At 44.3% G+C, this 72089-nt stretch overlaps 1 protein-coding gene across 1 annotated transcript; it reads right to left on the bottom strand.

Moving 5' to 3' along the window:
- Nucleotides 1-42429: 42429 nt before the first annotated feature.
- OLFM4 (olfactomedin 4) lies at nucleotides 42430-64275 on the bottom strand. The gene is made up of 5 exons (XM_043580037.1): nucleotides 64011-64275; nucleotides 59065-59217; nucleotides 52612-52824; nucleotides 51476-51635; nucleotides 42430-44490 (listed from the first exon to the last, which is right to left on the bottom strand). The coding sequence occupies exons 1-5, from the start codon at nucleotides 64194-64196 to the stop codon at nucleotides 43688-43690; spliced, it is 1515 nt and encodes a 504-aa protein (XP_043435972.1). The 5' UTR covers nucleotides 64197-64275; the 3' UTR covers nucleotides 42430-43687.
- Between the last annotated feature and the right edge of the window lie 7814 nt (nucleotides 64276-72089).

The raw sequence follows: 72089 nt of genomic DNA, 5'->3' as shown, positions 1-72089 counted from the left end.
TCTCCCAGGCTTTCACTTCCCCACCTTGCACAGGTATGTAATAAACCTGCTTTCCAGGGAGAACCCAATTTGCAGCTTTTGCTGATATCTGTGGTCCGAATACTCCCACTTTTCAAGCCATCGATATGAAGTCATTGAACATGGAGTTGGGAAGAAAGGCGCACAAGTGCTCTCAGGAGCTCTTGAGCCAGCCCCAGCTCGACCCCGAACAAGCCCCTCATCCCATGACACTCACATGGTTGCTCTCTTTCCTTGACTGAACTCGGACTCATACAGCCAGATTACAGGGTGATGGGCATTGCACTCAATACAGCACCTGGCACACAGGAAATGCTCAATAAGTTAAAGTTAGTGGGTTATAGGAACCAACCCTCATGTTGTCTTTGGCTCCAAACCAGCTAAAGGAAGGTATGTACCTGCAACCTACAAAAAAAAAAAAAAAAAAAAAAAAGTCCAGAGATAAAAGGATTTTCCAACTAACGCAAGAACAATTTTTACATAGATTAACAAAATGCTGTTTGCATCTATTTACAAATTAAGTAAGCAAATTCCATTTCCTACAAAACAAATATGAATTAAGGAAATAATAGAATATTTTGCACGTGCAGCAGTGGGGCAGGTTGCACTCCATGAATATTAAGCAGCAATTTTGTAGTTAACATTAAATGACCATCTCGGGGAGAAATTTATAGTTACTGAATCTGAGGCAGAAGCTTCCAGCTCCTTTGCAATAAACTTATTAGCAGACAAAGCCTGCATGCATAAACTTAAATTTCAATACTGCCCTTCCCCTCCTAGTCTGTTCTCTTACCTGCGTTCTTCGCTAGCTCTGTAATTGTGGTCACAGAATGTAAATATCCTTATCTCATCCGTGAAGCACTTTCAAAATTCAAAGCATTTGACATGTAGGATTCTTTTCTTCCTGGGCTTATCAAACAGCATGATGACTGATAGTTGCTCTTAATTTTAACCAAGGGTTTCAAGTTTATAATATTTGCTTCCCCAGCTGAGAATGACTAAATCAATGCTTACTTTGAAGTTGATTGTATATGGATTATTAAACCGTTATAAAGGCATGAAAACACACAGCAAACTACTCGTTCTCCCTCACCTCAGAATCGGCAAAACTTTTAGCCAAATATTGCTAAGAGAAACGTCCCTCTGGATTCAGGGCACATGCTCTTTTTCCTCTGCCCTGGAGCTACATTATTTGCACCAAATTCTTCATCTTCACAAAAATTCTACATCTGAAATCCCTGTGCTCTGCAAAGGACGCTTCACTGTATCATGGCTTTCTTTCAAATAACAGAGAACTTTCAGTTTCTCAGTCCACAATTGTTCAAAATTTATTGTTAAGTCATCAAGCTTATTTCTGAGGAGATTTGGGTTCCTCTAAAGTGCACTCTCTACAAACAGTGGCTGCCTCTAATAGTTACCCAGAGGTGACTTTTTGTTCTTTGTTCTGATCTCTCTTTCTGTCTCTTTGAACTGCACTATAGCCATGGGAAGGATTTTATAAATCCTGGCTTGGATGGGACCAGGTAGAGAAAGAAAACAACCTTTGGGTTAACTATCACCTGGACAAAACATCCCTTCTTGTACAGAATTCACTACTTCTGTATTCTTTCTTGAATAAATCTATCCAAATGAAGAAGGGAAAGTCGTTGCAGGCAAAAAAAAAAATGGCAGATGCAAAAGTGTGGGGATAAGAGAAAATATACTGCAGTTCAGTATCAGGAAATTTCCCAAAGATGGAAAGGTAGCGGTAGATTTCACAACTCCACAAAACATGGCGCCGTTTTCTGCTCTTGACCTTGGATGGGTGGACTGTCCATTGTCATCCCGGATTAAGGAAAGGTTGAGGGGGAGGAATGTGGCCAAGGGCTCCGGAGACTTCTTTGTACGTTGCACTGTGCATATGCAAAAGAATGACGGCAAGATGGCTGCTTACACTGCACTGTTTAAATAGCTTTTGTATATCAAGCTAAGGCTTTGGACTTGGTCAGGCAGGAAATGGGAGTCCATTGTATTATTTTAGCATGGAAGTGACGAACAAATTTGAGAGCTAGACTAGAGGGAGGCAAGATCCACTGGGAACCACTGCCACAACCCATGCCAAAAGTGTCAAAAGCTTGGGGGTGCTTGGGTGGCTCAGTTGAGTGTCCGACTTCGACCCAGGTCATGATCTCGTGGTTCCGGGGTTCGAGCCCCGCCTGGGGCTCTGTGCTGACAGCTCGGAGCCTGCAGCCTGCTTCTCTGATTCTGTGTCTCCCTCTCTCTCTGCCCCTCCCCTGCTCACACTGTCTCTCAAAAATAAATAAATCAAAAAAAATTGTCTTTTAAAGTGTCAGAAACTTGAACTAAGGCAGTGACTGGGGCGAGGGTGGGCCGGAGACAAAGGAAGGGCTTAATAAGAAACTGAATGTTCCCTGTAAGTCGTGGGGGGGGGGGGTGCTTAAGGCCTCAAGGGTGACACTGAGGATCTCGCTTCGGAAAAGGGTAGGTTTCTGCTTCAAGGGGAGAGTAGAGAAGGGGGTGATGTGGGGAGGAGGGTGGAAGAGCAGGAGCTGAGCTTTGGATTTCCTAGGGTGGGGGTGGATGAACCTCCCAGACTGACCACGGGAGGGCGGGGTGCCTAGGCCTACACCATTGCCCCCCCCCCCCTTTCTGTCTGCCCTCGCCTCCCAAGCCTCCAGGAAGGACACCAGTATTTCTGCCCGCCACCCCCCACCCACCGCCGCCTCGCCCTTTCTTATCCTCACACTTCCCACTCCTCGACGGATCTGCTGGATCGAGGACTCTGCCTGTCTCCAGGGCGGAAACAACTCCCAGAGCTCCATCAAAGGTTCAGAGGTGGGACTTCCCTCCTGTTGGGCAGAACCTTACCTCTGACTCGAAACTCAGGAGCAGCAGCCCTCATAGCCCTCCCAGGCCCCGCAGCTCCAGACAACCAGAGCGGACGGAATATCCCAGCCCAAGTGGTTGCAGCTGTTTCTCTTCCTTTCACCTTCATCCCTAGTCTCCGGAGCCAGAAACCTGGCTTGTGGTCCTCGCTGCTGCTTCTCCTCGTGCCCCAGCCTCAGCCCGGTCCCTCCCCTGTAGCTCCTGTGCTTTCCACCAGCCTCCCCCCCACCGGCCCGGGGTCTCTGCTTCTCATCTGGCCCCCTTCCCAAATCTTCTCCTGCTAGGTTGCCAGAAGGCGGTCTCAAATGCAAATCTGATCATGTGCCTTAAACTACTTCTACAAATCGGAGCACCTGGGTGCCTCAGTCGGTTGAGCCAGGGATTCTTGATCTTGGCTCAGATGATGATCTCCCGGTTGCTGGGCTCCAAGCCCCTCATCTGGCTCTGAGCAGATGCCAGGAGTCTGCTTGGGATTCTGTGTCTCCTTCTCTCTGCCCCTCACCTGCTTGTGCACTCCCCCAACCCCCTCTCCAAATAAATAAACTGAAAAAAAAAATACTTTTACAAATCTACATTCCCCCTGAGGACAAAGCACAGACTTCCAGGTGAGTCACAGGAGCCTTTGACATTTGGGTTTTACCCATCTCTCTGCCGTCATTTCTTAACCCTCCCCTCACACACTGCTGTGGCTGCTTCGCTGCTTTTCCCTTTTGAGCTTTGTGCCCTACCCTGACCATGTCTACCCAGCGATTTTTTTTTTCTCCATAATTCATCTGGGGGACCTTTCCTGTCTCCTCGCAGAACTAAGTGCTCCCTTATTTACCTCCTGCAGCCCATTGGCAGATTCATTCGTGTATATATCTTGTCCCCCTCCCAGACCATAATCCGTTTCAGGGTAAGGACCGTCGTCTTCTCCCCAACCTTTGGCATGGTGTCTGGAACACAGTGGCCCTTTAGTAAATGTCCACTGCATCAGCAAGTGAACAGATAACAGGAATACAAAGATTCACTCCTATGCTCCTCCTGGAAACTGCCTGGTATTTCTTACTCTCTCTTCTAATGACACAGCACTTACTTTACTTCTGAGCTTCCTGACAGCCAATGCATAAAGAGAAACAATAAAGGATATGGCGTTCGTTGTCTGAAAAAAAGCAAAACTTTCACTTCTGCAGTAGAGACAAACTTTTTCCTGGTAATAAATTTTCAAAGGAATTCATCACATGAGTTCTTGCACAAGGAACACTGAACAACATAATGGGCAGTATCTTTAAGCAGTTTTTACAGAAGCTTCAGAAATATTCTTCACTTCACTGTTTCCAGTATTAAATGCTTTAAAAAAAAAAAAAAGATAAAGACCTAGCACTAAAACATGATTCATGAAAGAACTTCCACTGGGGAAGGGTAAACTAATGAGCACCACATTTAGAGCTTTCTGGTGATCAAGGATATGGCTTTAGCCCACATAGGAGACTGTACATCTATAAACTCTATTTCTCAAATATCAGTTGTCTCAGCGAGGCTTTGACAGGAGCTAAATAACAGCCCCAAATTGGCTTCTCTGAGAGCCTAGAAAACTCCCACTCATTCAAGGGTAGCTATTTGTAGCATGTAAACTCTTGCCAGACTGAGAGAAGAATCTGGCCCAGTGAATAAAAATACAGAAAATAAATGCTTGGAAACTTGTAGGAGGAGAAGAGGCTCTGGGTTGATTGTCCAACCACAGCATTTAGTTTTCCTGCGCTTCATAGAGGCCCTCAAAACAGTTACCGGTGTGTCGGCTTATCACTGGTTCCTAAGCTCTGTAAGATGGTAAGTAAACTACCTTTCTGTGTCTCGGTGTCACAAAGCACGAGTCACCCTCCCCGCCCCCCCCCCCCCCCCCCCCCCCCCCCCCCCCCCCGCCTCCGCCAGCCCCGCCCACCTCTACCTACAAAGACAAATAGGAAGTCATCGGTAATTAAAGCTCTAGTAATGGGACTGGGCAGGAGGGCGAGGGGTGGAAATTGTCAAAGGTAGAGTAAGGCACAGAAACAGGTTAACAGTTCTTCAGGACGCGAAACACAGAGGCGCCTGGGTGGCTCAGTAGGTTGAGCTTCGGACTCTTGATTTTGGCTTAGGTCATGATCAGGTCATGATCGCAGCGTCGTGGGATCGAGCCCCTCGTTGGGCTTCGCACTGGGTGTAGAACCTGCTTGAGATTCTCTCTCCCCCCCTCTCCCCCACTCGCACTCTCTCTCTCTCAAATAAAAAGATAATAATAAAATTAGAAAAAACCCAGAATGTTAAACAAAAAAACAGCTCATTTCAGCCCAAAAAAGACTTTTGCAAAGACCAAAAAAAAAAAAAAAAAAAAGGCAAAAAAAAAATGTTATGACAATTATTTTCACATCTAAATTTGCTAAATATTGAGACCTCTGGTATAAAGAAAATGAAAGAACGCTAACTTCTAAAATAAGCTGCTAAAAAAATATCAGCAAAGCCGTTTTCTAGAGCAAAGTAAGTGGATGTTGCTTCAGCATATTGATTGATACATAATCCAAACATATTGACTTATGTGTAATTAACAAAAGAGTTTAATTAATCTGCTGATTGAAAATGTCATCAATCTTATTCAAGTGAGTTTTAATTCAAAGATAATATCATCATGAGTATTATGCTCAAGTAATTTTATTTAATTAATCATAAAAACTTGTCCTCACGTATGGCTTTAGCCTCAATAAATCATAAAATAGCTGACAAATTTTCTTTCTAGGAGAAAATTAAAGATATCAATTTGAGGCACTTTATTTTATATTATTGCTTGATGTGTTCTGAAATGAAAATGATATGTTTCAAAAGATATCTTCTTTCCTTTTCTCTCTACTTATGTAATCACATAGGATGACAATTCTTTTGTGAGCATTCCTGTATCCGTGAATAAAATAAATTTCTCTAAATTATTTTAAAGGAAAGGCTGTGTTTTCTCAGGCTTGAGAAATATCTGAGCTTGTTTTTCTAAAACCTTGGCAGAAAAAACAAGGACCAACTACTGAATAATCATTCAAATGACAAGTCTTCATTAGGTAGAATTACTGAAATGAAACTATTTCAGTAATTGTTATTCCTCCCTCATCCTATATAGCAAGCTAAAATGAACAAAATACACTTTGGGTCTAGAAAGCAGATCCCCCAAAGCCAATTAATGCTCCCAAGCTAGTAGGATACTAATTAGCAATTATTTCTGCCCAGTGATGCCCAGGCATCCTGGGTTGCTAAATTTTCCCCGTGTCCTAAACCACCAGAGAACACTCGTTGAATAGTGATAGTTCTTTCTAGGGTGGCTTACAGAATGCGTCTGTACCATACTAAATGCCCTCCTTCCTCATCCCTGAGAAAGATCACTTGGTGCGGACAAGGAGAAGCTACAACAGGTATGGGCTTTAGAGGCAGAGACTTAACAGAAGGAACTAAGTTGTAACTGAACAGCCTATGAAGGGTGACAAGCAATGAGAAGGAAAGATAGGTGGAAAGGAGATGTGGTTTAGAAAGACATGGAGGAGGAGGTGTGGGGAAGAAACAAGGAGAGAGAATGCCTTCTCCTCTCCACCAGTGTGAATCAAACTGCAGTTCATACAGTGGGACCTAATTAAACCAAAACTCGCTCTCCAGGAAACCCCAAATCTCTTGGAGATCCTATTGTCTTTGGTGATCAAAATGCCAAGAGAGCATCAGTGGTGTGAAGAAAGGTAAATCCAATTTGGGGGGAATTCCAATGCATTTTCAGGATGCTTGGATTGCTGCCATAACCCTCATTTCCTCCTCTAAGTACAATCTTCCGAGAATAAATGAATAAATCTAGCGATTTTTTTTTTCCTCTCAAAGGAAAAGCTTAAAATGTGAGGTGGGCTAAAAATGTTTTTAGCCCACCTCATGTAGTGTTCATAGGCTACAAAGCCCTTTAAAATTGATACATGAAAGTTCTAGGAGATTCACTGGTAAACAATGGTTCTCATGGCCAGCACATTTTTCTAGAGAAGATGACATGATTTTTACCTCTACTGAATTAAATCTAACAAATATTTATTGAGCACCCATTATATCCAAGGTAGTAGGCTGCGAGTAATAGAAAAGTCACATATAAAATAGTGCCAGCCTTCAAAATTTTTGCCACTGGAAGGATGAAAATGGAGAATAAAATAAGACAAGTACACACACTAACAAATGACTCTAACAGAAGCAAAATAACGTAAGCGCCATAAAAAGATACAAACAAAATGAAATAAGGTGTCAAGGAAGGTGTCTTAGTCTGTTCCGTCTCCTATAACAAAGTACCATAGACTGGGTGGTTTATAAACAACAGACCTTTCTTTTCTCTCTGTTCTGGAGGCAGGCAGTGTGAGATCATGGTGCCGACATGGTCTGTTCTGGTGAGAGCCTTCTCCTTAGTCATAGACTGTCAACTGCTTCCTGGATGCTCACAAAGTGGGAGAGTGGAGAGGAAAAGAAAGCTCACTGGTGTCTCCTCTTATAAGGGCACTAATCCCCTTCAGGAGGGCTCCCACCCTCATGACCTCATCAAATCCTAATTACCTTCCAAAGGCCCCACCTCCTAATAGCATTATATTGAGGGATAGAGTTTCAGCATCTGAATTGGGGCAGTGGGGGGAACACATACATTCAGTCCACAGAGAAAGAGAGGATACCTAGTTTATTTGGGGGATTCATTCGCTCATTCAAAAATCATGTCATGTGCTCTGCCTACAGCCTTTGTCCTGTGCCAGGATTGGGATGAAATGCAAAACAAACAAAAGGGGAAAATAGTAAAGTACCAGCCTGAACATTAGGTCTATTTTTCTTTTGGTGGTTGATTGGGTATCTTTGTCCACATGCTCACCAATACGTAAAAGTGTCAGACTTTACTTTTTGTACACAGAGGGTAAAAGATGTTGTTCCCTATTTTAATTTGCATTTTGCCAAATAACTAGTAAAATGGAAAGCTTTTCAAAATTCCTGTGTTTATTGTTCACTCACTTCTCTGCTGTGACCTGCTTTTCGTATCCTTTGACATTTTTTCCCTGTATTTTCTTTGTATTTTTCTTATTCATTCATAGGGATTTTTTATTTATTGTGGACACTGATCCTTTCCCATGGGCACAAAAAATACCCTCTCCTGTCCATAGGTTGTTTTTAAATTTCAATTTATTGAGCATTTTGCCTTGTGGAGTCAAAATTATCTAGCTGTTCCATAATAGAATGTGCTTTTTGATCTTTAAAAAAAAAATTCATTCTTTATCTCTAGTCCACATTTTTTTCAATTATTGAAAAATAATTATTCAATTATTTTCTATGTTTTTTTTTTAAACATGTTTTTCCTAGTAGTTTCTTTTCGCTTCCTAGAGTTTCATTTTCCACATTTTTGTCTGGAATTTGCTTGTGTATGGTGTGAAGTCATAATCTAATTCTCCTTTGCCTTCCTTGCCGAAAGTCAGCTGTCTCAACATTATGGAGTTTGTAGGGTATCTTTCCCCACTGGTGTTGATGTCCCTTCAATAAACCAAGCTCCACACCTAAGGTATTTTCTGGGGCCTCTCTGCCATTCCACTGATGTGTTTATAAACTCCTCTGATGTTTTCTTTTTTTTTTTTTTAATTTTTTTTTTAACGTTTATTTATTTTGAGACAGAGAAAGACAGAGCATGAGTAGAGGAGGTGCAGAGAGAGAGGGAGATGCAGAATCTGAAACAGGCTCCAGGTTCTGGGCTGTCAGCACAAGCCCGAGGCGGGGCTCGAACCCAGGGACCGCAAGATCATAATCTGAGCCGAAGTCGGCCGCTTAACCGACTGAACCACCCAGGGGCCCCGCCTCTGATGTTTTCTATTTGCTGTGCTTTTACTTTCCTTCATGCATTTTCTTGTCCTACTTTCTGTGGATTAATTACCTTTTCTTCATTTTCCCTATTTTCCTTTACCCACTTAGCATGATAGTCTATGTTTGTGCCTTTAGTAATTATGCCTAGATTTTTCATATGTATGTATAGTTAATATATATGATATATTTATAAGATATATAAAGGTATAGGGGTGCCTGGGTGGTCAGTTGGTTAAGCGTCCAATTCTTGGTTTCAGCTCAGGTCATGGTCTCACAGTTGGTGGGTTCAAGCCTCACATCAGGCTCCACACTGATGGTGCAGAGCCTGCTTGGGATTCTCTCTCTCTCCCTCTCTCTCTGCACCTACCCTGCTCGTGCTCTTGCTCTCTCTCTCTCAAAATAAAAAAAAAAAACTTAAAAAAAAGATATATAAAGTTATATAGTTAAATTTAAATTTTTCTATTAAAAGCTAAAGTTCATACACATATCTGTCTTCCTTCTAAACTAAACTAGAACCTTGTAGAATTGAACTCCCTTCAGAATCACTCCCCTGCTGTTGTGCTCTGTTTGTTTGTTTGATATTTCAGATCATTTTGTTTTCAGCGCATATGATGAACAATGCTGTCGTTATTCTCATTGATTTTAATGTCAATTCTCATTTAGATTTACCACCACAATTTATTTGCTCCCTTTGCTACTTGCATTCCACTTCTTCCTTCTGAATATATTTTTCTTCAAACTAAAGTATATCATTGAGTAATCTTTTTAGTGAGCGTAATCTATTCAAGTTACTGTTCGTGGAAACCTTTCTAAGTCCTAGTAGGCCTGAGATGTCTATTTCTTACTTGTACTCTTCTATTTAATTTTTTAAATAGGTAAAACAAGCACCTGACCCAAAACAAAACAAGAAGTATAAAATATCCTACTCATTATAAATGTTTAAATCCCCAATCATTTGCCATTAGGACTTTAAAAATTTATCCCGTTGCCTTATGATAACTATCACTGCTAAGAGCTAGGCTGCCCACCTTATTATTGTGAGATTATGGTCTACGTTTTTGTTTTTTTTTTCTCCAGTGGCTTATAGGATCTCTCATTATGCTTGATATTCGGCGCTTGGACTGCTAAGAGCCTAGATGTGAAACTCATCCGTCTACATCTGTCTATCACTATTTTTTCTATTTCTTAGCCTCCCAGTTGGCTAATTTTAGAGTCTTCTGCTCAGGCAGAGTGAGCTTGACCAGCTCCAAACCAGGGTTTAAGTGAGTTTATGGTCTCAGGGTTCTTGTTCCACCCTGGTTGCGTGTATGTGGGCCTGGGCTTGAATGTGACCCAATCCTGTTGTTGACCTGGTAAGATGGCTTCCACCCTCAGCCTGAGGCAGCAGCTGGTTTCAGGTGGCAGCCCTATGTAGTGGGCAGCCATTATTTCCCCCCTTAAAAGTAAATGAAGCACTTTTCTAGCCCAAAGTCTCACCCAGGGGGCCCCCGGGGCCCCCAGCCCAACCCAGTGTTTGTGGACTCAACGCCATCCCAAGATGCTTGTCAAAACATAGCCACTCCAGCCTCTGTTGCCTCCAGGCCTCCCTGAGCAAGATGGCTTTGCTTCTGACTCACTGCTCTCAGTTCCCTTTCCATTTTCAGCATTAGAGGACCTGCTTGCTTTTAGTGTGCATTTTTAATTTTTAAACACTTACCCGGGATTTTGATTAATTGAGATGGCGAAGCATATTTTATTGTGTTCAATCTATTCTCCTGTCCAGGACATTTCTTAGTACTTAACGTGACCAAGATTGGGAACCTGAGAATCACACAGGATTCCTCCCTCTTCCTCAGTCAGTCAGTTACAAATCCTTATTTATTCTCTTCCTAATGACCTCTCAATTTCATGTCTTCTTCTCTGGGTCACCTATTTACTGCCAAAGCCAGTTCCTTGGCTTAAGCTATTAGACTTCCTTACCTGGGAATTTTCTTCCTATAAAAAATTTCCTAATTGTTCTCAATCCCTTCCAATCCAACCTGTAAAATGGCACCAAATTAATATATACATTTAAAATATTTTATTTCTGATTATACTAGTATTATTATTCAATAAATGGCATTGGGACTTTTGTTAGCCTTTTTGAATCAAAAACTAACAAGAAACTTACATCTTATTAATATCATACCACGTGCAAAAATACTGTAGTATAGTCTGGAAACCTTAAAAGCACCAAAAGGAAAACATAATTCAGAAATTAGTCTAGTGTGGGAAAATCTCTATTTATCAAAATACATAAGCTTATTTAAAAAACTTATTAAAAACTTATTGCAATAACCCATGTGTGGAAAGAGTTGCAATGTGAAAATATTGCAAATGTGAAAGCCTAAGTCATTAAACAGAGGCATAGCATGGTTGTATCTGTTTTATAGCTAACAAATCTGAGTCACAGGCATGTGTATATGAACACGTATGTGGCATGCGTGCATACATTTATGTATGCATGTATGCATGTACATATACACCAAATACATAGAAAGGTAACTGAGGGACAGAAAGAATAAACCACACTTATTAGAAGAGAATATAAATTGGTGGGGAAAGTGGTGAGAAAATCCAGGATTCCCTCTGTGTATGTATGAATGTTTTAAATCCTTTTGGTAAAAACCCGTGCATGCAGCACAAAAACTAAAGCAGGCAGAGAATCTTGAAAATACTAACAAGGACAAAGAAGAAAATTCAAATCACATATAATGCTATCACTACATATGTACAGATCAATGGCTTCCCCTTCCCTACGAGATAAACTGCAAATGCCTCAGCAAGTAACATTCTTACCCCTGTCTCCTTCCTAGCTTCGCATGGTATTCTCCCCCAACTAGTAACCTAACATCTGACCAGGACTTAAAATTTTCTGAATACATCTGCTATTACTTCTGCCTGAAATATATTCTCCCACCCTCGGCTGGCAAACAGTTGTTGGTCGGTTCTGTATTCCCTCTTTCTGCCGCATATGACATTACTTCCGTGAATGCTTCTCCTCTGATAGTGTTAGTTTACCTCCTCTGCTAGACCAGCGGCATTTGAAGGAAGTGATTCATCAATGTCTTCCCCTACTCGCCTACCTGCCCAGTGACTGGTATAGGCACTGGCTCATGGTGGGGCACTCACTAGGTGATGAATGAGTGAGTGCTTAAAAGCAGGCATGCAAGCACAGGAGAAGCAATACAAGAATACAAGGATTACTGAGCGGCAGTGGAAACTCAGCTTGAAATGTATTACATTTTACTGCCCAGGATCCAAATCCATCATTTAACTCAGTTCCATCACTTCCTCAAGCCACACCCAACACCTGGAGAGCAGACGTGGAGCAAAGGGGAGAGAGCATCCGGCAGAGTTGCTCAGGGATGCAGCGATGAGGAAGGGGCTGGCATCATTCTGGAGTGGTGCGGAGCACGTGGTTAAGTGACTGGTGGTGGCTGGGAAGGGAGCAAGAGCTGGAGTGACAGCCCTAGGGCTGAGGTGAAGGAATGGGTTGATGTAAATCGCAGGGTGGGGTTCAGGGCAAAGCATTCCAAAGCCTTCTTGCCCAAAGTAGCTCCAAAAGTATGTAAATAGGTATTGATGCACGGGGGAAAGTCTTACATGGCCAAGTGTTTGGGAAACACTGGATTTAGCAAAGGTAGAGACAATTCTTAGTAGCAGGATTTCTCAGAGACCTGACTTTCTTTTGTAAGCTGCTTTATGAAATGTCAAAAGCAGGGTGCTGTACCAATGTTTACCAAATGTATTTGACACAGTGTATCGGTTTGCTAGGGCGGTGGTAGCAAGAACCACAAACTGGCGGCTTCAACAACAGAAATTTGTCATCTCACCGTTTTGGAAGCTGGGAGTCTGAGACCAAGATCTCAGCAAGTTTGCTTCCTTCTGGAGGCTGTGAGGGAGAATCTGTTCCAAGTGTCTCTCCTAGCTTCTGGTGGCCAGCTGGCAATGTCTTGACTTCCCTGGGCTTATAGATTCTTCTGCTTTCACGCTCACATGGCATCCTCCCAGTGTGGGTGGCTGTCTCTATATTTGCCTTTTCCATAAAGACACTAGTCACGTTGGATGAGGGCTCACCCTTCTACACAGTATGACCTCATCTTAACTTCACTGATTACATCTGCAACAACCCCATCTCCAAACAGTCACATTCTGGGGTACTGCAGGCTAAGATTTCAAGATATAAATTTTAGGGGGAAATGATTCAATCCATATTGCTGCTGGGTGAACTAGGGAGACCTTGGGTCCTGGGGCCTTGACTCAGCCAGATCTGAAGGAGTCACGGAAGATGATTGCTCTAGTCACAAGAATGAATTTAAGGACAGACACATAGCACAGAGGACAAGGAACACAAGCAGGAAAGTTTATTAAAAGCGAAAAGTACACTTTTGAGATATGAGAAGGGTTGAGCTCAAGACAGAGAGAGAGAGAGAGAGAGACAGAGACAGAGAGAGAGAGAGAGAGAGAGAAGCTTGGGCTTCTACCTTTTATCAGTTCTGAGGGGCAGAATATTTATTGTATTTATTGGGACAGAAAGCAGAATTCCCGAGCCTTTTCTTCTCAATTTGGTCAGGGGGTTCCTGTCATGGCATCTGCCATCTTGGGCCTGTCTGGTTAGATCTGGCTTCTTGTGGAGTGCTGTCAGGACCTGCCTCTGATCTTCCCGATAGCTGGCCAGGACTTCGTCCTTGCTGGCCTCCCGGTATCCTGTTAGAACCCAACTAACTGCCTACTCTAACATTAGCACACCTTTTGGCATATAACGTGTAGCAAAACCACTGTCGCTCTGAACTCAGTTTTGGTAAGATCTGCTACAATGGATTCTCTATCATTAGGTTCTTCCAAAAGACAGCTAAAGATAGGGGTCCTCATTCTCCGAGACCCTAGAATGCACCAGGCAATCCAAGAAAGGTGATGTTATGATGACATTTTACAAATGAAAAATGAGAAATTTACAAACGAAAAAACAGATTCTGATCACCAAAGACACTCATCCAACGTAACTGAGCCATGTTTCAAACCAAGGTCTGTCTCATTACCAAACCACTTCTCTCTCCACTCCAACTTGCTGTTTCCCAAATGATATGGATATCATTAAAGCGAGATCCTTGCTGTGGAAATAATGGGGTTATTTCCCCACCCCTCACTAATGCCTAATCCATACTGAAAAGTGGTTGAGATTTGAAACAAAGCAAAGGCAGGGAGGATTCTTTCCCATCATTGAAATAAATCTGTTTCATACATAGGAAGCACTCCTGGTTAAATGTTTACCTTTTGAACCCTACACTGAAGGAAATGGTTTCCTGAAGCTTTGGCTAATCTTTTAGCAAACTGTCAACCTAAAAACTTGGGTGCTTCTTGATGAGGATTTTAACTGCACTATTGATTATAGTGCAGCTAGAAACCATTTTCAGACTTATCTTCATATGATTTAATTGACATTGAGAGGTATTTTAATTGAAACGTTAGACTTCCTCAGTAGAACTACCCTTTGTTTCTAGCAAGGCAATCTAGCTTTTATGCTTTTAATCGCCATCTGTTGTTCAATAAATGTCAAATCGTTCCTAATGGTCTCTCTAAGCATAGGGTTGGTTTTTTTTTTTTTTTTAATTTGCTTTTGTACTCAGTGTTCGTTATGGGCAAATGAGTCCTTGCCGTAAAAGAGCGCCATTTCTCATGGTGCTTCAGTCCCGTTAGAAGGAAAAAGTGATTAGAAATAAAGAGACAAGAGAAATGCTTCTTTTCTTTTTTTTTTTTTTAATTCTTCTCAGCAGTGGGGAGATTTAGAAAGTCTATAAAAATGTTTCCTTCAGCACTGCTGGTGATTCTACTCCCATTCAAAGCATAAAAGGAACAGAGACTTCTGAAAATCTTTGAGTTGCTTAAATTGTCTGAAATGATTAATATATTTAAAAAGATAGGTGAGGGAGAACATCCACTGGACTCAGCCAAATTTGAGCTGTACCAAGGAGATCTTGACTTCACAAGCCAACAGGGACTCTTTTTTTTGTTTGTTTTGTTTTGTTTTGTTTTGTTTAAACCTTGTGGGAATTTTGTAGAGATAAAGCAGAAGCAATGCAAGGACTCTATTACCCAGGGCCCCACAATGGATTCTGAACTCTCCAGAGGTGGAGGAAGGGAATGGCCAGTGACTTCCAATGATGCTCAGCTATGACAGAGAAGGAAAGACCCTCCCTGGGAGACGCAGAAAATTTTTGCTCTTCCTCATTACCTTCCTAACACCCAACATCCTCCATGAAAGGTCACCTTCCAAAGTTAGGAAGCCAAATGACGCTGGCTCTTGGGAGCCCTGGAGAGTCCTGGAGATAAGGATTGTGTGGCTTCTGGGAAGGGGGAGGGGCCTTTCATTGAGACTTGCATGCATTGGGTCCCAATCGGTTTGCAAACCAAGAAGTATGCTTGATTGCTTGGATCAGGGTTTGAAATATTTTCCAAGGGTTGGAAGAAGTATATTCTAAGAAGTAATTAGAATTGGTTGAAATACAGGGCTATAAATGGGGGACTGGCACAATTTTACAAGAAACAGATCATAACTCAACATTCTAATGACTTTTTCTTTGGAGAAGGTCAGCAAAGCTATTAACAAGGGAAGTGAGCATGCAGAGTTCTCCATCCCAGACTATGACTGAACTTTGAACAAAGTATCTCCATCAGGATTCTGACTCTAATTACCTGAGCCATTGCCTTTGCTCAGGAACGAGGGCTGAGCGGGGGCTAAATGGGCAGTCAGGCTTCTGACTGCCCTTCTGTGCTTCTCTAGCTTTCTTCCCCAAAAGGGATAAGAATAAAGATGCTGACAAGTTCATTTTTTCAGGCACGATGGCCAAAAAGACCACAGATTATTACCAGTATTAAAGTTCTCCAAGTGGAATTCCAAGTGGAATTTCCCACACATTATAAAAAGGAGAGGAGGCTTAACAGCACTCTGTCTGTCACCCTGTCCTCTCCCCTGAGACACAGGCAAACATGCCGACATGGACCACGTGGCCATGGTGGCATTTAGAAGGGAAACCCATCCGTGGTGCTTCAGTTTGGAAACATAGCCTGGATAACTTCAAAATGAACTCACTTGCCCTGAAGCTGCCATGTGTTACTTGTGTACGCATCAACTATACCACTCATTAGGTTTAAACTAAGGTCAGGGAATGTGTCTATGTATTTTTGTTTCTCTGCTAGCCATCCTTCAGGACTCAAAACAGTGCCTGGGATCTCAACAAATATTTGTTAAGTTAAAAAATAAGAATGACAAACAGGGAGTTTTCAGAGGAACCTCAGACCAGCTTGGAGCTCCTTCCAAATGACTCTGGTCTTTCCCAGTGAGCCCAGAATTTGGAGAGTGTGAGATGGTACTCCATTTCTCCATCATTCCTTCCCTCTCTAAATACCCAACACCCATCCTATTCTTTTGTTCCTCTGGGGGTTTATCATCTACTTAGATGAACTTGACCCCAGGCCTTTCCTTCTGCAAGGTCAAGACCAAATTAATCACCAGAGTCAGTGTCAAAAAACTGTATGTCTAGCTGTAAGCTCTCCCCAGGTGGCCTCACCAAATTTAAATGTTTGGTCACCAGACTTCAGAATCAAAGTACTGTCTAGTCAAAATTGTGAGGAACAAGGGGCAAATAGGTCTTCAGACAATCAGACCTTCCTTGCAGATTATCACTCCTTCAATCATACTGATTTCTACGACGGCCTGTATTTGTATGTTTTACGATTACCCAATGGATGATTATATATTTCCAAAATTTCCTTTGATTCTAACACTAACTCGTGTTAATTTTATGTTGAACTTAACTCTCGTTGCTCTCAGCTTTAAAAAATTGGAGAATTAACAGATGGCATCCTTTAACCCAACTCCCTTATATCTGTGATACCCTCAGCCCTGGACTCCAGATCCCTGGGCCTACCCCTCTCTTTGCTTCAGCTACCCCAAAGTCTGTTTATTTTCTGACCCCTGTGTACTCCAGACTTGGTTCTGTGGGACCAAGGTAACAATATGTTGCCTTAATTACTCTTCAAAGATGTTTATTTTGAGAGGACACCAGAACTGTTTTTGCAGCCCTCCTGCTGTTAAGAATTCTAAAGGTTAAGGCCTCCAGTAAACTGTGATTAGAAAAAAATCAACGGAGTAACTGCATAATCACCGCTATATTTAGCAGGCTAGTGATTTCCAGAGAAACCTGGCATTTCTGCCCTGCAGCCTCCTCCAATCCCTCAGGAAGTCTTCTGGCCGGAATATGTGACACTCTCCCAGCCCAGCACCTGGAGCAGAGCTACAAGCCCGAAGTAGCTTAAAATATCTTAGCATCTCATATAGTAACAGAGAATCCACCTCCAAAAGAAAAAGAAAGAAATGAAAATGGCTTACCATAAAATGGTTGGGTGAGGCAGTGCTGGTTCATAAAACAGAACTGTTATATAAAATTCAAAGCTTTTTTGTTCCTGTAGGTTCTTCTAAGGTATAGCCCCATTCTTTGTTTTTGTTTTTGTTTTTAGTAATCTCTACTCCCAATGTGGGGCCAGAATTCATGACCCCAAGATCAGAGTCTCATGGTCTACTGACTGAGCCAGCCAGGAGCCCCAATAATCCCCTTTCTTAAATTGCTCAAGACCCCTTAGTGACTGGTCTGGTATAGTGGTAGTCAGGTGCTCATGTATCCCACAGACTGTGGGCTTCCCTTTCTACGGTTTTACTGCTCTCCGTGAAACTCTTTTCTCTTTCTTCTGATACTGCTCTCTGCTCTTCCTCCCCTCAAAAAAAAAAATCTTACTTGTCAGAAAGTCTGTCATGTATACCTTAGGATATACTGGATTCACTTTGGGGAAGAGAGGAATGATTATCTAAATAATAATGGGTAACACTTACTGAGCACTTACCGCGTGCTAGGAACTGTTCTAGGTACATCATCATATATATTAATTCAGTTAAGTCTCACAACCACCCAATGAGATAGTTTGTTACTATTTAATCTTCATTTTACAGATGAGAAAATTAAGGCACAGAGAGGCTAAGAAACTTGTGTAGGCTCACACAGCTAGTAAGTAGAAGAGCTGGGCTTTGAACCCAGGCAGTCTGACTCCACAAGCCATGTTCCCAACCTCTAAACTGTTCCACTTTCCAAACACTTTTCGCCACCATCACCTCTCATTTTTTAAGTAAGAGTGGAGCAGAATGAGTGTTAAATCTGGCCCCTTAGCACTGCCTTCTGATCCTCCGGCATGCTAGCTACGCCTGTTTGTCACAGTGGATCACAGGCACCCAGAAGATGAGAAGAATGGAGGGCAGAAGAGAAACAAGCTGGTCTTCAGAGTTATAGAAGGGAACTGAGAGCTGCTCACTGGGCTTTCAAACCGCTTTTCTCTACCCCAGGGTGTCATCGCCGGAGACGAGGCGGGCTCCCGGGACCCCCAGCATCTGCCAGGGCAGCTCCACTTTCAGCCGCCTCACACACACAGGGGGTCTGGGATTTACACTGAACATAGAGATTCATGGTTCAAAAAGGTTTGGAAACCCCAGGGGATGGAGCAATCACCTAGGTGTCAGGTTCCTTAATTGCTAAGCCCTCCTCATGGCTGATTTACACAGCCCTGTACTCCCTGGAGAGGGAAGGCAGGAGGGTGGAGACCAGGGCACATGCTGCAGTCTGTCTGCCAGGAAAATCTCGGTGACTGTCAGATGTCCTCGCCTCAAGCAGGAAGAGCGTTCCTAGGGGAGGCGGACAATTAGAGAAGACGGCGACTTTATCTCCAGCCCAGAAAGGCAAGCTTAAAAAAATGTTTAAGGGCAAATGGAAATAAGATGAATCTCTAAGAGCCCTGCAGCAAGCACAAAGTATTTGGAAATCCATTTCTTCCCTCGCCTTCAAAATCACTTAATTCAGTTACACAGTGTCCTCCTATGGTCCTCACAAGTGTATTTCTCACTCGCCTGTCTATGCCCCATGTGATGCTTAAGAAGACGCACAAACAGATGTGTATGCACACATACGCACACATGTGCACACACACACACACACACGCACACACACACGTAGGAGATTTAAGCCAGGCCAGCTTCAGGCACCAGTTGGGTGATCTACCCTGGGTATATCTCTCACCGGGCCATCTGTAGATCAGAGAACCAACGTCCTGTTGCCAACCCACAACATAAATTTTATTCAGGGCACCCTCAGATTTACAGTCGCCAGGGAGGCCCCAGAGCACAGCGGCGGGGGGAATGCTGGAGTGGGAATGTCCATGTTGGGTCCCAGTTCTGTCACTTACAAACTGTGGGATTTCAAGAGACTTCCTAACGGTCTCTTGAAATAGTCTCTTGTCCCCCAGGTTTATCCTCTGCAAAATGGGACTAACAATAGCGCCTGTTGGTAGGATTGTTTGCTCTAAGCATAAAGTGCTTATAACAGCGCCTGGCACATGGCAAGAGTTGAATAAGCATTAGCTATATAGAGCTACCGAAGCGCCTGGCAGCACCCTTGGCCCGTGCTAGGTCAGCCCAGTCCTAATTCCACTCCCACTCCAGCCCCAGTAAGAGTCCGGGGCTGCTGTTCTGCAGAGTGCAGATGGCCACAGTTCCACAGGAAGATTAGCAGCTGTCTTTGTTGGAGACAAACAAGTTACAAGGTTTCTGGGGGAGGCTGGCACTTCGTTAGGCTTTCTTCATAGCGCAACTTAAAATTGAAAACGCTGCCTGAAGCATCCTGCGATCAGAACATTCTTCATTCATTCACCACACATTTACTGAGCGCATCTTTAAAATAATAGCCAGCTACATATGGACACTCCCTGTATAAATGCTGTGTTAAGTGCTTTCTATACACTCATAGCGATGCTATAAGGGAGGTACTATTATTCTTTCCATTTTGTATATGAGGCTCAGAGAGGTAAGGTAACTTGCCACCGGTCACACGGCATATGGCAGAACTAAGATTCCATCAGAGAAATGCAAATCAAAGCTACAATGACCTATCACCTCACACCTCTCAGAATGGCTAAAATCAAAAACGCTGGACATAACAGGTGTTGGTGAGGAAGTGGAGAAAAAGAAACACTCATGCGCTGTGTGGGAATGCAAACTGGTGCAGTCACTCTGGAAAACAGCATGGAGCTTCCTCAAAAAGTTAAAAATAGAACCCTACAATCTAGGAATCGCACTCCTGGCTGTTTACTCCAAAGATACAAAAACACTAATTCAAAGGAATGCGTGCACCCCTATGTTTACTGCAGAATATTATTTTCAATAGCCAAATAATGGGAAGAGCCCAAGTGTCCATTGACTAATGAATGGATAAAGAAGTGATATAGTTACTAATATAAATATATATAGTTATCTATAAAAATATCATATACATAATGGGATATTACTCAGCCATAAAAAAGAATAAAGTCTTGCCATTTGCAACAATATGGATAGAGCTACAGAGCATGATGCTAACTAAGCCAAATAAGTCTGTCAGAGAAAGACAAATACCATGTAATTTCATTCCTATGTGGAATTTAAGAAACAAAGCAAACAAGCAACGGGGGGGGGGGGGGGGGGGGGGGGGGGGGGGGGGGGGGGGGGGGGGGGGGGGGGGGGGGGAGAGACGAACCCAGGAAACAGACTCTTAACTACAGAGAACACACTGATGGTTACCAGAGCAGAGGTGGGTGGTGGGACAGGTGATTTCACAGGTGAAGGGGGTTAAGAGCACACTTACCATGAGCCCTGACTAATGTATAGAATTGCTGAATCACTATATTGTATACCTGAAACTAATATAACATTGTATATTAACTACACTGGAATTAAAATTTTTAAACTTAATAAAAATAAGATAAAATCCCAGCAGAGCCAGAGTTTTGTTCTTGACCACTCTGCCTCTTCCCTTATGTCTAAAGAATGCAGCCCTCGAACCCACGCACCCTGGCAAGGCGGCCTGTCCTTTCTTCCTCCTCTTCCTCTGTCATCTGTGAAAAGGGAGGCTGCAAATCTCAATTCCTTTCTCGTGAATGCATAGCAAAATCCCAAGACTTCTGTCCACACAGCACACCAATACCAGAGGGGAACAGTTCTGGAGTAAGCATCTCTATTAAGCCATACAAAATCCAGGCTTCAGCTTAAACTTTTTACACAAAACCCCTCTAATATCTCTGCCACCACATCAGACAGAAGGTGTGAAGACACGCTGCCTTGTTTGCAAACCATACTAATGTAATCATGATAAAAATTGTCTTGGTGTGCCAGTCTTAGCCATTAAAAAAATAAAGAAGAAGAAAATCCCAGTAGGTATTTTGGGCTGCTTTAAGCAAAGAGAAGCTATGGACTCCTTTTTCTAGAGAAATGAAATCCTTTGTTTATTGTAATTAGCAGCCAGTATTTTGTCACCTGAACAATAACACTAGGCCCGAGTATAGATAGTGTAATTACAGAGAATTCTAAAGGTCTCTAAAAATATTTCATAGTGACATCAAGTCAAATCATGTCTACCTCTATCCCTGACACACACACACACACACACACACACGCACATGCACACAGAACTCAAGGACATCTCGCTCCCTGATTTAGCTACACAATTTCCATTCAGACTGGGGAAAGTCACATAGGTAACACCCCATTCAGTTCTTTGAATTTTTATGAATAAAAAAAGAAATCTGTAAAGCAAATCCTGTGATTACAAGCATTTTTAGCACAGAGCACCAGACAGCAGTTCCTGGAAGGGCCCCTTGAATACAACATCGTTCAGGCTCTAGGTATTCTGGGCTCAGCAGTGGGGCGAAGGTTGCGGTCACCTGGGTTCATAGTGGCCCCTCTGGGCGGGGAAGATGCTCCCTTCCCCATTTCAAAGGGCACAAGAGCTTCCCAGCCCTCAGCCCTCTCCCCGTCCTCCCAGACGCCAGGTTGCCACGGGAGATGAAGCTTTCTGGCTATTTCCTGGGCAGCAATCCCTGCCGGCGTTCAGCCTGGGGGAGCCCACACTCCTTCCGTGGCTCCCTGTCAGGACTGCAAAACCCCACCACACTCCCGAGGCATGACAGAGCCAAGGAGCATGCACACTGGGGACTGTCATGCCTGGGGCCGGGGGTGTGGCTCTGCTTTCGACCGGGTTTGAGACTTGGGGACTGGGCCCGGCCCTCTCTGAACCTCAGTTGCATCATTAATTAGATAGTGACAATAGTGCTTACTTCATAGGGTAATTGTGAGATAAAAGTGTTCTCACCACAAATAACATCTCTGTTTCCAGTGATGATGATGATGATGGGGCAGAAAGAAACTTTGGGAGATTTTTATGGCCTGAAAGTGGTGATAGTTTCACAGATGTATATTTATTCCCAAAATTATGGAGCTGTGTACATTAAATACGTACAGCCTCTTAAGCATCAGTCATAGTTCAATAAGGTAGTTTTTAAAAAAATAAAGAAAAACATACATAAAAATATTTGGTAAATGTTCAATTTCAGTCTTCTTGGTTTCTTTCCCCTCTTATGTAGTTTTCCCTTCTTTTCCTAATGGAATTAAGAAGTGAAATGGTTGAATAACTATCTTGACAATAGTCTTTGGCAAAATTCTGGAAAAGGTGAAGTGAAAAAAAGATGGAATGCTGCCTATAGAACATTAGAATTCCACTGGCCTGCAGCTAGCAATGGAGAGGAAATCCACATGTGAGGAGGGAGGCTTGGGCCCTGAGGTTGGCCATCTCCTTGGGGTCTTCGGGTGCCATCCACGGCCAGCCTCACTGTTTTCAGGGGCTTGTCCCTCTCCTTTGTCCTCCAGCCCAGGCACGTGCCCTCCACCAGTCCCTTGTGACAAGGCAGAGGCCCAGCCAACAAAAGTTTTAGAAGATTACACTAAGAGCAAGGGGCTCAAAAAGATAAATCAACAAAAATAATAAGCACTCAGATCATCTGGCTTACACAATGTAGTTTATCCATCTTTAGTATTTGGCGTCAATGGGGAGGTCTCCCTGCCTGGCTGCCCTTCTGACTCCATGTGGTGAAGGTCACGTTTAGTCCCTGCCATCCTGGAGGGATCCCGCGAATCTCCATACCAAGAATGGCCAATTCACAACCTACCTGCTACATGTCCCCGTAGGCTGCTCAGGGCAGACATCCCCAATCAACCACAGCACTCTTCCTCATTGAGCACAGACTTGGACACAGTCTCTAGGTATCAACTCCCAATGAGCCAAAGTTACACCAACTTGTCATCCCTGCTTTAGATCCCCAAAGTCCCTATCAAAGAAAGCAGAGTCCCAAGAAAGCCAGAAAACTCCCTATCACGCCTGACTAAGACCCCCTTCTAAGTTCTGGCTCCTGTCCAAAGACTACCTCGTCTCCAGGTGAGTGCTCTTCCGGGAACGACATACATCAGAGGAGCTCACGCCAGCCCACAGAGGTGCCCCTCTTTGCTCACCAACTCAAAACCACACATTCATATGAAGGTCAATAAGAGAAAGGTCCTCACAGGAGTCTCCTCTTATACTTTCCACCTACCCCGCAAGCCCAGAAGCAAAACACCAGATGCCATGGTATTGGCTGGAGATGGACATCTTTATCATGTTGTCATTACTCAAGCTACGGTTACCCTCAATGGGGACAGAGAAAAGAGCAAGCTACTAGCTGGTAAGAAGGATACCTTACAGTGCCCCATACTGTTTTCTTCCCTAAACCCAGATGAATACCTACTAGGAATATGAAGGTTCTTGTTCTGGGGGTGTAGTTACATCGGGGCCCAAGCTATTGGAAGAGAATGTGAAGAATGCTCCCTCCTTTTCCCAAACTTTCCTCTTTCCCCACATATTGGTTCTGGGGAGAATCAAAGGCAAGAATGCCCTCTAAGTACTTTACTTCGGTCATTAAATTTTCACACAAACTCTGTGAGTCATGTATTCTTGAAGTTCATTTTATAGATGAGACAACTGAGGCTTCGAGAGATTGGAAACCCTTCCCAAGGTCACACAGCTTGAAACAGGCACTGTACAGCTTCAAATCTTAATCTCTTCCTATACCATGCTGGCCCTCACGTCAAACCGTGCAAGACACAGCCAGGGGCCACACACAAACCCAGAATGGTCCCAACCAGGGTCCTATTGCCATTTTCCATGGCCTTAAGAGGTAGAAGACAAACTTTGACTCCCAAAGGAGGCTCTGATGACATCATTCACATAATAAAATATTGTGGGGTTGTTCACAGAAATAACGGGTGTCTACCAAATGCTGGAATCTTTTGATGACCCAAGAATTCTAACACTGCCTCTGTGGTCATCAATTTGTTGGGGATAAATGAAAACAATGCCTAATAACCCTTCTTCCAGACCAAAGACTTTAGCCACAACCAACCCATTGCAAGTGTGGGCAGGTTTCATCTGAAATAAATGCCAAATCAGTCCACCTTGTTCCACCTGCATTTCCACCACCCTGGTCCAAGTCACTGTCGCATCCTTCAGAGGCAGTGCAGTAACTCCTCTCCCTGTGTCACTCTGTTCCCAACTCCTGTCCCACAGCTGTCAAACTCCTGGCTTTTAGAAGCCAATGACTGCTGCTAGAATAGAATCCGGGCCCCCTATGATGGCCTCCAAGCTTCCACCTGTTCTGACTCCTGTCCACTCACCTTATATCTGATTTATGTACTTTGTTATCTATTTTTCTCTCTGTTTCCAGTAGCAAGTTTCTCATGGGAAAGGGGACCTTCCTGACTTGTTAAACACACAAGTACACGTTGAATATATGAATGAAGGTTATCTGTGACACATAGAGAAATACAAACTCTCCCCTACAGGCTTGCTCGATGCATTGGTTCTAGGGACTACAGAGGTGTGATAATCTGGAAACCAGAAGCCTTGGGTTTAGTCATTGCACTGCTACTCAAATTCACAGCACGAGACTGGGAAAACCTCTCAACAGTCTTTGGCCTCTGTTTCCCTGTCTGTTAGTTCTGCCTTTTCCGTGAGCAGACGTGATCACCCTCCTGATTCAGCAAACTCTATCGACTATTTGAAAGGCACTCCACTGGGTCCTGGCAATGCCAAGATGAAGGACACCACACTAGCCGAGAAAGAACACACAGGTGATTTGGGGCCAGAGATGAGGCAGTACGTAAACAATGTCTGATATCCTACCATGAGCCCTAACGGAAACCCAGTAAAGATACAACATGACGCGAAGGAGCGAACTGCCAGTTTCATCTGGTACTCAGGGTGGAGGCCACTCCTGAAGCTGGGCTTTGATAACAGACAGGAACTCCCGCACCAGAGGATCAGAGTCGTGCATGGGAACACCAGCAAAGGCATGATGCATCACGCACAGGGAACAGGAAGTGGTTCTAAGTGGCCAGTTATGGAGAGTGTGGAGGGGCACAGGTGGAAAAGGAGGTTGGGCAGGTACGCTGGGGCATGGAACATGGAGCCTCTAGGCCAGTGTAAGGGGTTGAAATCTTAGGACAAGTGTTTTGAGCAGAGGCATGACCTATCTAAGTGTATTTCAGAAAGATTATTCTGACAGCAGCCTGGAGGGTGGATTTGGAGGGAAACGCAGCAGAAACAGGACTGTGGAGAGCAAGCTGTGGTAGTAATGCAGGCAAGCAGGGCGCCGAAAGGAGTCGCAGAGAACTGGAGAGAAGCAGCCCCGGCATGAGCGTTAGGACCCCCGGTACGTCTCTAAAGCCTGGGAGAGTTGAAAGTTCCCAGCTGGGGTGATTGGTTGTTGCTTTTCCCCCGACAATGCATGCAGGAGGAGGATCCAGTTTAGGAAGAAATGTACCAAGTTCCTTCTTGAACATGTGAGTCCCCTCCTACGAAAGCACACGAGTGCAGGGTGTTGTGGCCAAATCCTTGCGTTAGGGTGGCAGGAGGAGCTGGAACTGTGACCAAATCACTGCACCGTCCTTGTTTTGTCCCCTCCCTGGCAGGAGGAAGGCAAGTTATGATTGCCTCTTTCCTCATGGGGGTGTAGCGAGGCTTTGTTTCTCTGTTTCACGGGCTGCGTCACACCCAGATGAAAGGAGCTCTGTGAGGCAGGAGCATAAGGAGACAGGGCACAAAGAAAGGTCTAAAAGGCTGCCTGAAGGGTAGGAGACAGGTTTGCAGGGCGTTCGTTCTGGCTTCATAATGTGATTTAAAGATCCAGAAATGAGAATGAAAAGATACAAGCAGCAGCAGAAGAGAGGGATTCATTCTCTCTCCAGATGGATTAACATTTGGATTGTTTTTCCCAGATGTAACTGGCCAGGATTTAAAACAAAACAAAACAAAACCTACCATGCTTCTCTCTCAAGGGGACAGCATGGGGCGGCAGACCCGAAGGGCTCCGAAAGAGACAGCTGTCAGCTCAGCAGCTCACTGTGAGGACCGCTCTGGGCAGAGGTGTGGAGGCTGGGACCAGTCAGGCTTCAGGCGCCAGAGATTCGGCCCTTCACCAGCCCAGGGAGCCACCGCAGATCCTTCCACAAAGCCCAGATGCCTGCAGAAAATAAAAAGTTTGCTTGGTACTCCGCACCAGACCAGATGGCTCCTTTTCGGATAAGACTTTCGAAGTGTCCAGAGTGTTCTTTCTTCTCAGCTCATCCCTGAAGCAGCCCCTCTGATCGCACTTGCCCCCACCCCCACTCCACAAGCTGCTCCTCCCTGGGGCCTCTGTGAAAATGGGTCAGCCTTGGAGTGTTCTGGAAAAACAACTTCTCCCTGGGCTTACCAGTTTCCGGGAGAAATAGCACCTTCCTGTGCCTGCAGGACTTGGCTCCTTCACATTCACCCTTTCCCTCCATCCCCCTCACTGCCTGGCTTCTAGCACTTGAGTCTTACCCATCCTTCAAGGCCCTGAAAATCACATCGCCCCCCAAAGTCTTCCTAGACTGCCTAGTAGGAGTTTCTCTCTCCTTGTTCTCCTGTTACACTTTATTTGTTATAACCCTGTGTGTTAAGTCTACTTGCCTTCTACTTGCTGTGGCTCTAAGTTTCGCTCACACTCTCGATTTTAAGGCCTTGGAGACCAGAGTTGCACTGGGCTCACTGCATTAGCCTCAGGGCCTGCCACTGCTTAATCAATGTTTGCTGGGTTCATTAGAATAGGTGAGTTAAGAGCTGGAAGCTATACTGTTGCTGTAAGGAGAGGCAGGTGTTCCCAGAATGAGTCTGCTTCTGCTAGAGCTGCCTGGATTTCATAACCTGGCATTATTGCAGGGGGACTTAGGGATGTCAGGCGGGAGCTATGGTTATAGGTCTGGAAACATCCACTGGTCAGGCCTGCCGGCAGGGAGGAAGAACAACATCGTGGCCCTGGGAAGAGTTCTGGCTCAGACAGGGTGGGTCGAATCCTGGCTGCCTGTACCAATTTCGAGCCCTGGAATAACAGGCAAGTGTCTTCTCATGTTCTGATCCTCCATTTAGTCAGCTGCAAAGTGATCATAGTCATTCCTACCTTTGCAGGTAATTGTAGGAAGGTAACTGTAGGTGCGCGTTGCCTGGCACCTAATCGACGCGTACTGAGTTCTCTGACTAACTCATTCATTGATGGAGGATGTAAATGAGGACAAGGCACAGCCTGGAGAAGGGGGATCCACAGCCCATGAACAAGGGTGGTTCTTGTGATACAGGTTAGTGACGATGTCTGGGTGTGGATACATCTGTACGCTGAGCTACTGAGACCTGAATTCTGTCCTAAAAACTCTGGTACCCACGGAATATGTAGAATAACTTTTCTGAGCTTTGACTACACTGGGTCAAAGCTATGCTTCCCACTACCTCCACATGGTTATTGTGAATAATAAACCACCCCAGGCTGTTGAGTCTTTGATGAAATGCAAACATATTGCACAGCCTGGTGCCCAGGCCCTAGTAAGCAAGCCTTGAATAAGGGTTCCTTTTATTACGATCTTTTTTTTTCCCTCTAGACTCTAAGTTCCATGGAGTCAGGAACTATGTCTGTTTTGTTTTGCACCTTGTACTCAGATGCTGAACACAGAACCTGACAGGTTGGGGCAGGGGAAGCTTTATGAATATCTTTTGAAGAAATGAATTAATACCCATCTGGCATTGTTTAACTCTAGAGCATGGAGGCTGTGATGATCCTTAATGTTTATTTCATTCTATGGCATTCAATGATTTCTAGTCAGATGGGGGGACCAGTTCAGGTCAGGAAGTATTTCAGCTATTGAATCTGTGATTGCGTTGCTTCATGAATAAAAATAAATCAACATTTTTTCTCTCTCTCTCAATCTAGTTATTATCTCTGTGCAATAATTGGGGATTGGGAGAAATTCTTGTTCCTTCTTTGTTAGTGTTGACCAACAAACTTGTGAACTTGAATGCATGTTAGCAATTAGTATTGATTAATCTGATTTGCAAGCTTGGGCACATAACTTTACTCTGGAAATCCTGCACATTTTCTTGACCACAGCCACAGACAGTCAGAGAATAAACTGAATCCCTGATCACTATGAGCTTCCTCCGGACCAATGACCCACACTTTTGACCCTTCCCAAACTCATGTCTCCAGGAATGGAAAGGAAGAGAGAAGCCACAATTTCTCAGGTGCCAAACTTTGTGCAAGGACTTTGCATTTCTTTAGTAGTATTTCATGCTGCCCACGAATTAAGTATCTTAGATCTTCTTCTGGGCACGTTTGCCTTCTCCCTCAAAGTCAGGTTTAGCCCCATGACTTGCTTTGGGGATGGACATGTGAGCAGAAGAGATACACATTCTTTCTGGGATAAAGTTTTAAGAGCCAGCATGCTATTTTGCACACTCACTTTCCCTCTCCCATGATGATGTGCCACATGATGAAGCCTCCTTCAGGTTAGGACCCAGAGTGAGGATAATCTGGAACAGAGTGCCCAGCTAATTCTCAAGAGCGAGTGGCGTTAGCAAGAAGAATGTCTTTGGAGGTTTAAGACACTGAAACTTAGGAAGTCATCTGTTACTGCAGCATAACCTGAACTATCCTGACTGATATAATATGTCAGTTCATTTAATCCTCATAAAAAAGATCCATGAGGTGGGTGTTAGGAGATGATTCTTCATGGATCTCATGCATTTCTACATACATGTCTTACAAGCAAAGCTATAGTTCCCTTTATTCCAGAATGTCTTCTCAAGGACATCTGTATAGCAAATGGCCTGGAAAGGTAGAGATAGTATCACCCACCAGAGGAAAAGGCAGGCATACTTACTGCTTGTTATAAACTCAGGATCCCTAAGCCCAGGTCACTCTCCTATATAACACCGCTCACCGTGTGTGTAGGTAACCAGTGTGACAGGCTAACATGTTAGATGGAATAAGGGAAATTAATGTCTATTAAATAACTAGTGTATTTCAAGCACTGTGCTAGAATGCTATTTTCCAGAGTTCTTTAAAAATTAGCATTGAACTATCCCGACTTACCTAGTTTTGATGCCTAAAGGAAGACATTTGTCTCCATCTCGGCATACATCACACCCATATTCAACTGCCTTCTCCCCAGCAAACAGATGACCCGGAGACTGTGTTAAACTGTCGGATTTCCAATAATTTAATGTCCAGGGTACCTTGTGCAGTGATAGGTCTGGGAGCTCTGGAGGTCTCTGGAAGAAGCACAGAGTATGTGTAGAGCCAAAGACCTTGGGGGCACCAAGGGCACTCAGATCCAAGAAGTGGCCTCACGCCATCTCCCTGCCCTCCTGTAGGCAACGCGACAGGATGAAGGGGCACCAGGGGCTTGGCATAACTAGCATAATTGAGCTGCAGTGGGAGTACGCATTTCCCCCAACTACAAAGCCCAAGGCTCTCAGATCCCAGGAAAACTGAGCCAGAGCTTCACGCCTACCCACCCTCAAGCCATCCTTTTCCAGTGGGACACAATGGAAGGGACTGGGGCCCACAGATCTGGGTTCAACTCTTGACTCAAACTCTAATCTACCTTAGTGACATGGGGGCAAGATTTTTAACTTCTCCGAGCTTCAATTTTTTCATCCATAAAGCGGAATAATCATATCTCTAACTTGTAAGGTTTTCATGGAGACTAATGAATGAGATCCCGTATGTAAAGCACAACGTCCAGCGCATAGTAGTCTTTCAATAAATAGCAGCAACTCTTATTACCGTCATCATTTTGTTTTGACTGAGGAGACAGAACATCCCTTCAAACAAAAGAAAATTAAAAACTAGGTGCAGAGCCACTGGCTGAAAGCCAAAGGGGAAGATAAAGCACTATAATTGCCTCTCCTGGGAAAAGCAATAAATCCAGGCAGCTGTGCTGCTCCCACTCTGTGGCGGTGTGAGAGGGGGGCTGTGTCAGAGAACTTCTGTCTCAGAACCTGAGTGTCCACCATGTACAAGGCACTCTCTGGGGGGATGTAAGGGGTGCAACGAAGAGGCAAGCACTGTTCGGCCTTCCAGGAGTTTATTCTCTACAGAGGCTAGCACAAAAGGAGGATTAGATAACAAGAGATAGATAATAAAGGTAGATAATCGTTATTAGCTACCAAGATTGGGACAAAGGGAGGATTAGAAAATATTGTATTATGGGGAAAATTGAGAAAAGGGAAGTGATGTGCACAGGTGTTCATGGTGGCTGAGCTTTCATTCTGGCAACAGGGCGTTAAGACAGGCTTCATATATGGATATTTGGGATGAGTAGATTAAATTTCTTTTTTATTGCTTTTTAATTTTTTTTAATGTTTATTTATTTTTGAGAGAGACAGAGACAGAATATGAGCGGGTTAGGGGCAGAGAGAGAGGGAGACACAGAAGCAGAAGCAGGCTCCAGGCTCTGAGCTGTCAGCACAGAGCCCAACGCGGGGCTCGAACTTGTGAGCTGTGAGATCGTGACCTGAGCCAAAGTCCGTCGCTCAACCGACGGAGCCACCCAGGTGCCCCTGAAATTTCAAGAGTGACATGGGAAAAGGGAGGGCAATTAAGCAAAAGGAAAATAACGAATCTGACAAGGACTGGGCCCATTCGGGAACAGAGAGTAGTATGATTTGGCTGGAAAGTGTTATGGGATAACCAGGAAACAGAGTCTACACAATGGATGGCCTTGAGAGCATGCTTAATCTGGTCCTCAGCGAAAAGTGGCAGCTTAGAACTATGTCTAAGCGAGACGAACCTGGTGGCTCTACATAGGACAGACTGGAGGAGAAACACTTTAGCAGCAGAGAGACCATTTAGGGAAGTAAGAAGCATCTGAGGCTGGAAGAATGGGAGCCCTAGATTGGAGGGGAGCATCAGCAAGGATAGAAAGGGTGAATCCGGGAAAGGTGAAAATTCTATATTCAAGGAAGAGAAGCATGAGGAGAAGCTTAGCAATATCTAAGCCATGTAGCAGGCATCCCTGTGCTGGACCTAGAAAGGTACCGGCAAAGCACTCCTGTGATGTGGTCACCACCCACACGCTATGGAGACCGCACGTTCCGGAAGACTTCTGCTTAACAGGACCAAATTGGTCAAGGATTTAGGGGATGAGCTTAAGCAGTAACTTTCTAACAAATAAGGGGTATTACCCACACAACAATAGACTAAGCAAAGAAGCCAGGGGCTCACCTTTTGTGAAAGCTTTTAAAGCTGGACGTGATGCTGGATGCCATTCCACTGGTCAGAAGACTGAATTAGGTCAACTGGGCTTGCGAGGTTGGCTCGGGCTTGAGCGTCTCCGAACCAGAGTACATGAGGCTTCGTGAGGAGGAGATCCCGAAGGACTCCCCGGTCAGGGCCATTTCCAACAGTCCTCTAGGCAACCCAGGAAGAAAAGGAAGAGGAAATTAATTTTCGATTGACTACAGACATTAAGTATTCGACTACCCCTTTCCCAATGACAGCCCAGTGGGAAATGTTGACATGCACGGCTTTGGCAAATGAGCTTTACAAAGTAAAGCACTGCTTCTTCTTACAAAGCAACTCACAGTTTGAATTGAGATTCTGACATATGTTTATGTTTTGACCCAATAATTTTGCTTCTAGGAATCTAGCCTCAGAAAATGATCAAAAGTACAAAGATTTATATGCCAAAATATTTACAAAGGAGAAAAAAAAATGGGGAAAACACACCGAACGGCAACAATAGGGACAGAGTTAAATAAATGACGGTATGTCTGTTTATGAAATACTTTGTAGACATTAAAAGTCATGTGTCTGAAGAATAAGAGAAGATGTTCACAAAAGAATGCTAAATGGAAAAAGCAGCCTGATAAATTATACATACATTGTGATACCATGATGATTCCATGGTGGAAAAGTAGCAAACTCAGAGGGAGGGAATCGAGGCAGCCTTCCTTCTTCTTACTTTTCTGAACCTTCAAATACTCCTGTAAGTATTTATTAACAATAATAATAATGAACATTGGTTGAAGTCTTAGTGCATGCCACATCCAGTCTAGAAACTTTATACACATATCAAATCACTTAATTCTCATAATGACTCTATCAAATAGGCCCCATTATTAAATCCATATTATAGTCAAAAAGAGTCTTGGAGCCAGGTTCTTTGTTCAAAGCGATCCAGCGAGGACAGGGTAGAGGTGAGACTCGATGTTAGGTCTCTGTGGTCCCAATCTTTCAAACTTACTTCATTAATTCACCTCTAAGATCAGTAAATATACAGGTGGGGGTAATGCTCCTAATTTCAAAAATGTCCTCCCACTGCCCCCACCCACCCCCCCATACACACACACTCTACTTTATAAGGGAATACCAGGTGTTTAGTGGAGGAAAGCCAAACATTCCAGAACTAGACTCTGCTTTTATGTCAAGCCATTCACTTTTTATGCCAATGTCACCAAAACACTGATGATAAGACCTTGTTTTCTGTGGGAGGAACAGGGATTATAAAAGGTCAAAGAAAATGACTTCACATTGTTAGCAATTAGCTAATTAAGTAAATTATGTGAAGTATTTAACACTAGAACTAGTCATTAGAGTTTACAAGTAGATTAAGAAAAAATAGGAATGGATTTTGTACTTTGGAATAAAATGAGATGGGAAAGAGATGCCTTTTTCTCCCCTGGGAACCCTTCTGCTTTGAGAAGTGCAGTCAGGCTCACGGGGGTCCCAGGCCAGCCCCTCGTCAGCTGAGTGAGGACCTCGGCCCAGTCACTTACCTTCTCTGGGTCTCAGTTTCCTCATCTGTAGGGGGAGGTCCAGATGATTTATACATTCCTCGCTCTGATTATCACTGCTTCTATGACAAAATTGTCACTGCTTCTATGACAAATTCTATGACAGAGGACAAACCTGTATCTGAAAAGGTTGGTCGGCTGCCTCCCAGACACAGGAATCCAGCATTTTGCACGACCTTTCTCCTCTAGAAAGAGGACCCCTTTTCTTCTCCCCAGCCCGGCAGCCCCAGCTGAGATCACAAGCCTTTCATCAGAGCTTTTTGTGATAAAGCAGCCGAAGTAGGGGTGAGGCTAGGAGAGAAAGTGGGATCGGGGATGATGGAGAGCTTTTGGGTGCTGTAAGAATCTCTAGACCATATTCCTACCCACGCTTCCTGATTGGAACTGCCCAGAGAACTGTATTCTGATTCCATTGTTATTGTTTCTTTTTCCCCTTTAAAGCACTGTCTATGGGAATAAAGGCTCATAATCTCAGGGATCGCTGAGCTAATTTATAAAATGAGAAAAGGAAGTTATTTTCTGTGCACGTAGCATGATATTCCCCCTGACAATGCACACACTGGGCTGGCAGTGCCTGGCTCGCTTCTCCAGCCCACTTGATATTCTGCTCACAGTGCAGAACACAGGAGGGTCAAGGCCAAACATAGATGATGCACAATAGAAACACGCCAAGAGCAGGCTGTTTTCCGGGGACCAGAAAATGTTACCCTATTACTGTTCAGGGACAGCGAGAAACAGAAAGAGGAGAGGGCCCTCAGTGGTGTCTGAGGGACAAACACCTGCGTTAAATCTCAACAGGATCCACCTGCAGGAACCTCAAAGAACAGAAACCTCTCTCCGAGCCACGCGGCTCCTGGTAAACCAGTAACATCTAGCCAGCCAGGGTCCAGGCACACGAAGGCCCCATGGAGTACGTGGAGATGGGTGAATTGAGGCGGGCGAATATGAAAACAGACAGTGAGTAAAAGATTGCCCGTGGGCACGGACGCTCAGCCAAGGGGAGAGTACATTTCCTCTTCCACAAGCCTCCCCGCTCAACTGAAAGGTTCTTAATGCTAGAGCTGGAGTAAGGATGAGGAGCTCCTGGTGATTCCCATTTCTTGACCGATGCTGTGGACCAGACCTGGTGCTATGGGCCAGAGTTATTTCATCTGAGTTATTTTCAATCCTCACAAGTACCACATGTCATAGTTAAGGAGACCGAGACTCAGAAAGTTTAAGAAACTTGACCAAGCTAACACAGCTAGTAAATCCCACAGCTGGGGGGACTGGAACCGGAGTTTGATTGTTCCCAAACCAGCCCTTGTTCCATTATGCCACATGGTCACCTCCCATCCATATGTCAAGAGCTTGTTATATAGAAAACACAATGGATGGCAGTGTCTGGGGGGGTGGGGGGCGTGGGGGTGGGAGAGAGAGGAAGAGGTCATATGTGTGTGTGTGTGTTTGTACAAAGATCTCCAAACACTGCGTGATCTGAACACAGATCAGTCCAGTGGGGCAAACCGCCCAAACCTCTGCTTGGCCATCTTTCCTGATTCCGAGAATCCTCCCCTGTGAAGGCAGCCAGGCCAAGTTACCAGCCATCACTGCCGGGGCTGGAAGTAGAGGTGAGTGTGACCTACCCCCCCGTGTGTCACATGCTACTCCCACCACGCGGCCACCTCTTCAGCATACTATGCCCGAAAAGCTTCCACGCAGGCCACTGGGCCATCCGTAGACCAGCCTACCACACCAGCTTCCTGAAGCTTCTCTCCGGCTGCCAGGGAGCGGAGGCTTTGGTGAAAAGCAGCCATCACAGTGAGCATCAGAGGGCTGAGGAGGAACCGGGGACCCCGTGCTGCGCTTCAGTCTGCACTGTTGTGCAGCTTGACTTCTTTTAGGCTTGTCTTGGTTTTCCTCCAATCAACCCATGTTACTGGTTGTCACCGCCTTGCTGCGTAAAAGCAGAAGCCTGGGTCTCCTTGCTGCTTCCCCAAAACAAGAGAGAAAATGAAGAGATTAAACAAAAGAAAACAAATGGCGTCTTCCTATGATGTACAGACAGGGTGCCTGCCTATATCGTGGGCAGTTCGAACTGGAACTTTCTGGGAGTGAAGCCCCCCACCCCGCCCCCGGCTATTAATAATTACATCAGGACCGTCAGCACAAACTGGACCGGCCTGTGCAAGACAAGATGTTTCCATGGAATAAGTCTCTGCAAACAGGGTCCATGTCATTGGCTCTTTCCTGGGCAGCACGTAGCATATTAGGAGGTGGTGGTGGTTTTCAGTAATAAACCTATGAAATGAGAAGAAAAGAAACGGGGTTGGGGCCAGCAGAGTAGGTAAAGTGGCCTTTCCTGTCATTATCTTTCCTTGCAAACTGTCAACAGTCAGAGATGTCCCTACACTGGGCCCCACCTTCCTCAAAGCCTTTAAGCTCTTTGCAGGCACCATTCTGAATTAAATTCTCAGGCCAGAGATATTTGCATTGCGACTGTGAAGGAACCCCTGAGGGACAGGAGTGGCTCCAAGCAGCCTGGGACCTGGGAATCCTACAAAAGGTAGAAGGAAGCCTGCTCAAGCTGCCCCCTGCGGTGAGGTTTTTCAGAAGAGAAAACACCTCCTCCCCCTTCCTCTCTTTTCAGAGATTTAAAGGGAATAACCTGGCACTGGTGAATACTGAATCTTTAAGATTAACTGGCTCTAAGTGTTGTCGATTCAGGGTTAATGAGGGCCAAGCTGCTGAGCGTGCCTCATGTGCCAGGCTGGCACCCTCACCCGCGTAGGAGGGAGCCAAGCAGCACCTCTCGGAGGTATAGCCCCAGGGGTTGCAGGATTTTTTACCTCAATACCCAGGGTTCATTGTCGCTCGAAAAATGAACAAGTGGACACAGAATAATAGGCGCAACAGACCAAAGTTTATTAGAGTATAAGATCAGAAAGTAAGAATCACAGGAAAGCTCTCTTTACAGAGAGAGGGCATCTGAAAGTGAATGCCCACAGACTATAGGCAAGGGACTTGTTTTATAGGGTTTGGGGGGCCCCCTTTCCTTCTCCCTTGTTTCTTCACAGGTTCTACCCTTATTGGGTAGATAACTCTACGTGTCTAGTCATCCCTTTCTTTTTTCTTTTTTAGGTTTATCTATTTATTTTGAGGGAGAGAGAGAGAGTGTGCCCAAGCGGGGGAGGGATAGAGAGGGTGATCGAGAATCCCAAGCAAGCTCCATGCTGTCAGCACAGAGCCTATTGTGAGGCTCGAACCCACGAACCATGAGATCATGGCCTGAGCTGAAACCAAGAGTTGGAAGCTTAACTGACTGAACCACCCAGGCCCACTAGACATTCTATTTTGATTGACTCGTTTCCACTGCATGAGGGATGGTCTCTGGCCGTACTGTTCTTTGTGCCTCGCGTGTTGTACGGTCTACTTATTTTTAGTTAGGTCTTTTGTCAAATTCCTGAGGCAAACCTGAGGGGGAGTAGGTGATGTCACAGCTTAAGAGGAAATTTATGCCCGAGGGAGTTTGCTGGAGGTCAGCGGTGCCCAGGAGAAATGTTTTAAAATTTGTGTTTTCCCCCACCCAGGGACCTTCAAGCCCTAGCCTCTCCCCCTCTGCCTACCGAATCCTATCTTTCCCTAGGATACTGAGATGCCCCACCCTTGGCGGGGGCCACTCCAGAATCTGCTCTGTGCTGTTGACAAAAATGAAGTTTCTCTCCCTGCAGGCAATGAAGATGGCCATGCAAACCGGAGCTCTGCGGCCCGGCGACAGCAGAGCAGCACCAAGAGAGAGCTTCCGGGGTATTTCTTAATTGGGCGCTCAGAAGCCAAAGTCTACTAACGGCCGTTTAAATACCAGCACCATTAGCTGTGTCGCTGCAGAACTACCTACCAGATGTGTAACAACCATATTTACTGGTCTTTCTGCAGCTGGTTGTACCTTCTCTGGGCTCATGCCCCATTCGTTCAAATGACTGTTTCCCCATCTGCTTCGAGGAGAGCGCCTCCATACAGCCCCAGGACACGGTGTCCAGTGTGCTCCCAGAGGAGGCCCCGTACAAGACCCGGAGGGGAGCAGTGTAGAGGTCAAATGACTGCTACCATCTGATTTTTATTAAAAACAACATTTAAACAGAACAACCATTCTATTGCCACCAGGGTATTCTATTTTTCTGCTGGGAGAACAAAAGCTCTGTGAATGTTTTATTCAGCAGTAACTAGAACACTGTTATTATAAACTTTCTTTCCCAAACGAATTCCCTGCGCTTATGCTGCCAGAATTCCTCCTCTCCAGGGCAGTTCTGCCTTCACTCATTGACTTCTGAGATCCTTCTAGAAAATCTGCCACCCGGACTCCAGCAAGCAGCAGATGGTCTCAGGGGGGCTGTGGAACTCATTGTGGTGCAGCCCCGCCCAGGATGGCTCTGAGAAAAGTGACAAGCTATGTTTTCATTGGAAAGTAACACCATGCTACGGTCCTTACCATGATTCTCTTCAGGAGCAGATCAGAGCCTGGTGAAAGGCCCTCGGGGTGGGGGAGGGGTGTCCCTATCTTCACTGTCACCTCAGGAGTTCTGGGTAAAGCATCACCTCCAAAAGTCAGCCTGTCAGTCAAGGGCCCTCTAAGTCAGTGAAGGGAAATATCATCCAAGGGGAGAATGTGAAACAGGGTATACCCCAAGTTCTAGAACTTTCTAGATGGTTCCACCAATAGAAATAGGAGCCTCTCCTAGGACACTACTGGATCCCTAGGATGGATTTACCTTTGATGTCGGTACCATTCCAATATCTCTGATGGAGTCTGACAGAGGAACTATACAGTTGCAAAAGCCAGCTTCCCTTTGAAAGTTCATTCAGATTGACCACTGTCAGAGGAGAAACTCTCCCATTATGGCAGCATCAGGCAAAGCGACCACTGGGAGTGAGCATTAAAAAGAAAACAGTGATGAATGACCAGGAGATGAAGGACAAGCTAAAAAAAAAAAAAAAAAAAAGCAGTGACCAGAGACAAAATGGGAACAGCAGGAATGGTGAAAAGCAATGGTCACCGAATAAGGTTGCTGTGCCACAGTCTATTGGCTCTGGTATCAATTCCAACTTGTATCATCTTCCCTGTATCCCAGCAAAGGAAGACTGAAACCACATCTCCCAGTCTCCGGTATGGCTGCATTTCTGGGTCCATGCAGGTTCAGTGAACAAGATCCACTTACAGAAGCTTTGGAAGGTGGAAGGCTTTGCAAGTGTGCCAGTGGTTAAGTGGGTACCAGCAGAGGTGAGGGTTGGCAGCAAAGGGGCTCCACGTGCCGATGGCTGGTACCACTTTGGAGGGTACAAGGATGACACCAGACGTAGTAGCAGTTGGCAAAAAGTGTGACCTCAAAGCCGAATGTTAAATGGCAGCCTCTAGTTCTCCTGCCTCCAGCCTTTCCGGGGATTTGTAAGCACTTGCTTCTCTATGTGAAATCCTTCTGGCAATACCTAGAGTGGTGAGGCAGACTGGCTGAGTGTTCACCAACCCATTTTCTTTTCTCCTGTGCACCCAACTAACCTGTATGTCTCCAAGCCTTCCTTAAGAATTAGGTGTGACCCTATGTTAATGGACTGGGACCCATCCCAATTCATCACAGTTGGACACCACTTTCAGATCTGAGCTAAACAGCCAATACTTCAAAGCTTCCGTGCTTCTCTCCCCTCTGCTTGTGGGATGCAGACAAGCACAGTGACCTTGAAAGCTACGTGTGGAGGCGGGGGAGCTGCAGGATGGAAGAGAATGAGCCTGGGTCCCTGCATCACTGTTTGGAAGAGAAGCTCTTGGCCATCATCATGGCACCGGATAAAACCACAACCAGTCTTTGGGGGTGGCGGGGGGGAAGGAGGTGTTAGAGATGAAGAAGATGTTATAGACACAATGACCAAGAACAAAATGGTGAAAGTAGCGATCACTGAATAAGGGAGAAAACAACACCAGCTACTGCTATGGCGCTAAGTCTCTAAGGCTATGAGGTTTAATATGGCAGTTAGCGGCACCCCAGTTAAAAGACATTCCTGTTTCTGCTTCTGCCCTGAACGGACTGATATCAGCTACCAAGGTGAAAGAAAGTCAAAATAAACCAATACATAAAACATACATAAAACAATACATAAAACCAATACATAAAACAATACATAAAAACATTATAGGCCACAACCAAAAAGAACACGTGAGCTGCAAGAATCTGCCTAAAAAGAGAGATTTGGAGTCAGTTTAAATTTCCTGAGTGAAGCCTCAGGAATGAAGTTCCTTTGATGTCATATTAAACCCTGGCCCACGGTATCATTCCATCCTTATCCTCCTCTGCCTGCCACAAACACTGAGCTCCAGACAAACCACATAGAAGCCCCCAAACACACCACGGGTCTTTCTTTAATATTCCCCAGAGGGGCTGGGCCCGGGAAACCATCCTTCCGGGTTCCAGGCCTAGAGATGGCCCCCAAGGAGAAGCCTCCCTGCTGGACAGATTAAAGGCCATCCTTTTCCACAGCGGACCTTGATTCCAAGAGCCATTCCCTTTGAATGAACTCCAGGAGCAGATGCAGATCTCAGAGACAAGTGGGCGCATCCCAAGCTACAGATGTGAGGCCTGGCAACTGAACTGACAACTCAAATAGCATCTCTCGTCGATGAGCCAGGCCAGCTGGTCTGTCCCACTGGCTGGGAGCGTGCCTTACAAACGTGCCTGCCTTTTATTTTCTGATGTGTCACAATTCACCCTTTTCCTTGTTTCGGAACGTTCTGGAGCACAGGAGGCTAATCATCCCTCATGGTGTGACATCTGTTTGAGATGACCGAGGGCTCAGGCCCAGAACCTCCCTACGTCATTATGAAGGCAGCCCTATAGTCACCGTCGGTCCATCCACTGCCATTTCCTTCTCAGTGGCTCACGAATCAAGAAGAGACGGAAAGGATGTTCTTCAGGCTGGCAATGAAAACACACCCTAAAAGAGAAATAAACTGAACTAAAAGTAGAGTCCAAAATAAATACCCATCCCTGTTCTGAGAAGATGATGTCCTTGTTGACTACAGCAAAGCAAGTAGCAGAACGCATGCATCTATTTTGGTCCCACCCCTGATAAAAACGAGCCTTCATTTAGGCTTTCAGGGGCTCAAAAGAAAGGGAAAGGGGCCTCCGCTCCTGCTGCTGGTGCCAATCTGTGTTTTGACATCAGAACACAATAAACATCGGCTCTGAGGGGACGTCTTGGAGTTGAGGACGAAGAGAGGGTGCTCCCACCTTTGGATCTCTTTCACAACAAAATGGCACCCGCTTGAGGAGTTCCTACTCACAAGTCTTGTAGAGGAGAAGATGTAAATTCTGACCCCAAGGAGCTGTGTATCTTGTCAACCCAATAACCACACTGAACCTAAAATTCATAATGAGAAACGAGGGTAATAACTCTTTGTTGAGGGTAGAGCATGCGCTGAAAACTGTACTAAACACTTTCCATACTTATCATTTAATTTACCCAACAGGACCCTGAGGTAGGTGGTTTTATTCCATTATATAGAGAATGATACTGAGTCTCCAAAAAATTAAGGACACGGTCCCAAAGCCATACCACTTGCGAGCAGCAGAACCAAAAGTCACATCTGGTTTTATTTGACTCCAAATCCTGTGCTCTTAGCTATGGGCATCTTTAATTAAGATCAGAACTCATCTGGGTAGACATGCTTACGGCTCAGGGGTAGAGATTGGGGACCAAATGTTGACTAAGTCTGGGGACAAAGGAAGTTTCAGGTTTGGGGCATGCTGCCAGGTAGGTAGGTTTGATCGACACCCAGAGCTAGGTCCTTCCCATGGCAATTCCAGGCCATGGGGGAACAGGTACAAGGAAGGAGGTCACCAGAGATCTCCCCCAAATAATAAAAATGTAGGGAACCTTGAGAGCAATGCTGTTAACCCCTAGGGGTAATTTCAGTCCACAACTTCTCTTTTTCAGCCTAAAGAAGCCAGACTCAAAAGGCTACATATTATATGATTCCAGAGAGAGAAAAGAGATCAGTGGTTGGCAGGCACCAGGAGATGAGGGTGGGGTCTGACTCTGAAAGGGCACAAGAACACTTTTGGGAGGTGATGGAAATGTTATGCATCCTAATTGTAGTAGCCTTTATACAACTGGCATTTAACTGCACACTTAAAGTTGGCAGATTTGGGACACCTGGGTGGCTCAGTCGGTTAAGTGTCTGACTCTCGATTCCAGCTCAGGTCATGATTTCATGGTTCGTGAGTTTGAGCCCCATGTGGGGCTCTGTGCTGACAGTGTGGAATCTGCTTGGGATTCTCTCTCTCTCTCTCTCTCTCTCTCCCTCCCTCTCTCTCTGTTCCGCCCCGACTTGTGCTCTCTCTCTCTCTCTCTCTCAAAATAAATAAGTAAACTTAAAAAAATTGATATATTTTACCTCATGTAAATTACATCTCAATAAAGCTGATTTAAAATATATACATCCAATTCCCGCCACCACCACCACCACCCCAAAGGGCACTAGCTGATGAATCCTGAGCTAAAGTTTCCACTGTGCAACTGCATCGCAATAAACTCCAGCATCTCAATCCTTCAATTAGTTGTTCAGCCTTCCCAGTAGGGAAATTTCCAGCAGGCAGCCCCTGCATACACTCCTGATACACCACATCCAGTGGAAGAAGGTTCTGAAGGGAAATGTCAGGCAAATGCTTCTGTAGCCATTTAAATAAGAAGCTGATTGCTAGGGTTACTTTGGCTTCCTGCCTTCTTTTCCAGATCTTCAGAGATCATACTATGAATGTGGTAGAACATTCATCTGGAAAATTGCCCGCTGGCCAGATTAAGGTAGCATCACTGTTTTTTAACTTATATCTCACATGACATACTGGTCTTTATCTTCACATCTTGTTGCATTTTGAAGGCCATACCTGTCTCTATGCTCAGCCTGAAAAATACAGAATAACACTGCTAAAAATACTAAATATTATAGCTACCACCTGCCTAAAAAAAAAAAAAAAGTATGGCATGTATTAAAAATGAGCATTTCGGTAGGACTAACTACACTAGCCAGGTCTATCTTCCCTTCCAGCTCTAGGTCACCTGTCCCCCTATACATTGTCTTTGGTAAAGGTATTTCTCTCTCCAATATGGCCACTTAGTCCCTTTGCTTTCTGGCCAAGACCTTCTGTTTAGGGAAGATCTGGAGGCTTCTCACCCATTTTAACAGCTCAGTTGGAAAAGGAACATAAGCCACACAAATATAGTCTAACGTTGGAAATAATCAGATCAGTCATGCAAATTAATAAGTACATAAGGTCATATCCCAAAAGAAAAGAGTGCAGTCTCCTACAACAAAAGCTGCCAGAAAGAATGGATTTTAAAGGGAAATGAAAACTAAAGAGCCAGCCCTGACTTTGGACTCTTTCTAAAAGTCTTGATGTTATCTGCTGCTAGGTGTATGATTTCCTGGGCATCAGTGTTCGGGAGGTAGCCACACTGTACCTCACAGCAAGGTGGAGACCATCCTACTAAGAGGCTTTTTATAATAAAAATAAAAGAGTTTAAAAAAACCCAAAAGACAACATTTATATCAAACACACTTTAATCATTTATTAAAAGGGGATGGTTATAGCATTTAAAGAGCCAGTCCTATAGACTGGGACTCATGAACATCAAGGGGAAACAGACCAAGACCAAAAGAGAAAGCCATCCAAAAGCACAGAAGCACATACACCTGCTAGGTTTTCAAACTGCACTGACTTACTAGATATTTTCAATGGTTTTTTAAAAATATGTCTTCCTCAAATAAAAAAAATTTATTTTCTTACAACTTTTAGGCTTAAACAAAGACAACACTTGCATGAAACAATTGATATGACTTAATACAAATGCCACATATGCTCCAAGGGCTTTGTCATGTAACCAGATATGCTATTATTTTATCACTGCCATCTGTTCTTACGGTCCTAGAGTCATGTAAGTGTAATTTCATGATGAGACAAAAAAAATCTATTTGTTTTTCTTCTACCCATTCCATAAAAAAACTGGTTAATTTTCATAAAAAGCAGGAGGTAGGAAATGGGTGGAGGGAACTGGTTAGTAAGTCTGGTTCTAGTCTTCTGCGTGCCTTTGGAATGGAGTTATGAGGTAGGAGGGTTCTACTGACTCTTCTAGAGGTGGACAAAAGGGATAAAAGAAAAATCAAATCCCCCACCTGCAGGTCCATCTGGGACTGATTTACAGTGTACAATTTAGTGCATAAAAGAGCCTCTCTCTAGAAAACTCTGAGCATCTCACAGATATAATATAAGCATGCTAAGTTTACTAATCTGCTACATATAAAACACTGTCCAGATGCTAGTAAGAAAAACTAAAGATGGAGACTTGATCCCTCAAGGAGTTTCAAGTACTAATCTGCCTAATTGAGATCAGGTTTCTTTCAGGCATGGATGAATTAACCTGGCTACATGGAGGAGAGCTGGTCATTGACACGCATTCTTACGAAGAATCCCCAAAAGCCATAGGTTCTCTTTAAGTTCCTTGATTTCCAGAGCTGTCTCACTGACACCTTCCTTGAACCTATAACATCCCTAGACCCCCACAATCCTATCTACCCTGCAAGGACCTTATTTTCACTAGGGAAATGCATTCTCTGGAGGCAGACGGCTTCCAAAAGAACTTACCAAATCAGGGCAAATATCCTAAGTCTTCAGTGCGATAGAACTATGCTCCCAAGTATCACTACTAAGCAAACTCACTTCCAAATCCCCCCCGTGGATAGCTAAATAAGTGAAAAAGACCATTTTTTTTTCAAGGAACCTTTCATTTCTCTCTCATCCTTCCACAACTTACTTGGGTTCCTTGTTAAAGATCAGATCATAATTGAGAAGGTAACCATCATTATAGACGAAAAGTTTCTGGTCAAAAGGGTGGTAGTTAATGCTCTGAACTCTCTCCCGCATCTTAGGCATTACAACGTCTAGACTGCCCTCTCTCCCTGTGTTTGTGTCATAGTAGTAGAAAATCTCTTCCTCTCTGGTGTTCAGAGTGCGGGTGGCATACAGAACCCCGCACACCATGAAGGCGTTAGAAACTGATGGTTTATACTGTCTCGTATACCAAGTGTCTAGCACCGTGAGTGTGGTGTCATTGAGTTTGCTAATCACCATGTTACCAGTGCTGGCTTCGGTTGCATAAATCACCCACAACCCATTCTCATCCACAGCCAAGTCAATATCTTGCCAATCGACATTAGCATACGAAAAGCGGTTATTATAGGCGGCATCAGGGACAGGTTGAGTCACTTCAACCCTGTTGTCATTCAGGTTAATTTTGGCAATATTCTGGCTGCTGTACATGTTGACATACATGTAGTTGTTATAAACCGCTGTACCACTGCCTTGGCCATAGGTAATCCGATATTCTCGGGCATTTATATACAATAGCAAATCATCCAGGGTATTGTAGAGTCTGTAATATTCCAGATATCTCCCATCTGTATTCAGAGGTGCCACCCAATACAGCCCTCCATTTGGTTGCTGGGGAGAGTAATCCCGACCCCAGGCACCATACTTAAAGGAAAACCCTCTCCAGTTGAGCTGAACGATGGTCGGCTTGCTGATATTCACTATACCACCATGGCCACAGCTTCCTGTACAAACAAGAACATACAAGGGCATTCTTAGAGAAAAATGAATGACGAGATACAAATGGTTTAATGTCCTAAGAACCAAGGAACCCATAAATACTTTTCTTGTCAAGGTTTGGCAACGACCGTGGTTCTGATGGAGAAGGATCAAGACCTTCTTTTGGTGTCAGTCTCAATGCAAGCCTCCTGTCAGCTCTAGAGAAAACCACCTCCTATTTCCATTAATGGGCTTTCATTCCAGAGATGGGGATGCTAGAACTGCCAAGAGCCATATTAAAAAGGTTTGAGGGCCTAGAAAGAGGAAAGGAGGACTTGGTGGATTTGACAGATTTTCTTCTACTAGAAAGCATTTTGCAACCTTTTTTTTTTTAATTTTTTTTTAGCGTTTATTTATTTTTGAGACAGAGAGAGACAGAGCATGAACGGGAGAGGGTCAGAGAGAGAGGGAGACACAGAATCTGAAACATGCTCCAGGCTCTGAGCAGTCAGCCCAGAGCCCGATGCGGGGCTCAAACTCGCGAGATCATGACCTGAGCCGAAGTCGGACGCTTAACCGACTGAGCCACTTTTTATTTCATTTTTCTTCTAGAGAAATCAAAAAGAGCAAGGTCATCCCAGATCCTACCCTTTTTCCATAAAGCCACAAGGTGCTATTTGCCAGGATCAGGGACAACTGTGACGAAGGAGAAGACTGCCCTGGACAAGTATCCATGCCCTTCACCTTTCTGCCCCTCCCTGGAACCCCAAGTGCATATGCATGCCAGGTACCATTGCCGCCCCAAGCCAATCTCAGAAGACGAAGTTTTAAATATGGTATTTTAAAGATACAAAAAGATAGTCCTCTAATGGTGGGATTTCCGCCTTGAGAAGCCATGGAAGTGATTTTAGGGCAATAGGGCCTGATGTGTGCCCAAAGCATAAGCCTATTGCGTAGATCACTTGGTGACCACCTTGCTGCAGTTGTAAAGTAGGTCTTGCTGTTTATACCACATATTCTACTGGGTCATAGAATGACAGCAAAGCAAGTCCTTCACACCTTTCTCAATCTGACACTGTCGTCATAATGTGTACAATCAAGTGGGACCAGGCTCACCGGTCCACTGACTCTAACTTCCCTGTACCAGCAGTGAACAACCCAGGCTGGACAACTGGCCCTACACGTCACACTCTGAAATGCCTGCCAACCCAAATCATTTATGAGCTACAAAAATAACATAAAACTCCTCCAGGGTCTTTATAATAACTATCCAGAGTTGAACACACATTTTGAGGGATCTTAGTAAATATCTCTTTAAAAGTGGGTAACATTGTTTATTGGATGACAAAGAAAATTCCACTTCAAGTACATTTGAGGTCATTTTCCCTCATCCTACTGCCTGGAGCTGAGCAGGTGAGGGAAGAAGGAACAGAACCTGAATCACTTGCTCTGGCTTTGAATGCTTGGAGGGAATCAGGGAGCCGTGGAGAGCACATGATGTGAGCTACAGCCAAAAGCAGAGCTCCAAAGAATTACCTGATTTATCGGGGGGGGGGGGGGGGGGTAGGACATTGGTTAAGGGAGAGCAAAGCTTTGCCTGTAAGTCTGTGCCTCTGACCGACATGGAAAGACCTATTCCTTTCCTTGCTAAATGTCCCCCCCCTTCTTCCCCTCCTCACTCAAGGACTGCTCAGAGGTGAAACCATTACTAGAAACCCTGCTTTTATTCTTCCAATCTGCTGGGGCTTTTTGGTCCCAGAATTAAATACGTGCTCCTTAAATGCTCTCATAAATCCGCAGTTGGTGGGAAAGCCAGCCAACCATACAACAGGTAGAGAAATGAGACCATTCTGTACCCAACCTCAAATAATTTTGCATATCATTAAGCAGAACACAGGCGCTGGTTTATTTTAATAATGCATGCACCATTTCATAAATAAAAAAGCAACGTGTGTTCAGCCAAGAGACTGTTCTCCACCAAAGAAATAATAAATAAAATTATAAATTATTATTTCTTCTCCTAAAAGTGATCTCTCAGATGAATGCTTGTTTGCTTTTGTTTATGAAACAATGCATGAATTATTAAAATAAAGTTAATGGTGTGTTCAGTTTAATGATAACAAAAACTGTTTGAATTTCCATATGCTACAAACCAGATTTGCTAGTTAAAATACTTCCCGAGAACTTACTTATTTAACTACATTTCACTCTAAGGAAATGTAAGAAAGTCACGTTTTTCTTGCAGGTTGGAAGACTTAGGAATTGTTTGTTTAATCGAATCTTGCTTTCCTGGAAAGAAAATATCCCGAACCAACAGTAACAAGATACGTAAGGAAAACTTACGATGTATAATCTTATTCAAGCATTATCACAGGGTTAAAGATAATAAACTGTTCTGTCTTGGATGTGGAAATCCTTAGATATAAAGGAATCCAAATAAACTTCTCTTCAAAATTACTACTTCTACTACGACTACTAATGATAATGGCTTATCATTTTACAAGTCGATCAGGAAATTAAACATTGTACCTGGTATAAATACCAGAACTGTATGAAGCCTACATCTCTTTTTCTCACTTCCCAGCCATTCCTAAACACTCTCCTACCCTTTTTTGTTACCCCTCTCTCATTCTCAATGTCCTTTGGGCCATTTGGGGGGCCCTGGCTGTGGTCGAAGGAAGCAGAAACAGGGAGGAGAACTGGGCACTGTTGCCAATACTACAGATGTGGCTACAGCAGTGACAGGCCAGAGAAAAGGCTATGGCGGGCTTCCTCGACTCCCGGCAGGAAACTGGCCTGGAAACGATACTGAAACTGACAGCCATCCTGGTGCCCGCTGCTCCTTTTTGCCCAGCCGGAGCCTCCTCCCCCCAATCTGTGCCAAGCTTCCCCCAACCCCCCCTTACCTCGTCTCATATCCCTTCCCCGCCCCTTCCTTCATTTCAAGGTCTTAGCCTTCTCGGCCGTCCCAAGCTTCCACCCCTGGCACAACCACCCATTGCCCAACCATAATCCAAGAATGTGAAAGACCAGTGCATCGCTTCACGTCTTCCTAGTGGACAAGAACACGCCACAGAACTAAGAGTCAAAGTACACTTTTAGCTATTCTACAGGCAAGGAAGTAAAGATACATCGGTGTTAATCAGGCTGGTGAGTGGTTGAAACGTTCTTGTTATTGCGGGAATCACAGGTGCACCTCTCTATCAGAGCATCTATGGAAGGCAGCCTGGTACAGGTGAAGCTATTGGCAGACAGATTCCAGTTCAAATCCTGACTCCGGTACTTACTGGCTGTGTAAGCTTCTGAGCTTCAGTTTCCTTATATTAAAAAATAATAATAATAATACCTACTCTGTAGAACTGTTAAGAAGAGAGAGAAGGTATGTACATGCAACTCAACAAATGGTAACTATCAGCACTATAATCACATCACGTTATATATAGCTGAAAGTTCACACAACTGTCTCCCTTCCTACATAGTGGTTTCTGGAGGTTCCTGTATCCATCCTGGGAACCCTAGCTCCCAGAACAGGACCAGCCATGCAGTGGCACCAAATTATGTTTGTGGAATAAAAGAATGAAAGACTGATCAAAGCCCCCAAACCCAGCTTACCTTATTAATTAAACAACTAGCACTCTACCCTGCTACATATGTTTTACAAAAAGCCTGGTATTCACTCAGCAGAACATAAAGCAAGGGAAGCCTCCACACAAGTGTCGCCTTGGTTGGCAATCTCATCATGCAATTCATTAGATCTTGTCATGGTGTTCTGAAAATACCCCGGGAAGCCACATAATAAGACTTTAACACACCCTAACTTGGCTTTTTTATCTTTTAAAGAATTTTTAAATGCTTTTTATTTATTTTGAGAGGGAGAAAGAGAAAGACAATGAGTGAGGCAGGGACAGAGAGAGAGAGAGAGAGAGAGAGAGAATCCTAAGCAGGCTCTGCACTATCAGCACAGAGCCTGATTCTGGACTTTATCTCATAAACCATGTGATCATGACCTGAGCCAAAATCAAGAGTCAGACGCTTAACCGAATGAGCCACGCAGGCACTCCCTAAGTTGGCTTTTTTAAAGTCTCATGCTTAGTAGCATTTTTCTTAAGTCAATGACTATCTGCAGGGGAAACTTAATCTTGGATCTATCAGTGCAGTCTCCTACCTAGACAACTGCACTTTGAGCAAAGAGGAGAGTACAATTAACCTGTGGGAATTAGGCAGTTAACCTGATCATAATCACAAAATGATGAAGACTAAATTATTGGGTACATACTCCCCAACACTGCTTTTCCTAGGGCTTGGGATTTTGGCAGGTCACTATCTTTCATCAGCCATTTACTGAGCACCTACTGTGTGTCAGCACAGAACCTGACATCATCTCCAAGCACAACCGCAGTCGACCCCTGGGCGTGTACGTACATTTTGCCTATCTCCAGTCATCTAGATTCAGGGGGAGATCAGAGAGAGAGAGAGAGAGAGAGTCAGTTGTTCTCAGGAAAAAAAGTTAATGAGCAGAAGGGCAATTATTTTAGATTAGAAGGTTCTATGAAATGAAGCAGAAAGGATACCATTTGCGGCATAAACCAAATACAAAGCGCATTTTATTGAACCCTCACTACATGTACTGGTTCTAAGATCAAGCTGACCACAGACAGCAACCTGCAACTGGGAGAGAGGAGCCCCGAGAGCACGGAATTCCTTTATAGCTGAGACTTGCGTGCAGTCTTTTGTTCTGTGCAACTCTGCAGTGAAAAAAGCAGACAGGCCAGATTTTAAAGTCCCATAATAGTGAGTAACTTTAATTAAAGTCTCCACAGGCTGACAACTTTGTGGTGCCTGGGGAGTTTCCAATTCTGCATTATCAACCAATCCAAACAGAAAGAGAGCAAGTAAAAGAAATTGATTTAAAAACATGACAAAAAGTCAGTTTAATATAAACATCATAAATATAATATGAACAAAGCTGGAGGAGGGCCAAGTGGCTTGGCCGGGATCCAGGTACAGCCAAGGTTGTGGGAAAGTGAGAGGAAATCTGGGTCCAATTTGCTTAAACAACACAGCTGGGCTGGGATGACTCACAAAAGTCTAAGTGTGAGGACCTAGGGGAAAGTTCTCAAAAAAAACTTCTAACAAAAATAATCCAGCAGTCTCGCTTGTTTTCCTCTGTAGATATACTAAGAAGTGTACTTTCTCTTCCACTGCCGTTCTTGGGTTATTGCCACGGACGCTCTAGGTCCTGAGATACCCAGGGAGTGAGGGGCCTTGCATTTCGGCCTCAGCCCTGCCACTAACCACCCGTGTGGCCTCAGGAAAAGCAGCACCCTCACCACCTAAGTTCCTTCCTCTGAGACATGATGGACCTGAGCTAGATGGTCCTAAATGTCCCTTCCAGTTCTAAAATGTCCTCACTCCAAAGAAGGAAGGAAGGAAGGAAGGAAGGATGGAAGGAAGGAAAGAAGGAAGGAAAGAAGGAAGGAAGGAATAGAGGGAGGAAGAGAGAAAGGAGGGAGGGAGGGAGAAAGAAAGAAAACCTTGTTCACGTGTTATCAGGGCTTGTCATTGCTTTGACCCTGTCCTCAAGGAGCCCTGCGTGGCCCAGCAGAAAGAGCTCACATTTTCAATGCACACTGACACCACTGATCCCAGACTAAATTTAACCTCAGTGTGTTCCAGAGGACAAGGCATGGCCTTTGTCCTGAACTTCCTCTGTATGTCATACTATGACATGTTGCCAACAGCAGAGGGAGGGAAGAGAGTCTCCTGAACACCACCGAGAGGCTTATAACCATGGCAGTATCGAATTAAAGCCTTAAAGAAGCCAGTTACATTGACAAGGATCCAGAAACACACAGCCTAAGAGGAAACAGTCTGTGGAAACAGAAATTAACGAAAGTAACAAGAGCTGTATGATGTGATGAGAAGGTACAGGCCCTTTTCAGGCTGAGATGCTTATGACCCGCAGGGAGGGCTTCCCTGTGACAGGGCTGCACAGGGCGACCGAGCAGGGCTTTAGTTCACCTGGAGGGACGTGCTGAAGCACACAAGGACCACTTTCATTCACAGCCAGGTTTTCACTTCAATTATCATCGTTAATAATAATAACAAATTCCAGCATATAAGTGTCAATCATAGAGCGCGGTGCTTCCCAAGACTTGTTTCATTAACCCGTTCACAGGTAAGTAGTATTCTCCCGTTTTATCGAGGGGGAGATTAAGGATCTTTTGCTGTGGCCACATAGCTGGGAAGCTCAGGTCTTTGGCATCCCAAAGCCATACTCCTGACCTCTACACTCCACTGCCTCCATTCATGGAGGTATTATGGAGCACCCACCTCTATGCTATACCTAGCCCCAAGGATTATTTAGAGAGTATGAGGCCATCCCTGCCCTCCGGGAACTCACACTCTAGGCAGGATGGCAGGCCACACCCACAAGTACTGTACAGGTGGACCGTTAAATCCTCCCTGAATCCTCGGACACGCGAAAAAACAGCAGGTGCATTTCAGGAAAGCTTAAAGGAAAAATACAGGCGTGGAAGCAGGGACGGAAAGAAAGCAAGAGAAAAGGAAGAGTCAAGGCATAACCCAGCTCATCGGATACATGAGCCAATCAGCCCTTGCCATCCGCGGGACAGCACCGACGCCTTGCAGATTCCAGAGGCTTTCACCAGACCCCCCCCCCCCGCCCCCCTCCACTACCCTCCCCCCCCCGCCCCCCACAGCAACTCCATCATCACAGAGCTGTTTTCCTTGTTAGCAAATGCAAAGGGGACACGTGTAATGTGTGAGTTTTGCTTTAAATCCACTCACTGTTGGTGGTTCTCCTCGATGAGCCCCAGAACTTGCCAGCATGTGGAGCTACTAGGAGAGAGATCTTGGAGCTCGGGAGAGTAAACTCAGCCCTGCAAAAATCCCATCCCCGCTTCAACTCTGCAATCCCAAATCCCTTCCCCGCCCCACTCTCAGCCCTTAACCGGACTGGCTCAGGTGGTGACAACATGGCAGGCTTACCAGGGGCAGGAGGCGGTGGGGAGACCGTAACATTTTCACCTTTAGAGGCTTCACATTCCTTCAGCCTGTTCTTCAGAGCCAGGATTTCCCGGCGAATGGCAAGGACATTGTTTTTGTCTAGCGTCTCGAGCTGCTCTACCAGGAGACTCATATTCCTTATCTAAGGAAATAAAAATGCAGAGTGACTTTATATTATTGTGCAATTTCTTTCATAAACATTCCAGGGCTGAATTTGTCACTTAGTGAAACATTGCTAGAGAGTACACCCGAAATTCTTCGGAATGGTTTCATTTGGAAGAATACATTTTATGGTTTAGCGTGAACGCCTGTCAGATCTCAGGCAGATGTGTGTGACAAGAAGAAAATGGCAAAGATTTTAACAGATTTAATAATAGAGCACAGGCTCAGTCTAAGCCTCCACAAAGGTCCATTAAAGTTCATTTCTAATAACCTTCCCCTATAAACTCGTGTTTACTCATGTTGTATTATAATTAAGTTTCTAACGAATGGCGAGGGCCAGAGAAAACTTATCTGAGATATGTAACTAGACTTCTCCATTACAGCCCACATCATGTCCATGCTAGTAAATTCTCATTGAGATAAATTACCCAACCATAACATTAATGTGATGGTCTTTATCCATAGAGCTTAAAAGGCTTCACTAAAACATAATCACATGAAATTCCTTTAAAGAGGGTTGCCAGTATGTGGAGAAGTGTTCCAAGAGGAATCAAGGATCACATGATCATTCAAAAGGAGAAACAGACCTAGCAATTCCAAAATCCGGTAAATTGTGGCTTTCTAGTCCCACAAGGATAAATCCAGAACAGAGAAGGCACTCAATCTAACTTGGCCATGGAGTTGTTCAGATTTATATCATCACCTTTCTAGAGACATTGAAAGGCCACCTGGGTCTGGGGCAGGCCCACTGGATGACACCTGCTCCTCAATGAACGCATTCCCATTGTGTTCCACTCACTATTCAGACACCCCCCAAAAGCAGAACACAGGACATGCCAGGCGGTCATGAGAGAGTGCAGAATTAGAAGTCAGAAGAGAGATCCATAGCCTGGTCCCAACACCTGCCCACTTCTTAATTTATTATTAAGCCTCTCAGAAGTGAGCTCATGACTTACCTCCACTTCCAGCTGGTCAACAATTGTCGTGCTTCCAACAAAATTGTCCTTCAGCTGTATGATCAGTTTCTCCATCTCCTTCACTTCTATCTTGATCAGCTCAAAGTCCAGTTCAGTATAAGAAATGGTGTCCTTTTCCATGATCTCTACTCGGACAGTTAGGTTTGAAAGCTTCTTTTCATACACACTGATTAACTGGACATACTCCCTTACCTGAAAGGGAATCAAAAAGCTTAAGTCAATTCCCAAAGTAATACTATACAGTCTTCCTCCACTACCAAGACCTTGGGGACTATTTGTTTGCTGTCAATCTTTTTTTCTTTTTTCTTTCTTTCTTTCTTTCTTTCTTTCTTTTTTGGTAAAGAAATGGATCAAAAATATCAGGGTGCCTGGGTGGCTCAGTTGATTAAACGTCTCACTCTTGAGCTCAGCTTGGGTCTTGATCTCACTGTCCCGAGTTCAAGCCCCGTGCTGGGCTCCACGCTGGGTGTGAAGCCTACTTAAAAAAATAAATAAATAAAAGAGGGGCTCCTAGGTGGCTCAGTCGGTTAAGCGTCCGACTTCAGCCTGGGTCATGATCTCTCGGTCTGTGAGTTCAAGCCCCGCGTTGGGCTCTTTGCTGACTGCTGAGAGCCTGGAACCTGTTTCAGATTCTGTGTCTCCCTCTCTTTCTGCCCCTCCCCTACTCATGCTCTGTCTCTCTCTGTCTCAGAAATAAATAAACATTAAAAAAAATTTAAAAGAAAAGAAAGGGATCAAAAATATATTTAACTAGTGCTCACTTCCACAGCACACATACTAAAAATTTAACTAGTTTTTCTTTAATCTATCTAAATGCAAACGAAAAAAAAAAACATTATTACAATTGGTGGGGTGGATTTTGCGCTTGCCTAGACTAAAAATAATTTTGTTTCAGAGTCATCATTCACAAGTATATTTTAATTTCCATTTTAATGTTTGAAGATATTAGGTCTCCAAACTGAACTGGTTTGAACCAGACTCCCTTGCCTTCCCTCCTCCCCTCAATGCACATACTGGATCTAAACCAGGGTTTCCGAACCTCAGCACTATTGATATTTTAGGCTAGATCATTCTTTCTTGTTGGGGTGGGGGGGGCTTTCTTGTGTATTATAGGATGTGAACCAGGATTCCTGGCCTCTAGACACCAATAACAGCCACAGACCATTCAGCTGTGACAACCAAAAATGTCCCAGCCATTGCTAATGTTCCCTGGGGGCAAAATCACCATCACCACCACCCTCCCTCCATTTAGAAACACCGCTCTAAATCTAAGTATTTTCTAGAAGAGAGAGAAGTGCACTGGGTAGAATTCCTTCTCTGGTGGCCATATGCATTGAGTTTTGAGCCCCTCTACCTTTTACAAAGTGCCATAAAGACCCAACTTTACTACACAATATGTGAGTGTGTATGTGACTATAAAGTGCACATTTCATTAAGTGCACCCACATTTATTTCAAGAACTGATTATTGCAATCAGACCTTTACGCATTTGTTGCATATATTTGAATGTCTGATCATTAAGTTAAAATACTTCCAAAAATTCCCTTGGTGATTTAGTGTATAATTGGAAGCTCCAAATGGGTATTTCAATAAACACATTTGGTGGTTCTTTTTGTATCTGATCTCTGAAAGAAATGCCATGGCCTTTTTAAGGACCTGCTCATTAAAAGTTGCTGGCTTTACACTCTTTCTAAAAATTCGAACATAAGTGATACTTTTCCCCAAACTGTGCTAATGTCAAGGAGCTGATCCACGGTGCCTGGATGAATTCAGAGCCAGATGTTGGCCTGTAATCCTCCCAATACCAAAGGCAGTCTTAACTTCTGTCATTTTCGTCCTTCCACTTAACCCCACTGTGCAAATTAGAGCAGACTCATAGGCCACAGACCTAAAGGGCTAGGGCTCCAGGCAAAGAGGATTTTAATGAAAGTTGAAAATGCAGCCCTCGGCACTGCTGGTGTATCTCCTCGGGCAACTGATGCTCACTGCCATCAGATGCGCCATCGTCAGAGGCTGACAAGGCTGGTGACATTTTGGTGGTTAAGGAAGTTGGAAAAAAACAGAAAACCTAACGAGTCTCCCTCAAAAGTATAAACACAAATATAAGGTAGCCAGGTTTTAATTTCTGCAAAAATCAAGCATAAAAACTTGCCTGTAAAAAGAATAACAATAATAATAATAATAATAAAGTGCCAATCCATCGCAGAAATGGAAGTTTGCAAAATGAATATTCTTGTTGGCATTTGGTCTTGCCAGCTCTTGGAACAAATGAAACACCCTCTGTTTTCCTGGAACATGTTGGTGGCACATCGCAGCTGTTGTTCTACAAAAATGAGTGATCCAACTGTCATCCCTGCTAAATAAAATGTGGCTCTCCCAGATTCTCACCGAAAACCAAGGCATAACCTGGAGTTTGCTACCTATGAGGATGTGTGGCATGCCTGCCCTCGTTCAGCCACAAAATGAAGAGTCCCTAAAGATCTGTTTTGGGAAAAAACTCGAGGTTCTTTTCAGCTGACATTTAAAGGAAAGCTCGATGACGTTCAGGAAAACTAGAATCGTCCATAGAGTTACTAGAAGACAGGAGGGAATTTGAGGACTCTACTGACTTAAGTAGATTGCTCATGTAAACCCTTTACATGCACAGATTTCTAGTGTTGAGCTGGTGTGGGCAATTCCCAGAACATCTAGCTCTCCCTGGAAGTGCAAGGTCAGAAGCCACAGTGCAACTTGCACCAGAGATGTAGAGCAAGAATACGGGTCTAGCCACAGGGGGCCCGAGTCGCTCAGTTGGTTGAGTGTCCCATTCTTGATTTTGGCTCAGGCCGTGATCTATTGGTTCATGAGTTTGAGCCCCATGTTGGGCTCCACACTGAGTATGGAGCCTGCTTGGAATTCTCTCTCTCTCTCTCTCTCTCTCTCTCTCTCTCCTTCTTTCTTTCCCCCCCCCCCTGCCCCTCTCCCCAGCTCTCTCTCTCTCTCTCATAAAAATAAAAATAAAATAATAAGGGTCTAGCCCTAAGAGGACACCCCCCTGTGCCAACATCTTTATTACGAGCTCCTCATCACTAGCAGTTTGAGCTTTAAAAGACTCATCTATGCTTGCCTTCAAATCACCAATCTAACAGAGCTTCCATTTTGTTTCTTATATACATATTATATCACGGATGGGCTCTAAGAATCAACATTTGTCTGGGGGGGTTGTTTTGGGGTGTTCATTGTTGTTCTGCATGGTACACATGGTCTCATAATAGATAAGGATGCAGCACAGCTGGCTATTAAGCTAAGGAATCAGTCTGGCTCATGTTCCTGCCTCAAAACCTCTGATCATAATTATGGCCGGATTATCGGAAACAGATAAATGTACTTTGCAACATACTGTTATTTTAATATGTCTTTAACAACAAGAGGAGTTGAGCTTGAATTGACCATGAAGACATGAGAAATGCTTTGGAGCTAGGTCCACCTAAACTCAAAGCTGACTTCAGTACTTAGTAGGCAAATCACTTAATTTCTCTAAGCCTTAGTTGCTCCTATAAACTGGGGGTAATGGTAGCAAGCTTACCAGGTTTCTGCAAAGACTAGGGAAAATGCATACTAAGTGCTTCACTTACTGGATGTCTACAAGTTACAGCAATTATTAGAGAAACAGTGCTTTCAGGGGTTTTTTCTTCATCTCACTTTTTAATTTATTCTCTTTCAGTGCACGACACGTTGTTCCGTCAAAGTTCTTTGTTTATAAGTTGCCTAAATGTCTCCCAGACTACCTTGACCTTCTCATGCATGAGGATCCATTGGCAAACGTGTGTCATATGAAATAACTCGCCCCAAACGCCACAGCCCTCTGGACAAAGAAAACCCTGAGCTGTCTTTTTGTCGTCCCCTCCTGAGTATAGTCACAAGAAGACATACCATAAACAACAGAAAAGTATAAAATGCTTTCAGCAGCTCATGCAGAGGCAGCTCCCTGTCTTTCCTGTGTACTGACAGATAATGAATCAACGTAAGGCAGTCAAAACCCTCTTCTGCAGGCCTGTCCAATCGGGCGTTCCCTCCAGGCCTCCAGATGAATGGTGATTTCCAAGGCAACTTAGGGACGGCTATAATAATTCACCTGAAAATTCAAAAGCCCTCAGTGGAAGAGATAACTTTGGATTGAAGGCATTACTGTCCTTCTATATCTCTTCTTTGAGGTTGATAACAGCATGGCAGAGAGAAAAGGGACTGGGATGATGTTGGAGACCCAAATTCCTGACTTGGCTCACTCGGCCAAGAGAGGAATGACCTCCACATTTATGGCTCTTGACCTTTATGGACCCCATGTTTCCCTCCCTAACATGGGAAGAGCGCTGGCCTATCGGCCTTAAAGAGCTGCTTGAGAGAAGAACAGGACTGAAAGCATTCTGAAAAGCAGAAACAAGGGTGCCTGTGTGGCTTAGTCGTTAAGCCTCTGACTTTGGCTCAGGTCATGATCTCACAGTTCGTGAGTTCGAGCCCCACTTCTCTCTCTCTCTCTCTCTCTCTCTCCCACCCCCCTCGCTCACTTGCATGCTCTCTCTCTCTAAATAAATCAATAAAATTTATTGAAACAGAAAAGGAAGCTGTTATTATTGTTGTTATTATCGATGTCGCACAGAATTTCTGATGCAAATCTCAGCCGGCAGGTCAATACCTGTCTCAGGCCTCAATCACAGATTTCTTTAGGACCAGCTACTGACGTTTGGGGAACTAAAAGTTTTCCCACCTACTCCTCCCTTCCTCCCTGCCAACTATTAGCAAGGCAGATGTCATCTTCCCCCTCATAGGATCGGAATTAAACGTCCCGTACTCTCAGCCCTGGCGAGCTGCACACCTCCTCTGGATCAGTGTGGGGTTTCAAACTGCCCTTCACACTCCTGCCAGCAAAGAAGACATGCAAATCAGTAGCTTCCACTATTTCAAAGCAAATGACTCTAACTGAAAAGATCTTTACTTAGGATTTTCCTCCACTTGTTATGTTTTTATGCATAACTTCTTATCTGTGCTTGATTATGCTGGAATAAGGCTATGAATATTAATGGTTGGAATTTATAATTTAGTGCCGTGCCTTTTCTGCTGATTAATTCAAGGACATTTTATTTCTTAAGAAGCTAGGTTCCTAGAGTAGTCAAACACATTTTCCTGGACATCCATTGAAACGTAGAATATTTATCTACCAATTCGGGAAGAAAGCAGGGTCTCAGCCTCATCATCGTTTTTGTCTTAAAGGATAACTGTGCTGGATGGTGAGGCAGCTAAGTTTAAATTTCTCAGGAAAACTTATTTTGAATCCTGCAGTAAAGCCAGAGCTCCTTGTAAATTAATGGCGTTGTATTAAATAATGCATAATGTGATTATAGCCTAGCTTGGACTTCACCTGTGCAGAAAATGGGAGCGTTTCTAATTGATTTTTAACGTGGCCAAAAAACGAAGAAGGGGTCAAAACTGGAATGCCAGGTCACATTGCCCCACCGGCTCAGAGAAAGGTACACCCGGTGGGATAACTTCCTCTGGCTAGAAAAAAAGCTCTAATCAGGGGGTTGGAGTCAGGATTTTTACCAAGGCTGTGTGACCTACTAGAATTGATTCAAATTCTTCAGGTTTGGTCTAATGTGGGACAGGCCTAATGTAATGCTCCTGCTGAGACAACAGAGAATAACGCACGAGGGAGAGAATAAGAGAGACAGAGACAGAGAGGCAGAGACAGAGCCAGAGGGAGAGACAGAGAGTGGGAGGGAGGGAAGAGCGTAAATTGGAAAGAAAAAACAAGAGGAAGAGCAAGGAAAGGAGGGTGAAAGGAAGGAGGAGAAGAGGAGAAGCTTCCAAGAGTGAAGGAGTGGGGGAGGGGAAGGAGGAGGAAGAGAAGGAGGCGGGGCTTTCCAAAAGTAAGAGAAGACAAAACAAAAAACAGAAACACAAATCAGGAAGGAAAGGGAGAGAAAGATTAGAAGGGTGGACAAGGGAAGGGAGAATGGGCAGAAATAGGAAGAAAAAGTGAAAGTGAAGGAAGAGAGAACAGAGGAGAGGACAGAGAAGGCAAAGCTGGAGGGAAGACGACGATCAACAGGAAGAAACAACAAAACCAAAACCAAATACAAATTGCAAGGTTGCGTTTTGCAGGGAGAGCTCAAGGCTTCTTTCCAACTGCATGCATACAATATTGAAGTGAGTTTATCCGTGGCATGCATGATCTCCAGCCCATTTTCTTCCGCGTGCCCTCATTTTTCCCGCTATAAAGAACTCCATAGGTGTGCCATGAAATAAAGTCTAACTCCTCCAAAGGATGCAAACATGCTGGCTTTGGCACAACCAAAGAAGCCTGCAGACAAAGTCCTGAATAAAAAGTGTTCTGTTTTGTTGGTTGGGTTGCTCTTATCAAGAAGTTGTTGCAAGAGAAGGAAAAGCAATACTTACTTTAGAAAGCTCTTTCTCGAACTTCTGGGAGAGAACGTGAGCTGTGAATTCCAAGCGTTCCACTCTCTGCACGGGAAAGGTCGTGTCTGGGAGGGTCACGGAGCAGTGGCAGGTCCCGTGGTCATCCTCGAAGCCAGTGAAATTGGAAAGCGACTGTAAATAAAAATAAGTTCAACATCAGTACGAAGCTGGGAAGTGAGCTTTTGGGTAACTGGAGTGCCAGAAATTGGCCTGTCAAAAGAGGGCTCAGGGGCGCCTGGGTGGCTCAGTCGGTTAAGCGGCCGACTTTGGCTCAGGTCATCATCTCGAGGTCCGTGAGTTCGAGCCCCCTGTCGGGCTCTGTGCTGACAGCTCAGAGCCTGGAGCCTGTTTCAGATTCTGTGTCTCCCTCTCTCTGACCCTCCCCCGTTCATGCTCTGTCTCTCTCTGTCTCAAAAATAAATAAACATTAAAAAAAATAAAAAAAAATAAAAAAAAGAGGGCTCAGAGGCAAGCAAGTAGAGTCCAATACATAAATGAACAGCATCAAAGACACGAGCTAAGAGCTCATGTTTCTCAGGCAGTGATTACACTCCGTGTGTAGCCACATCTCCACCAGTCAGGCTAAACCAGGGTCAGGCACCTACACCTAAAGGAAGATTCTCCTTTCTTGAGTAGGTTTCAAGGTAATTGTTACTATTCCTAAGTAGGGTGAGGGAAAGGAGGTGATGAGCATCCTGAATTCCAATTCTCCCACTTTCTGGACGTGAACCCTCTGAGTCTCAATTTCCTCATCTGCCAAACAGAGATAACCCACTTCACAGGGTTGTCCCCATGAGTCACCAAGTAATGTAAACCAAGTCCCTGGCACGCCGTAGGCGATCAGTAAATGTCACTTTCCCTTTCCTTCCACGTACTCATTTTCTCTTCCTCACAGTTACCTCCAATTGCAACCCAATGCCTTCCAACAGAAAGAGAAAAACCTCACGCATAGGAGTTAAGGGGAAAATATACAATGCAAATTCACATCCTCTCTCCACCTGCAAAATTGCATAATTAACATTCTTTAGAGTGGGGAAAAAAACAGCCATGTTTAAAAGACTGAACAATGTAGGAGTCTGAAGGTTTTGTGCAAAAAAAATGTTTAAGTTTTCCAGCTTACCACTTGCAGAAAAGTCGTTTTAAAATATTTGATGTTTCTTTAAGATATTCAGGCTCACACTTTGGTGCCGCTGCATATTTTAAAATGACAGGTTTGAAAGATCCTGTTTTTCTTTTGTCCCCCTCGAACTTCCCCAAGGGGATCCCAGCACAATTAACATTTTTTTTTTTATTACAACTATTGCCTTCCAGAGTAACTCTTAGCAGTGGACTGGCTGTGCTTGACAATGATCTCATCTGATGGCTAGCCCAAAGCTCACCTGTGGAACATTAGGCTGAAGTGTCTCTCCGAAATGACCGAGGGGAGAACACTGGTTTGCAGCATTTGAAGAGATGCAGGCCACACCTCTCAAAGTTTAGGAGGTCAGCTGGCAGCAGCGGAGGTGGTGCGCTCTGTGCATTTAGTATCTACCAGCCTCCCTGATCCCCGAACAAGCCGGACCTAGATGCTTCTACAGTCAAGATGTGTTCTGTCAGTGACCTCTGGACCAATTAATTCAGGCTTTTGCAACTAAATTGCTTGTCAATTTAACCTAATCTTCTTTAAGATAAGCAAACACACACACACGCACGCATGCACATATATATATATATATATATGCATATCAGGTAAATTCTTGACACTGCCCTCAATTTTCTTTGCCAATCACATCCCACACCTGCAGGAATTGGGGAGTAAGGAGGAGAGACAAGCAGGTTTATGCTAAACATTGGGGATGGGAGGGGATTAAGGTACGGGTCTTTGCCAGGGATGAAGAAGGACTGGACGAGCTACACCAGAATGGAACCCGCTTTATCACTCCCACTGAAGATAGAAAGCATCTGGCTCAAGCACGCCAAGGCTTTTTCAGGAGGACCAATGTATCATGGACTTTTGAAAAAAAAAAAAGCTTATTATTACAACTGTCTACCCCCCAAAATGTCTCGCACTGCATTTTGACAAGGGGAGGTTAATTAGCTGCACAGGACAGGGTTGAACCAGGCTTAGACTCCTCTGGAAAGCTCTGTCAAATCAGAAAATAGTGGAGATCATCAAGCAGTCTCTAGACAATCAACTCGCTAACAACTTTTAGTCCTGAAGTTCACCTGAAAGGCAGGCAAATAATTATGAGCCCTGCTGACAGCCATTCCACTGTCTTCTATTGAACGTCTCTGTCCCAGCACTGTGGACTCCCTAGCTGCCGTCCTGCTTATCATCAGCCCCGCGTGCTCAGCTGACATCAAAATGGTCCATAAGTTTGATCAGTGTCTCCCATTAGAGATATTTCTGCTCCTCACATTCAAAGACAATGAAGCTAATGGTGATGGGTCTCACTCTGTCTGCAGTGACTGCTTAAACTCGGTGTGAGTGTAGCATGAGGAATGGGAGACCCAGGCGTGTGCTTGTCCCCTGGCCTCTGAGAGGGTATGCAGTCCCCCTGTGGAGGACAAATAGGACCCTCTGTACCTTACAAGACACCCCGCACTGATGGGTTCTCACTCAGTGTGTGTTCAATTCACATTTATTGGTGTCTACAACTTGCCAGCTTTTGGTGTCAGGGAGACAAATAAGACCCAATTCCCGCCCAGTGAATCAGCCCCATTGTCATTAGGGAGCCTTAGTGTCCTTTTTTCCGACAAGCCCAAACCCCTTTAGCCTGATGACAGAAGAACATGACTCCTGGTTCCGACTCTGCCAGTTACCGTGTGAACAAAGCATGGAGCCTTTTCTTGTCTGTGAAATGAGGACCCTGCAAGCAGCCCCTTCTTTGGAGGGGGACATCTGAGGCGTGTGAAGTGCTCTGAGCGCGAGAGCTGAAGGTGTGACTCACATTTGTGACTTATGGTTGCAATTGGCTCTAATTAGCAGCCAAGCCTAAGTGCCTGTAAAGATTCAAGGCATAAAATAATGGTACTCAACATTTTCAAAGTACAGAAAATGATACGTTTGGAACTTGCTCAATGACAGTTATAAAGGGGTTTTCCACCACTTTCCAAAGAGCTCATCAAGCTGACAGGCAGCCCTAGAAAATTGGGTTTATAGTAGAAGTGACACCTTGTCTGCCATAAAAAAAGAAGTTGGGGTAGTGATACTGACTCACCAGAGGGAGATAAGCGAACTGGGAAGGAAATTAAAACCTCTAAGCACAATTTAACTACCATTCCTTATCTACTTTTAAATATTTGTCTTTTTGCCAAACAACAGGCATATTGGAGTTCTCCGTTTCTTGACCTATATTTTATTTTCTGTCATTTTAGCTCATCTTACCCAAATGCTGCTTTCTGAGTGGTGATGACATTAGTGTTAACCAGTTCTAATTGTCCCCAGAAATTATTTAGTATCATGGAATAAAACGATGCATCTGATTTCTGGCTGCAAAGAATGTTCACGCATAGTCACGATTCCCAAACCACGCTTCTCCTAAAAATTAGCAACTTGCATCTATACTCCCCTCAAACAGAGAAAGCTGCCTAGACAGAGATGCTGAAGAGGATAGGCAGACTAAGTTTGAGTTCTATCATTTGCTGGCTTAGTGACTTTAAGCCAACGACGGCACCTCTCTAAGCCTCGGTTTCCACATCTCTAAAATGGGACCATTAATTTTACCTGTCTCTGAGGGTTAAATAAGATAATATATATTATGTACTTAACCAAGTCCTGGCATTTATCAGGTGCTCAACAAACATTGTTGCGGCAGTTTCTATGTGAGCCTTCATTCGAACCATTTGTTGATCAACAAATTTTCATCTACACGGTTCTGATGTCAAAATGGAAACAATAAAAAAGCCTTTTCCTCTCCTTATCCCAATGGCCCTCCCATTCAGACATGATCACGTGAGCAGCGACCTGACCTGTGAATAAAGATCATAGAAGTGCAGAGGGGCAGGCTTTGGGGGAGTTAAGACTCCTCCACCCCAAGGCAAGCCTGGGTTTTCCAGAGCAGGGCTCCTACAGAAAAGCCCAGAGCAGACGCAGGCAGAGTTGGAAGAAGGAAATGCTTCCTGCCCCCTAATGTCTCATCCCTTGGTGCCTCTTCCCCTCTCCTCAAAGGAGATATGAAGAGGACTCATCTCCCAAAGAACTAGGCTCAGGGTACGGTCTAGGGATACAGCCTAGCTGGGACAGTCCCTTCCTAGCACAGGCTTTGGTTTTGTTGTTGTTGCTGATTTTGTTTGGCCTGTTTATTGCTACTGCTGTTGTTGTTTTCGGAAATGGCTCTTATGATTCCCTATAAGGAAAATGGAAGACAGTTAATACTCTTCTGGGGACATATCTGTGTGTAAGAGCACTTTCCTAAAGACCTCCCCTGCTTCCGCCATCCATCTCCTTTACAAACTAGGCTCAAAGAAATCCTCAGGGCTCCAGCTGGAGCAAAGAGGCTCTCACTCCCTCAGAGCGATTCTTCATCATCCTCAGGGTTCCCAATGGGCAGCAAACCAGACCGACTTTTCTGGAGCTACTCCTGGCAGGGCCCCTTCCCTAAGAGTTCTCATCTGGAACAGGATCCGGACATCTCTATTTTTGGTGTACCCCTCCCACCCCTGCCCACCCCCAATTCCAAGCATAGCCAGGTTTGAGAACCTCTTTAAACCTTCAGTTCTTTCCCTAAAGCTCCCGGCAGAAGAACCAAGATGTCGTCTCTCTTGCTAACAATTTAATTATTTTACCCAGGTTTTAATTCATTTCCAGGGTGCCTACAGTTAACAAAGGGAGTCGTAAATCTTTTAGAGTGCTCAGGTCTAGCCATCCATGAAATTATATTCAGGTCCCCAAAAAGTGAGAGGAAGGGAATTAACACAGCTCTCAGGCCGTGGGGCCTTCTCACCTGAGACTCGGAGCCAGGGCTGGGAGTGAAGCTGTCATTGGAGCTGGGGCCAGAGATGAAGTTGGAGCCGAACACAGAGTCAAGGAAAGAGCTGGAACTGGGGCCAGGGACCAGGGGCTCCAAATTCCCTGTGGTCTGGCCAAGGAGGAACAGAAGGGCCAGGGGGCAGAGGAGGCCTGTCCTCATTTTGTGCTCTTAGCTGGAGCCACTGGTTTCTACACAGAGCCCAGGGGCTTCTTATAGTGCCCAGTGGGGATTTCCCCACGTCCAGTTTGTAGGAAAAGAGGAAGCTGCCAGGGAGCATGTGACCACCCCAGGAGGGTCAGGACACCCAGGAACCTGAGTCACCTTCACATCTTGTCGCTGAGTCCCACTCTGCCAGCTGCCCTTAGATCTAGATATCTCCTGCCAAATATTAACTCAAATGTACATTTTCAAGCCCAATATCTGGTTTCCAACTTGATACTTCCTTGAAACAGATAGGTTCAAGGTAATCTTTATGGCTGAAACAGAACTTGGAGGTCCCAGGAGTGAACAAGCCTCAGCCCTTTGCCCAGAAGCCACACCTAGTGGTTCCCCCCTACCCCACCCCTGCCCCCACCTCCCATTTTACTGAATGATGCTTTTCAGAGGAAAGTTAGGGAACTTGGTTTAGAGACTGTGAGTCTCCCTAGGGGGATTCCGTCTTCAGCTGCTACTGCCCAGGTTGTCTCTGACCTCTCTCTTGGAGTCTGCTTCTGGACAATGTTCTCCAACAACCTCAGCCAGAGCGAGATATCAGCAGTGTTTTCGCCATGGATGCTCATGAGGGGTTCTGCATTGCTGAGCACTTTCCACTAAGAGCTTGATGAAGGAGAAAGAATCCAAACAGGAGGCTGCCCCAGATCCAGTCAGGGAGGTCCATGTTGAACAGTTTCCCTCTCCAGAAGGTTCTGTCTGATCTCCATTGTTCCAGACCGTCTTGTGAACTGGTCAAGGCATATTTGTCACGAAACTGAGAAATAGGGATGCATCTTCAGGCTCCATTTGGAAAATCTGCCTTCCTCCCTGTAGAGTAAAAATGTGTTAGCCTGAATATTAAAAACCAGCTTTCTCACTCATTAGTTAGTGGCCTTAGGCAAATCACTTAGCCCCTCTAGTGTTGTAACAATTCCTAAATTGTTAGAATTAAATGAAATATTATATGAGAAGTTGCTTATAAGCTTTGAAGCACTATACAAATGTCAGATTTTATGCTTTTTGGTTTTATTTTTAATTTCCTAAAGCCTGGCCCAATATGTAAGATTGTTGGGTTCACAGCAGGGAAAGAAGGCCGCTGCCCCACTCCATCACCCACCCTACCATAGGAATGCTTTGGAAAGCCTGATCTGAAGGGTTCCTTTACCTCATGCGCTGCATAAGTTCTCAGATGTTAATGTGAAAAACAGAGCCTCAAACCCTTGGTACACTATTCAGATTCTCATGGGAGGGGACAAGGAAAAAAAAAAAACTATGAATGAATGAATGAGGGAAGGAGGATAGGAAGGGAAAAGAAGTCTCTCTCTCTCTCTCTCTGTGGTGCACCCAAGGCCCATGCGGTTGCATCCCTGGCTCAGTTCCCCACATTGCCCCTTGACTTGGGGGGTTGAGTGGATGCCCCACCTAGATCAGTCTCCCCAGCTTTAGAATCCAGCCAGCCAGGCTGTCATTGCTGCCTCCCCATTGAAATACACCTCTTGAGCCACACAGGAGGACTTCGCAAGCCAAGCTTATACCCATATTAGTGTAGATGTGATCAGAGGCAGTTAGTGGAGACCCAGAAAGTGCAGGAGCATTTTTCCAGAAGCTTTCTGGACACAACTTCTGCCTACATTATCTAATCTGTGGTGGAGACTGAGGTCAGGGACAGGTAATCCATGGCCAGGGTAAGAGGAATATTTTGAAGCCCCCACCTCTCATATTCTACCCTGTGTAGAGTTGTCAGATTTAACTAAGATATAGGGCACCCAGTCCCATGTGAATTTCAGATAATGAATCATTTTTTAATTCAAGTATGTCCCACGCAATATTTGAGACACACTTATACTAAAATAATTGTACGTTGTTTATTTAACATTCAAATCGAACTGGATGCCCCGTATTTTCTCTGGAATCCTACCGTTGAAGTCTGCTTGCGCCACCTGGACAGAGCCTCCTGGGGCAGGCTGTGAGCCGCAAAGTTCACTGTTCCCTATGGGAAGCAATTCAGCCTTGGCCTCTTTGGCTGAAGTTTCTAGCTATTAGACGCCCAAACCAAAACAGGAGAAGCACAGGGCATCTGTGAGAATGGAAAATTGGTACACCGAATGCATTATCCTGAGACTGAACGCTATGAATATGGATATAAGGAGGAGAGCTTGCCTCTCCCTTCCATCACATTTCCCCTCTTCCTCCAGATTCCCACCAAAGCAAAGGGCAAAAATCTCTCCTCATTTGCCAGCTTCTGTCTGTGGCTCTAATGAGTTTTCCTTGTCCCTTTTACGAAGGAGCATGTCAGTGCCCTTGTCAGGGGACAGAAAACAAAAAAAAACTCATTAACGATAGTAGTCCGTAGTCATGACTACCTTCAGGGGCTTCTACGACCAATGCTTTAGGAGACCCCTTTCCAGAGGGATTGTGTTCTTGCAGGAATGAGGCAGCAGTTCTCCCAAACACAAATGTGCCCCGCCAGAACAGAACCCCCACCCCCACCCCGCACACTGTGCTCATGAGCTGCTCTGTTCCTGTGTGCCTCTAGTTTTCAGAATAAAACTTGAATCTATTTGGTAGCCTCAAAGGCACAAAAGAACTGGTGATGCCTCAATAACGAGATTATTAATAATAATAGTTTGATCAGGCCCTCTGCAAATATCCTTGTCCTGAGAAACAATAAGCCTCCTGGTTATATGACAGCCTCCAAGACAGGAGAAAATTATCAGCACCACAAAGCAAACAGTGTATTATTTATAAAAATGTGTTCTGACACTGGGTTTCTCTAGAGTAAGAGGTCGCTGAAATTCACTTGAGTAACACAGCGTTCCTCACTGACAGCTTGAGGTAAAGTTACTGTAGGCACTTCATCGGGGAAACCCCCAAAGGTGTACTTCTTGGACAGTTGCAATACGCAGGAAAGATGTCCATATAAACATAGCATTAATTTAATTCCCTTGCCGTTAAAAACCAATGCCAAACAAAACTGTGGTTCTTCCAGAAAAGAGTGTCTTTAGGGTACCTGTCTATGAAAAGACAAGAGAAGTCATGTTTAGTTTACAAACTAACTACAGAGATTGCGTTGGGGGTGACCACTCTCATGTCTGTTGACTCTGTCCCCAGCAACCCTCAAATCTCTATTAGCAATGCCCATCATCATGTGTAAAAATAATAATCAACTGACACCACTCATGCACCCTGGAGAGAAGGTTAACAATGTGTATTAGGCCCCACTCTGTGCAAAGTATCAGGCCCTAGGAAGAGTTAGCAAGTAAGAGAACAGCATAATTTTTGCTAATGACAATGTCTGATCCTTCTGGGGAGGCAGAGCCACTTCAAAGAATATTCTAGAAATAATAACAACAAATTGAACACAAAAGGAATTGCATCAACACTGAGGAATGACTGGATAGCCTATGGTGATCCAATCCAGGTGGTGATGGGGAAAATCTCACCAGATGGTGGAGCTTCTTAGGATGAAGAGGAAGTCCTTGTTGGTTTTGAGCCTGAAAACCTGGCCAGTGCTTGGCACTTGGTGTTCAATATTTGCTCACTGGAAAAACGTATTTAATAAATGAATGAATGAATGAATGAATGAATAGGGTGATTTAATAATAATTGTGAAGGAGATTCTTAAATTACTATTAGAGAAAAATATGAATTTTTTCAATTACTAGTAGGGAAAAGGGAAATTACGTGAGTGAAAGAACTCAGGCAACCTGAATTCTCTCCAGGGTCATGATTATGCCCATGCCTCTGCAATCTCAGATTGCCAATCCTGGTGACTCCTCCTCAGATCAGAATTCCTAAAGCTGTTCCTCAGCCTCACCCAAAACCCCAAATCAACGTTCCAATTCCATAAGCATATCCTATCTCAGGAATTACCTAGCTTTGGCTATCCCATAATGGTTTAGAAGATTCAAATTACCAAATTTTCAACCAAAAACTTATGTATTCAGTCTGCAGGAAAATCATCAACATTGACAAAATGCAGAACCAAGCTAGTAAAAAAAGCATAATTGGGGCTCCTGGGCGGCTCAGTTGGCTGAGCCACTGACTCTTGGTTTTGGCTCAGGTCATGATGTCACAGTTCACAAGATGGAGCCCTGCATCTGGCTTTGTGCTGACAAGCGCAGAGCCTGCTTGGGATTCTTTCTCTCAAAATAAATAAACAGTAAAAAATAAAAATAAAAATTTAAACGCATAACTAACGCAAGCAGTGCAAAGTTCTCTGCAGATGCTGAAAAACACCACCAACAAAAACGCGTTGGAAGGTAACATATAGTGTACTAACTTTTTAGGAAGGAGAAAAGCTTTACACTTTTTACGGAGGAAGTTTGGACTAATGAGCCGTAAGTACACTCAGAGTATTTCCCTCAGGGATGCTGGTGTGGAGTCAGGAAACACCCACTACCACCAGGGTGGACAGCCTCAGGCTTATCTCTGGAGCCCACAAGAGAGTCTCTGCCCAGAGACCTAAGACCATGGACTGCTCCCTAAATTCCTCTTGCCTTCTCCTGACCACTGCATTGAGGCATCCCTTCACTGCATCCTTATAGCAACACCTGAGTTTGCTATTGGCCATTGAAAGTCACCTGTTATCCCTCAAAGGCCAGGTGAGTTGGTTTTCCCAGCCAGAAGTGAAGGTACTTTCTCCTCTCGCTCATCTCCCCCTTTACAGAAGCTTGCCTCATATCCAGATCACCTGAGTTATGAAGTCAGGCTTCTCCACTAGCATATAGTTAGTTGTATGTGTCTAGCTTCATACATCTCTCACCATGAGAAAGAGTCAAACTCTTTCTGCATCCAAGAACGTTTGTCGCCTGGAAATTCTGTACGTGACCACTGCAACCACGACAGCATTTTCAGATTTAGTCATGTCTTTTATTTTTTGTTGTTGTTTCCATCACTTGCTTGGCCCCGAATCTTCTCAAATCCTGCAAATGCCAAATCCAAGTGAAGAATTCTGTACTTAGGGGCAAATCAATGTAGTGAGAAGGACAAAGAGTCCAAAATACTGAGCAAAACTATTGGATCTGCCAACTTCCTAGCTGAATGACTTTGGACACGTAAGCACAGCAGAACATGTCAAACCTGAGCGGTACAATATGCTGGCCACTGGCCACATGTGTCTATCAAGCCATTGAAATGTGCCTAGTCTGAGCCAAGGTGTGTTATAAGTAAAAAAATACAGACTGGATTTCAATGACTTAGTATGAAAGAAAAGAACATAAAATATCTCATTAGTAATTTTTATATTGATCACATGTTGAAATGGTAATATTTTAGACATACTGAGTTCGATAAAACATTTTGTTAAAATTAATTTCACCTCTTTTTATTTTTTAATGTGGCTTCTAGAAAAATTCTAATTACATATGTGACCTATATTATATTTCTATTGCTTGGTGCTATGATGGAGCATACAGCATTAATTGTGATGGAGAAGTTTTGGAGGTTACTGAAACATCAGAAGTTGTACCAAATGGCTGTTTCCACTGACAGGAGGTTAGCTAACCAGGTGGGTTACTGTCATTGGATTTCAAATTTAACATTTCTTCATGAGTGTTAAATGTTACAAAATTTCTCTCTAAAGAGCCTCAGAATGAAATTATACGTAATTTTTTTCTTTATCTTAAAAAGTTTATCATGTGAGAGAAAGGAAAGATATTTCTGAGCTATTTGGGACAAAGGGAAGGAATCATGTTTAAGAATTACCTCTCCGACAGCAGTCAAGTGGGTTTTGTTTGAGCTTAAGAGATTAAAAACTAAGGTATTTCACATAAATTTCTGCTCAGAGTTCCTTTGGGGGCCAAAGACAGATACAGTAATGGCAATGGCAGGCCTCCACTCCCCTCTCAGTGAACAGGAGTAAAAACTAAGGTATTTCACATAAATTTCTGTTCAGAGTTCCTTTGGGGGCCAAAGAAAGACACAGTAATGGCAGGCCTCCACTCCCCTCTCAGTGAGCAGGTAGATAGACAGCAGCTGCCTCTTTAAACCATACACCTACTCCCCAGCTGGCCGTGGTCCATACCATTCACCGGGGCTCTTTCCTTTATGTGTGTGACCTAGCTAGCTTTTATGGGCCTTTTGGATAGGCAATTACTATTCCAAAGATTTCACATTTGAAAAGCTAGCTCTTCTGAGGCAAAGAAAATTTTCTCAACAAAAAAAAAAAAAAAAAAGGAAAGAAAAGAAAAGATCACAACAAGAATGTGGCAATTTGGATATTGCGTTTCCTCAATTTCATCAGAACAGCATAATGGTAAAAGGTATTACCACAGATTACATGCCATATGACTAAACTTAGATTTATGAGTTTTGGAAAACAATTAGAACACAATGCAACCGATTTTGAACCTGCTATTTAAATAGAACAAAATTTAATGAATCATAAAAGGAAGCAATAGCCAAACATGTGCAGGAAATTTATGCAAATATGATCACAGAACTATCAAATAACTCAACCTCATCTATGATCGTTTTAACATAATTGAAGTTGACTGCTGGCTTGTCCATCCTGGGCTTCACTTAACTACCTAACCCAGCTTTGACTTATCAGGGAGTTGGCCCATGAGGGGCACAGGGAAAAATGAAAATGTGGGTCTCCTGTTCCAAAATTGTTAAGAATTCTAAGTCATAGCGAAGCATCAAGGCAAGTGTGAAGCCACACTCCTAAGTGTGGGGCCCTGTGGGACAGCACAGGTTGTCCCTGTGATGTCTGATGCCCATGAAGCTGACTGCGACTATGGAAAAGGGTATCTAATCAGTTCTGGGTGGGGGTTAAGTCTTCCTACAGGAGGTAAGTCCCAAGACAATGCCTGAAACCTCCTTTTCTAGTCTCTATCTTCTAATCATGGACGTGGCAGCAGCGAGTTGGAACAGTTAGCCTCAAGCTATCACCTGTGCCTATCAAGTAGGAACTGGCAACTGACTGCTAGAACCCAAGAGATCCAGCAATATTGTGATGAGGGGGACAAAGCCTTCTCTGATTTCATCTTGCTTTTAAGAGTTTTGCAGGGGCGCCTGGGTGGCGCAGTCGGTTAAGCGTCCGACTTCAGCCAGGTCACGATCTCGCGGTCCGTGAGTTCGAGCCCCGCGTCAGGCTCTGGGCTGATGGCTCGGAGCCTGGAGCCTGTTTCCGGTTCTGTGTCTCCCTCTCTCTCTGCCCCTCCCCCGTTCATGCTCTGTCTCTCTCTGTCTCAAAAATAAATAAAACGTTGAAAAAAAATTAAAAAAAAAAAAAGAGTTTTGCATTTCAATTGCTACATGATGACATTTCAGTTTCCACTTTCCTTACAGGACAGCTTGCTACTATACTTAGAATGAATAATGGAGACTTTGATGTCTTTGGGAAAATTAATATTTAATGAAAAGTTTTCAAGATTATTTAAAATTTTTTTAAATTTTTAATGTTTTGAGAAAGAGAGAGAGAGAGAGAGAGCATGGGGGGTGGTGTGGAGAGAGAGAGGGAGACACAGAATCCAAAACAGGCTCCAGGCTCTGAGCTGTCAGCACAGAGCCCGATGTAGGGCTCGAACCCACGAACTGTGGGATCATGACCTGAGCCAAGACAGATGCTCAACCGACTGAGCCACCCAAGTGCTTCTTCAAGATTATTTTTTAAATATTTATAAAACATTAACTGAATTTTTAGGTGTATTGCTTCATTACAATCCTTTAGTGACTAGACCAACTATTACCAAATATAAGCAGTCTATGCATATCTTGAACCAGACCATTCCCTGGGTCAAGCACATTGATGATGCTCTACCTGTTCTTAGTTAAAGTTTGTTTTGTTTTGCATGTGAATGTTTGGTGTTGAGATCCCAATTCCTTCATTCATAGGATGGAGGAAAGAATAATCAT

Source organism: Prionailurus bengalensis, chromosome A1 (genome assembly GCF_016509475.1).
Source record: "Prionailurus bengalensis isolate Pbe53 chromosome A1, Fcat_Pben_1.1_paternal_pri, whole genome shotgun sequence".
Taxonomy (NCBI): domain Eukaryota; kingdom Metazoa; phylum Chordata; class Mammalia; order Carnivora; family Felidae; genus Prionailurus; species Prionailurus bengalensis.
Note: the sequence above shows the minus strand (reverse complement) of the source record. Positions and strands in the feature narration are given on the sequence as shown.

What these genes read in the sequence shown, in the direction of transcription:
- OLFM4 (XM_043580037.1), bottom strand. Translation starts at nt 64,196, where the DNA reads ATGAGGACAGGCCTCCTCTGCCCCCTGGCCCTTCTGTTCCTCCTTGGC. An exon ending in TTGACCAGCTGGAAGTGGAG is followed by an intron (nt 51,636 to 52,611) that starts GTAAGTCATGAG and finishes TTATTTCCTTAG; the next exon opens with ATAAGGAATATGAGTCTCCT. An exon ending in CCCACCGCCTCCTGCCCCTG is followed by an intron (nt 44,491 to 51,475) that starts GTAAGCCTGCCA and finishes TTGTTTGTACAG; the next exon opens with GAAGCTGTGGCCATGGTGGT.